This window comes from Mya arenaria, chromosome 3 (genome assembly GCF_026914265.1).
Source record: "Mya arenaria isolate MELC-2E11 chromosome 3, ASM2691426v1".
In the NCBI taxonomy this organism is placed as follows: domain Eukaryota; kingdom Metazoa; phylum Mollusca; class Bivalvia; order Myida; family Myidae; genus Mya; species Mya arenaria.
This window is the reverse complement of record NC_069124.1, coordinates 30809196-30881284: the sequence shown is the minus strand read 5'-3', so window position 1 is coordinate 30881284 and position 72089 is coordinate 30809196. Positions and strand designations below refer to the sequence as shown.

The 72089-nt window shown below is 33.5% G+C and overlaps 2 protein-coding genes and 2 long non-coding RNA genes across 8 annotated transcripts in view; 3 read left to right on the top strand and 1 right to left on the bottom strand.

Annotated features, from left to right (window-relative positions):
- Positions 1-17361, bottom strand: part of LOC128228720 (uncharacterized) — a 23288-nt gene extending 5927 nt beyond the window's left edge. Inside the window, exons 1-4 of one of the 3 annotated variants that reach the window (XR_008259975.1) lie at positions 17202-17361; positions 2344-2472; positions 1761-1895; positions 102-290 (exon numbers count right to left, since the gene is read on the bottom strand). This is a non-coding gene — a long non-coding RNA (uncharacterized LOC128228720). Of the gene's footprint in view, positions 1-101; positions 291-1760; positions 1896-2343; positions 2473-14725; positions 15302-17201 lie in introns of those variants that run through there. The other 2 variants (XR_008259974.1, XR_008259976.1) reach the window with 2 other exon arrangements.
- On the top strand, positions 5126-7496 carry LOC128228721 (uncharacterized). Its single transcript, XR_008259977.1, has 3 exons — positions 5126-5631; positions 6252-6394; positions 6727-7496. It is a non-coding gene; the product is annotated as an uncharacterized LOC128228721 (long non-coding RNA).
- Positions 17362-28357: 10996 nt separating the features above from the next.
- Positions 28358-36051, top strand: LOC128226486 (uncharacterized). 3 transcript variants are annotated; one of them, XM_052936375.1, is made up of 9 exons: positions 28358-28504; positions 30144-30407; positions 31182-31438; positions 31913-32111; positions 32336-32443; positions 33618-33653; positions 33849-33974; positions 34402-34485; positions 34757-36051. In XM_052936375.1, the coding sequence occupies exons 2-9, from the start codon at positions 30150-30152 to the stop codon at positions 35018-35020; spliced, it is 1332 nt and encodes a 443-aa protein (XP_052792335.1). In that variant the 5' UTR covers positions 28358-28504; positions 30144-30149; the 3' UTR covers positions 35021-36051. The 3 variants fall into 3 exon arrangements, with proteins under 3 accessions (XP_052792335.1, XP_052792336.1, XP_052792337.1); XM_052936376.1 differs by having other exon boundaries at positions 28367-28616; XM_052936377.1 differs by lacking the exon at positions 28358-28504 and adding an exon at positions 28980-29043.
- Positions 36052-38028: 1977 nt separating this feature from the next.
- Positions 38029-71024, top strand: LOC128227347 (uncharacterized). Its single transcript, XM_052937784.1, has 9 exons — positions 38029-38058; positions 41186-41443; positions 42096-42340; positions 67770-67968; positions 68234-68338; positions 69166-69201; positions 69456-69572; positions 70023-70106; positions 70412-71024. The coding sequence occupies exons 2-9, from the start codon at positions 41192-41194 to the stop codon at positions 70673-70675; spliced, it is 1302 nt and encodes a 433-aa protein (XP_052793744.1). The 5' UTR covers positions 38029-38058; positions 41186-41191; the 3' UTR covers positions 70676-71024.
- Positions 71025-72089: the final 1065 nt, after the last annotated feature.

The window sequence follows — 72089 nt, the reverse complement described above, 5'->3', positions numbered from 1 at the left end:
GACATATTAAGTATATAGATGGAATATATCATGAAAATAATAGGCATTTGCTTATCGTTCATATAATTATTTTTAATAGCCCCATACTTTGTAATACTTACTGGTAGAACCATTTGCTTGGTAAACATTAAAGTGCCTTCAAATCTTTCACACCAGCACTTCAGGGCTTCAAAGCAATGTTCGAAAAACTGATTGAGACAGTTTTTGTGTTGTGCTCCTGAAACACACTTCATCCACTGTATGAACGAGGTGTAGGACATTTTTTTATACACGTCTAGGACTTGCGACACCTGAAAAATGTGATAAACGTTTAAGTACAAGGATTTTGAACTATTTGCCATTACTGGCGTTAGGTCATCCCATACCGTAATTCTGTTTATGTATCCAAGGACAGACTTGTTTGAAACGGGTGGTTGAAACTACTCATACTATTAGTTTGCAATATTATTTATGATCATAACTTACTATGTCATAGTCAGGGCATTCGGATCTTGTGGCGGGGATACAGTGGACTTTGTATCAATACATTGGACGATACCCAACATTAGGGTATATTGCAGTGCCATCCTAACACTGCATGCCCCGAACTTTTCCCGATGGGGCAAAACGTCTATAAGGCCAATACTCAAGTTAACACAAGATTTTTGTCGTGTACCATTCCAGTAAGGATTTTGACCAGTATGCGTCTTATATAACAATGTTATAGGAAAATCACCACGATCAATTTAATTAATTTTCATCAGCCGATAGATCGCTTGTTCAGATCGCTATAATACAATTAACAGTATATATTAGACTCATAAAATTGTTTTCAATGAAGAGAAAGTTGACTTCTGATTTACGGTGAAATCATAAAACTTGATATTTTTCTAAAATGATGCATATATACACTTGTGTAATAATACTTTTCATGTAACAATTTTAGAGGTAATTCACCAGGATCGATGTCATCATTTTGCAATTAGAATTGTTCTTATATAATTTATCTTGTTTACAGTATTTATTTTACACAAGAAGGACGAAAACGAACGGTCGATCCATAAAAATGATTTATTTAAGAAATTTGTTTCACTTGCATCACCATATAAATAAATAAATAAAACTGATAAATGTGACCTTCTTACATATAATGTATATAAAGATCATATTACGCCATTGGACCGTTTTGCATACGTAGCTTTTCCCCAACAGGTTACAACTAAAATTTAGCCAATTAAGTAGAGGAAAGGCCATACAAAAATAAGGATCAGTTTCTCAGGAGCTGCTGCTTTCGTTTGTTTATACCCAATTTTAATTGGTGATCATGTTTGCAATAATACTTATTGCTTGTAAACAGGTGGTTCAACAAAATTATGTTTTTAAAAAGTGTATTAAAACTAGTATTATTAGAATGAAATAAATTAGATATTCCTCCTCGTTTTTTAAATGCCTCAGTACAAACATATATTTTTTATTTGCTTATTTAAATAATTTCACGTTTGGCTGATCATCAAAAGAGATGACGTGTATATAGGAAATAGAGCAATGAAAGAGCATTGATTATAAATGCCAATAGGTCTGATAAGAGTGTTAGCTAATGCGTTCGGAAGAATCGACATACCTAATATGAATATTTATGTGCATGTGTGCGTGCGTGCGTGTGTGTGGGGTGGGGGTATCGTGCGTAAATTATATGTGTCCAGTTATTTTTGTTTGCATGATCGATTAACATATTGATAAAGTAAAGATAAAATTTTACAAATACAAGTACTTTATCTTACCTAGTGTATTCCATTTTCAGCCATACTCTGGCTTATCACTTTCCCAACTCCCGGTAGAGCGGAAACATATTGTTGATAAGCGTTGGGGTTTTGGACAAATCGTGCAAACTTTTGAGATGTTATTGTGCACGCCCCCTGAAAAAGTCCAAGTACACTATTAATGGCAGAAAAGCTAAAGAAATACGCTTAGAATTCACAATTTCGGATTACAAAGTGTCACAATTTTAGGGGATTAACCCTTAACCACAATTCAAAAATTGTATGCAATTTTCATATCGTTTCTGAGGAAGGGATGCATGTAAAAGTAACGCCCCCTCTCACGTCAATTCAAATGAGCTGTATGAATGTTGCATTTAATAGCCATTTTATTGAATACATTTATAAGGAGTGAATTCATTATTGAAGAGCACTGCCTGTTACAGTGAGGATCATTTTATTTATGACATTTATATTCATATGTTTAATTCAAACATCTATAGTTTAGGGAAATGTCTGAATAAGTATATCTACTGTATGTGTAACGCGCAATTTTAATTTCATTTCATTTCAGTTCAGACAATGTCTTTTTTCTATTAGTGTGTACCGGCACCGTCCTCCAAATAGCACGACCATACAAAAACGTGCAGAAACGGAGCTCCTTTTCGGGGAACTCCTCGTCATCGAACACCATGCTTCCTACGGTGCACATCCCAACGTTGGCGTTGTTGAAGAACTGTTAAGAAATATACTTTGTTTTAATGTTGGTTATAATATGTTTTAAAATAAACGACAACGTATTTCATATCTATAATATGAACATTGTTAGATTTCTTTATCTCGTATCGTCCTAAAGGAGGAAACATGTACAAACTTAAACAAATAATTGTTCCGACGTTCCTGAAAGATACAATACTATAAACTCTTCATATACATAATAAAAACATATTGCATGCATGTTTATACAACAATGACGAAGGTTTACAAGTATTTGAAAACATGTAGTTCTAGAAGATAGCAAATATCAACAAACTGCTATTAAGGTACATGAAACATGTTTTTTTCTTTGAACCAAAATACATGATAATTGCAACAAACTGCTATCACCCTTCTTTAATTTAATCCAAGTAAGGTACATAAAACATGTCTGTTCTCTTAACTAATGATGCCAAGATACATAATTATTGCGACAAGCTGCTATCACACTTCTTTAATTTAATTCAATTAAAGTACATTAAACTCGTGGGTTCTTTGAACTAATGAGGCCTACATCTAACCTGTCGGTTCTTTAAACTAATGAGGCTGCAACGGACGTATCTAAATCTGAGCGTAATTGGTTTTGGTAAAATATACGTAGCTTGCAGGTGAATATTTGACTGCAGTTATTCCGATACTAAAGGTTGGTCAAGCAATAGTATACCGATGTAAATGCATTTGTTCTCAGAAACTGTGAAATTGTGTTTTTACTGGTTTTTCAAATGTTAACATTAGTATTTTTGATAATTTCTATGAAAGTAAACATTAGTGGTGTTGTTACAGTGTTTCTGATATGTACACAAATGACGTGTGTGTGGATAAGAACTAGCCACCAGGGTTTGGCTCATTTAGTAAGAGCGCTGTTTTTGTGTTCTGGCGGTTGTGGGTTCGAACCTCACACCGAGCACACTATTTCTCCCAGGTTAGCTTTAAAACTGCACTCTCACTGAGTGAGCGGTTTGGAAACTTTTTCATTTCATGTCTCAGAATCAGCTGATTGTGACATTCGAGATTTCGAACAGTCATATAAGATAACTCACAATAGCACAGATCTTAATTTGTTTGGATTACTGCCGAAATCTGCATTTTTCTTCAAGTGTTAGTAACACTTTTAGCCATAAAACATCATTTTTCGAGCGTAAATATTAAAAACTGCCATTTGGTCTTTTATCAGCAGCCTTATAATACCGCTTTCAGACATTTACCCAAAATATAGCTTATTCCAAGACAAAAAAATGTCAAAACAGTCAATCTGTGAGAGTGCAGCTTTAATGGTGGCAGCTGTAAATGACATGAGTGCCTATTTCAGGCTAAAGGAATAGTAGGGGAGAAGTGTGGTGGATTTTGGTAAGAACCAGCCATCGAGTTAGCTCAGTTGGTTAAAGCATAGTGCAAGTGATCAGGTGGTCGTGGGTTAGAACCCAACACCGAGCGCAAGTTTTCCTCCCAGGTTTACTTAAGATGTATGATAGTATACATTTTGATTCACCATGTGTACATACAATACACAATGTTTGTTCCATTAGTTATTCACACGGCAATATGTTTTTCTTTAAAATAACATTTTTTTATTTAATAGTAAACGAAAAACATTTACATTGATCGATAATACTAGTATCTACATATTTCGTAAAATATGTTTACCGTCCAAACAGAATTTCCTTTGTTCTTTTATGCATGCAATAATTCACGGGGTTAATCAGTACAAAAAAAAAACATAAATGATAGCTGTACATAAATTTCGCATTTTATTTTATTATTGTATATCTTCTGTTTATAATGTCTTTAATGTTCTTTGACATTTTTATTTCTTATTTCTTTATTTGTACTCTTTTTAAAACATTCTATTCCCTTAAACGTTGACAAGAATCATTCTCCATTCGAACACCGCACACTGAATTGAATGCTAGCTCTGTATGAATTAACTTTCGGTTGCGTCAGTGTAACGTATTTCGCATATTTCGGATAAATAATGCATAATGTTTTATTTATTAATAAGTACAATATTTGCTGAATTGAATAAAATATTTTTGTTTTATTCTTTTATCAAATTTTGTACTTGAATCGCGATCCAGCGATCTCAGCATTGGTGAGTATTTGTATCGAATATTTTGCTTTGACTCGCTATTACTCGGGTACTCGGGTACTCGTTACAGCCTTTATATATAGCTCATCGTTATAATTCATAACGTTGAGCTATAAATGCGTGAGTTAAATAAACATTCTGTTCTGTTTTGTTCTTTTCTGTTCACACACATCCTGTATGGTATGATGCAGTCATCTCAATTAAGAAATAATTAAAATTAATATTAATTAATTACATTATTGTTCTCATATATACAGATTGAACCATCGGTACTCTGAGCGGCCCGAAGACAAGAGCATCGTGCCAACTACGGCATCCGGGCACCCTAGAATTACTGGCGGGCCACACGTTTTAGGCCAAATTTCTTTTAAACGAACGTTCAATTACACGTTATAAAAGAAAACATTTAGTACATCTATATAAATACATTTATCATTTATACATTTATATTCATCAAAATAAAAGAAGACATTTAGTACATCTATATCTATACATCTATCATTTAGACAATTATATTCATCAACATAAAATCAAACTCTTACCATCGGCAGCATTTTTGTCTTTATTTGTTGATTTTGAAAATCCAGTCTAACTTGAGGTGGTATTCAATATGCAATCGACTTCATTCACTGTATTGGTCAGTTATTAAGGTATTAGCCATGTAATACAACTCGGGAAACATCGGGTAACATCGACAAATATCGCCACTCGCCGTAACAGATCGTGACGAACATCGGGCGTATTCGGCCTGTACCGGATGTTGCTATTTTTAGAAACAGAAGGTATTTCCCGGCTATTCATAGGGTAATAATGGAATTTCTACATCGTAGGATTTGGAAACATTGTGATGTTTTTCTCATGAATATACGTTTAAAATAAATAAACACTAAAAGAACACGCTGACAGTTGATTACGATACATCTAACAATTTGAGTCATTACAGTAAAACATGGATTATAAGTGAAATATACGCGTGAGAAGATTTTCTCTCGAAAAAACAAACTGTCAACAATCGGCATGGAACTGGGATATTCGTATCAAAGGGCTCTGAATGTAAGTATCCTTGAGCAGTTTTGTACGTTGATGTGTTCAAAAATGTTTGTTTTTTAATTTATCTTTGGAATTCTTAAATCATTTTTATTAGCTAAATGTTTAGACAGCATGTTTATATTTTACATGTACTTATGTACATGTTACATATGTTTATATGTACTTATGTACATAACTTATGTTTAAGATATGATATGAGTATGTAATCTTTAAATTGATTGTTTTATCTTAGAAATATAAGACTTAAAATTTTGTTTTAAAATGATGTGTTTTGGTACGTGACCTATTTCTAACATACCACAATACATGTACATACCCGTTATTTGTTTACAAAATGCATATTTTCAAAATTAACCTGTGAAAAAAAGTTGTATGTGATTTGGGGCTTGAAGCCGCATCTGCTAGGACACTATTGACATTCATTGGCTTGGTGTAGGTCTGGTTAAAACCCCATACTGTTGTGAATCATTATCAACCATATGCACAACAACTACACATTTGTGCCTACCAACCCTTACTCTTGGCTAAAACAGATATTAGTGCAGAATGTATAATACTTGTGCATTTGTATTTTACGGTGGTAGTTTCTGCTGGTTGATAATCAGAAGTCTAATATCTTCCAGGCAGGAAAATGACTGAATATTACTTAGTCAACAACACTGGGTTATGAAGAATTCCAGCCTGCATTAAATACTATGTTGGATCCTTGAGAGCGGATTTGACAGCCATGTCCATCCACAAGGCAGTCGCATCTGATCGAGATGATGTGTGTATTTCATATAAAACATATTTGACTTGGTTTTTGTTTTTATAAACCTACTGTATTCAATAATCAAGTGGTGGTGGTGGTGATGGTGGTCAAGTGGTGGTGGTGGTGGTGGTGGTGGTGGTGATGATGATGATGATGATGAATTTTATTGATAAATCTAATAATTTTCTTTATATATATACATGTATGTATCAGCTTGTTGTTGTTTTTTCAAAATAATGTCGTGAAATATTAAACTGTTTATATTTTATTTTGTATATGTATGGCAGTATAATTATCTATACTAATTAGTTAGAAAGGCTTTAAAGTACAACTTTTTTCCTTTACAGCACTAAACATTCTTGATGGGTAAAGTACCTGAAGGTGCATGAAAACCAAATCAGCATTGACTCAGCATTGAGAAGTTATCATCTGTTCACACACTACAAGTACAAAGCATGGGAACAGACCAAACTTTAAATGTTGAAGAGTGATTAATTATTGCGAAAAAAACTAATTGTTAGAATACCAATGACAAAATAAAACAGATATACATCAAATTACCCATAGAGATTGTTTACATGTTATAATATTAAAAACAACATTAGTTGAGAACTTTCACTCTGATATTTTTGGAGGGGCGAGCCCACTTAGTGTTCTTGTTTCTTCACATATTTTAGTTTAAAAGTACACTCGTTTGTTTTAAACTCTGTATTCTGAGTTAGTATCATAAGTAAAATTCATTTATTTGAAAGAGTACATTTTATGAATAAGTCCAATAAAGCTTTATAAATTTTTACAAGAAAAAGGTTGATTTTTAAGCATTTTATTAGCTATAAAAATGTATGGTAACATGACATTTTGTATATTTTCTTCAAAACTGGACGGTAAACTATCATAAATTGTCTTTTAAATTGTTCAATAGACATCATAGATAATATCTGAAATGATTTCAGCAGCTTGCCATATAGTTAACTATTTTTTATGAATTTTATAAAACTGCTATATATTTTCAAACATCGAAAAACTGCTCTTTCCCGAAGAATCATAAGATCAATCAAAATGATTTTTTTCCATGTGTTTCAATAATGTGTTCATTTGAACTTTAGTTTTCTGTTAACTGAAGTTTATTTTACCAGAAACTGTTGTGTTTATTTCATAATCTCTGATAATGTGATAAAAATTCAAATATAGACCAAATATTTACTTGTCGCTCTTTGTAGCCCTTGGAGTTTGGGGGTTGGTGTAATGAAACATAAATAACTTTTTTAATTCATGGTAAAAAATCTTCAAAATTCGGATAAAAGTCCCATAGTGTACCGTGATTATAACTATGTTGTCGGTTAAAGCTTTTAAAAAAGTGTGTATTACTCGGCTAATACCTTAATATCGGGTAATCCCATTAGCTACATCGTTCTTAGATCTAGTTAAGACCAGTATTGAAAGGCAGTTGTTTACTTACAACGCAGTTATAACATCGTTCAATCCTGTAATTCGATATTAAATACGCGTAAATAGCTTAAAACCTTGTAATTGGAACACCTTGATAGTAAAATGTGTCGTCTGCCTCTTTTCCACCAAAAATATAGTTTAAGAAAGTGCCGACTATATAAATTGCAAGCTATGTTTCCAATAACCGAGCTAGATTTGACAAAGCAAGAAGCAATCATAACGCAATATCTGTTTTATTCATTTAATTTGTTGAATTTAGCTTAAGATAATATTAAAGTAGTATCCCTGCGCCAAAATATGAATGAACATCGAAACGTAAACAAAGAATTACTATCCACTCAAAGCGAATCATTCGATCGCGTGACACAATGATCTCATCCACTGCGCAGTTTCTCACATAAAAACATCGCTTGATAGCCCGCATCCAATCAACAGTCGTTATTTGATCACGTGGGAATAAGAAGCGCACACCAGGCACGTACTAAAGTGCTGATGAGTTGCTGACCATATGGACAAAGAAGGAAAAAAATAAGTTTTTAAATTTCAAGACTTATTTTATTTTATATACTTTTATAGTGTACGTATAGACGGATGATTGTGTTGTTTTTTTATTTAATGGCATTTTATTGAAATGAATTGAGTTGTATTTTTTGCTGGTTTGGAGAAAATATGAGAAAATGTCACGGGTTTAATAACTTTTTTAGGTGTTTCATTTACAGTTGTTTGAAAGCAAGAATATTATGAACATATGGAATACAATAGAATAATGGATGATAAACTGAATATATAATTACACAGCACACTGTGGATTGAACTATATTCTTCAATACCACATTTTAACAGTTAATTAAAAATAAATAGCACATATTCAAATATATTCAACTTAGAAAGCCTGATTTAAGTTTTAAGTTCAACTACATTTAAGTCTATATCTCAGTAACCATTTATTACGTTGAAACTTCATGCAAGGCTTTTCATTCAATTACACCAACTGAACTTGTTAGGTAAGGTATCTCTATTTTGCTTTTAATGCAAATTATGCCCCCTTTACAGGCACAAATTGCATTGTTAATGCATTTATTTCTAAGACAAAGCGGTGTATAGTCGAGTGCGCTGTACAACGACAGCTCTTTTTTAATTTATTTGCAATTGATACACATGATCTTCATCATTAAAAGTCTTCACTTACTGGTTTTACTCCAGCCATTGGAACTTCAGAACATATTTTTTTTAGACAAATCTGTAGATAAAATGCATTTTGAAAGATTTCCATCATCCATAAAATTTCTCCCAATACTTCGCAAAATTACTCGATACTGGTACCGTGTTCGTGTATAATCTGTTTTGCATTGCACTGATTTTTGGGGGGTATTTTAAAGGTATAAGCTGTGTTCTGTATAAAATTGATATGTTTCATTTTGCAAATTAGCAATATTGTATATAACATTGTTTCTTCTATTTTGCTTTCAAAAAAATACAAAAACATCTGTTACAAGAACCTTTTAGAGTAATTGAATCCAACTTGTTACTTGTATGTGTTTTAATTGATGCATGTTTCATTGAACGTTTTGTTAACACAACAAACTTATTTTAATGAATAATGTCAAACAAAGTTTTGTTGTGAATTTATTGTTTTATTTTGTCTGTTTTGATACTATTTTTTATCCCAAACTTTTGATATGTATTTACAAAAACAATGCTCAAACTGACAATAAATCCACGATAATAATAGCTGTTGTTATGTTATATTGTTGTTTTTAGTAAACCATTGACCTTGCTGACCCAACGGCATATTGATTAACTGTAAACCAACACAAAGGCATAACCGAAAAAATAAATGTAGAAACACAATAACAAAAGTAACAATCTATAATTATTTAAAAGTTTAGTTCACCTTCAAAATTCGTAAAGCTTTCATATACAGTAATTGCCGATCTACATAAACTACCTGGGCTCTAAAACCAATAGTGTACCACTACAATAAATGAAGACATCACTTTATTAATGGCAATTGACCATAAACTTTATCTCACAAAAATAGCAACAGTGGCTTGACCAATCATCCCTGAAAATCAATCCCAGTATCTCAAGGTTTCCGACTTGCGGTTAATTGACATGGCTATTTTAGCCACTGGTAAAATGTCATCTTAAATGCATAATAAAATACATCTTGACAGGAACATAAAGCAAAACATGCTTTTAAAATATATTGAATGATTATTATTAGATCATAAAAGAAGTTTTAAAAATAGGTGCCTGATAAATTAAAGATTATTTTCTTGGTATATGAAAACAGTTTCATGCTTAACTGTTCATTAAATGTGATCCATTTTGCCTCGAGGAAATCGTGTTTTAGGTGTTGTATAGATATTTCTGCTGGTAAGAGACAACGTGTATATGAGAAATAGAGCAATGAAATAGCCAATGCCGATTGGTTGGATTAAATTGAGCGTGGTCTAAGTAGTGTATTAACATTATGACCTAGTTTATGTAAAGCAACTCTATACTGGGGAGCCAGATCAGTCTGGTTTGTTTACGAATGGATCCTGTTTTGTAAAATAATGTTGACTGTTTATCTTAGTTCATTACAACCCAAAAGTGTATCGAGCGATTAGTAGTTGTACATCAAGGCCATCATTATTCTAGAAGTAATAAATGTGTGTAATATTGGTGTCTGAGATATATTATGGACTGGAGAGAAATTAGTAGAAGTGAGTACTGTTGACAATATGTTTGAAAACATATGTTGTTTGAGATTACCACAGAGCATACCCAACCTAGCATGACAAAAGATTTGCGGTCACCTTCGTAGTAAAAGTCTGTACTTGTTATTGTAAAGCGCTTGACTAGCCACGACTCGTTGTATTTCAAAATCATTTGCACCCGTATGTAAAGGCAAATGTAAAACAGCAATGATAAGGATACCACGACATATTTGTTGGCCGGGCGGTATTTTTCAAGACGTATTAATTTACACTTGTATTACTATTGAGACAAGCACTCACGCATGAGCTCTCATGATTAGTTTTTGGGTATTTTGGGTCAACTTTTCACCAATGTTTATTGGCCTAAACGTGTGTCACTTCCCCTTCTGCTTGACAGAGATGACAAGTAGGCGAATACGCGGCTAAGTAATATCTCAATAAGTTTTTGATACGTATTCAAATTGTTAAAATCTAAATATTTGGAATAACTAGTTACTTCTAAATGATCTTGTTCACTATATATTATATATGAATTCAGTGTTACTCAATTCAACACTGTCCCCACACGCCCGTGCATTAAGAAAATATTGTATACATGTGGAGTTTATCAAAAAAAACATATTTTGTTGATGCACGGGAATGGGGACCAATACTTGATTCATGGTCATGTCTATAAGTACATAGTGGTATAAACTATAAACCCATTTTCTGGGTAAAAGTTTACCTGTTGTTTAGCACTCTTTTAGAATGCTTGTGAAAATCAATACAATTGGTTTAAATGAGTGAAAAGACTAAATTGATATGTTAGATACATGTAATTAAATGAATTAGTGATATTTCTTTACTTATGGAGCACTTATGAAATATTGGTTTAATTATGGTAGATTTGTGGGGGGGGGGTCGATAAAAATATGTATATTTAAGTAAATATATTGGGCATATTTATTTTAAACCTTGCCATTTTAATGATATATTAAATATGCAAGTGTTTTAACTACTAGAATGAAAGGTTGTTCATGTATGCAGAACATAACAAGAAAAGGATAAGTGCGCTAGATAGCCATGTTTAAAGTTAACTACAACAAGAAAGTATAAACTCTTATAAATAGGCAAATTCAAAGATGACAATTCTTTACAGACAAACTTAAATGTAGAGCTTGAATCGCGCATGGCCAATGCGTTGGAACAAAATTAATCAAATAAATGGCTTCTGACAGAAAACGAAGGTAATAATTTCAAATATTGAGGACAGGTAATTTCATTTTCATTCATGAACAGTATAATTATACATGTACATGTTCATGAGCTTTCAATTTATAAAATTGAATCAAGAAACAGTTACAAAAATAAATATGAATAATAACTATGGTAAAATAACTTGAGTCACACTCCTCCTATTTCTTTAAAATGATAATACGAAATAATATTCCAAACACAAATTCTGTCTTTACCAATTTTGACCATTGGTTTTGGTATTGTCTCCGATAGATAAAAAAATACATTGCTTACTGCCAACATTACATAATTGGCTACTGGATTTGTCCCTGTATCTTCAAATATGAATTACAATACCATCTATTGACTTTGGCAAACAAAAAGCAAGATACTTAACTAGTACATACTTTATAGATTTCTTTATTTTATTTACAGATTGAGACAATTGGCAGGTCAAAGACAGACTGATGGAAACCGTAATATCACATACCTTAGTGATCAGAACAGACCAACAAAGCTTGGAGAGATGTACAGTGAATTGTACGACAACGAATGGACGGACGCTTTCGTTTGTTTGATAAAATCGGACTACGACGAGTTAGAGGTAATTGAAACATTAAAACTAACACTGCTGGTGGGTACACATGGTGATGAAAGTCACAAAAGGCATATTTTAGAAAAAAACAAAACAAGACAAGTTATCAAGTGTGCTGAGGTGGTATGGTTGTGATTAATTTTAGTGATTTATTTTAAACGAAGTTTGTGTTAAAATATTTTATCACATTCTATACCTTGTTTGCGGTTATTTTAACCATCACGTTTTTTTTTGTATTACGCATGTGTACCATGACATTGATCAGTTTCTAATTTTTCGGAAAAAACCTCGACATGTTTGTAAACAATGGCACAGCCTACTAAATAAATTCCCTATATATTCTATAGACAATTGACCAATTTGCACGCGAAATAACAATAATATATATAGCATTTCACGACCCTTTACACCATATATGGGGAGAGAGTTCCACTTTCGTACTAAACATTAAACAACGTTAGAAACAGAGTGATGTTTTTTATAAAAATAAAATTCGTTGAACTGTGTATCCGATAAATGACGAACTCCGGTGTAGGTGTACTAACAATGCGGTAAAATGTAAGCAAAAAAGTAAATCAAGTAGACCCAGCATATTCAGCCTGTTTTTGAAACCAGAAACCACTCACATTGAAAACCCATAAATATGGAAAGTAGCCAATAGTCTAAGATTGTATAACCATGCTTTGATTCACTGTCATGTGTCAGTTAAAATAAATAAGGCATGTAACAATGAGCAGACACTTCCAAATTGGTGTAATTTGCCCACAATTGAATTGGAACAAACTATTGCCCAATTAGTAATTTTCCAGCTAGTCATACATTTATTTCTCATTTGTTTTTATGATATTTGAATCAGTACTTATTTCCATCTAAAGCATAAATGGAAAACTTGATACCTCCTTTTGATATTATAACAAAATCGTTTGTCACTCTCTTTATTAAATCGAGAAAATAAATCATGAACAGATTATACAATTATGAAGGTATCTAGCCGGATGTAACATCACAATTTAAAATAAAACAAATTTCGTTAAACATATAGTGTTTATGTTGTGAAATTACTGGATATCATCTCAGTCTTCAATTATTCGGGTACTCGTTTCTGGAATGCATGTGCCTCAGGAAGTGGCATTGCGTTTTGCTATTCGACTAACGAAAACTATGACGTTTTATATTGATATCCTCATGAAATGGTGGCGTCTGCAACAAAAATGTCTGCCAAATGGAAAGAAATTACACCTGAGCAGAAAAAGTAATATCTTTGGCAAATGATTGACTTTCTCAAAAACAATGCTGGGGTATTGCAAATAAGTCGATCTGGCGTGACCAAAATTCTAAAGAGCTATAGTGCAAGGGAAAATGTAGAAAATGCACCACGAAGTTGAAGACCTTTGGCAGGAGGAAAGATGGGTGACCGTCAGATTGTGAGAGAGGCCAGAAGAACTCTCTTAGCGGAATTGACGGGACTAGTGAATGGAACTTTGCCTAAACAAATATCATCTACTGTTAGACGTTAATTAAGAGTTCATGCATTTTTAAGGAGAAAAGTAAGGAATGCACTAAATATCAATACATTTAATCGGAAAAAGGCGTGTTTCTTGGTGTAAACAGAAATCACATTGAACCTGAACAAACAGGGAAAACGGTGATATTTAGAGATGAAACACAGGTAAAACTTGATAGCAAAAACGACTCAATGTGTGGAGAAAAGCAAGTGAAGTATGGCGTCCAGAGTGCCTAGATCAGCGTGGAGGCAGCTTTGTGTCAGCTTTTTGGGGGGTTTGTCCTTACAATGGTGCTGGAACTTTGGAACCTGTTGAGGGAAATACAGACTCAGAGACTCTGAGACGTATATAGACTATATTTTTCAAGACGAAAATGCCCAAGTGCATACATCAAGGGGGACCACTCAGTGGAAAAATGAGAACACCATTTCCTGTATGTATTGGCCTTCTCAAAGCCCTGCCATTAATTTTATCGAAAATGTGTGGCGAACAATAAAAACTACAAAACTGAAAAGAAGAAACATATGGTCAAATGAAAACAACACCTCATAGAAGAAATTAGGAAAAATTGGTATGCTCTCCAAGCGCACTATATAAAAAGCCTGAAGGCTCCGTTCAACAAAGAATTTGACAAGTGAAAGTCAGTAGAGGACATATAACCGAATATTAACCAGTTATCACAGTTTTGTATAAAAATGTTCATACAGTTGATCTAAGGTTCAGTGTAACAAAATATTTTGATGACTCATTTATGGCCAGCTACTGTTTACCATATTTCTTTCGAAATAAACGTTCATTACCCTAAATATGGTTATGTACACCTAATCAAATGTAGACAGTCAATATCTTACTTAGCGAAATAAAAGGAAATGCTTACCATCTTTTTCTCTTTTTTTTAAATCCAATACCTTTCAATGTTTAAGTTCACAACTTCCTTGTTATTTGATGGATAAAGTTTGGTAGATTTAACAAAATTCACAATGGAGAATCGAGTCGTAGTTGTCACGACTATAATGGAGCATGTGCGTTCAAGTTAGTATCATCATTATCATCAACATACATCATTAACACCATCGTAAAATTATCAAATTATATTTATTCGATTAATTTGTTTGCATAATTGAACTGTGTGATTTTTCATATTGACACTTTTACTTACATATGTTATTCCTAAAGCTATCATCCTAACACCAAAGACATGTCCAATGCCTGGTAAACACTTGGGAATGGGGTGGCTACATAGTTTGTGAACTTCTGAGGCTGCATCATCTGTATTAGTTGATATCAATGCAAAACTATAAGTCTAAATTCAGTCTTTTTAAAGTTTGTGTTATTTGCTTAATAAATAGTACAAAGACTTCCTAACCCATACTGCTATAGGTCCTAACACCACGATACACTTTCCAAACCATATTCATTCCTTGTAATTATGATTTGATGAAAACGCGTCTAACAAAGCCTTATGCACGTAAATACAAACGAAGAAAGACCGATAGTCTATTATATTTAAGAGGGAAATAAAACTGAGACAAATCATCAGGTGTGCTGCAATTGGTTGTGATTTAGTTTCGATATTAAATTTAAAGGAAGTTTGTGCGACACTATTTTATCACATGCTACACATTGTTTGCGGTTATTATAACCATCACGATTTTTTCTGTATTACTCATGTGTACTATAACATTGCTCAATTTCGGAAAATAACTTCGCATGTTTGTAAACAAAGTCCCAGATTACTAAATACACTCCCTTTATATTATATAGACAATTGACTAATTTTCACGAAAAATAGCACTAATTTCTAGTGCTTCATGACCCCTAAAACCATATATGGGGAGGGAGTTCCACTTGTGTACTAAACATTAAACAACGTTAGAAACAAACGTACGTTTTTATAAGAAAAATAAAATTCGTTTAACGTTATCACTGTGTATTCGATAACGTGATAGAATCCGGTGTAGGTGTACAAACAATGCGGTGAAAATGTAAACAAAAAAGTAAATCAAGTAGACCCAGAATGTTCCGCAAGTTTTTAAAATCACAAACATCTCAGCTTCAAAATCTATACAGTATAATTATATGGAAAACAGCCAATAGTCTGAGCGGTATAACTATGCTATGATTCACTGTCATGTGTCAATTCCGAAGTGTAATTCAGTCGAAATTGAATTGAAACAACCTATTGACGATTTGGTAATATTCCAGCTAGACATACATTTATTTCTCATTTGCTTTATGATGTTTGAATAAAGTAGTTATTTCCATCTAAATTATAAATGGAAAACTTGATAAGTCGTTTGTTACTCTCTTTATTTTAACAGGTACTGATATCATATTACACCATTATGAAGGCATCTAGCCGGATGTTATATTACAATTTCAAATAAAACAAATTTCGTTAAACATATAGTGTTTATGTTGTTAAATTATTGGATATCATCCCAGTCTTCAATTATTCGGGAACTACATTTCTGCAATACACGTGTCTCAGAAAATGGCATTGCATTGTGCTATTCGGCTCATCAACAGCACAGTTGAAAATGTAGGTATTTTTAACTGGGAAAAGCATGACTTTTTGTGATACAAAATAATCTGACACTCATCATAAAATACACAAAGGCTCGATTACAAACATATTTCCTGAATTTAATGAATAAATGTGTGTATTATAATTATTGTGTGTATTATAATTATTCTAATAGTGACGACTCGTGACTGATCCTATATATTAATAAACATATGTGCGATTAAGTGCTAGTTTCTCACAATACAATTGCAAATGGATATATTTTAAGACCAAACATATGTATTCAACTTTGCAACAATAGTAATGGTTGCATGAAACGGGAAATATAACGTTTAATGGCGTTTCCAATTTAAGATGATCTAGTAAGCAAAGCACAGATATCAGAAGAAATGTCATCGTTCTTCAAACATAGTTTGATAGTTTTTTTTGTAAGATTCTCTACAATCATCTTTGAATTTGTCGTTTTACAGTTCATATTCGGTAACACGCTCAGTACGAATGCTTGGAAATTAGCACTTGGTGACCGTCAGATTGTGAGAGAGGTCAGAAGTAATAGAAGAACTTAGCAGAATTGACAGGACTTGTGAATGAAACTTTGCCTGAGAATATCATCTAGAACTGTTAGACTTCGATTGAGATTTCATGGATTTACAAGGAGAAAAGTAAAGAAGGCATTGTTTTGGCAGCCATTTTGATGACACACTTAAGGCCAGCTACTTTATACCATATTTCTTTCAAATAAACGTTCATTCCCCTCAACATGGTTACACCAAAACAAATATAGACAGTCAATATCTTACTCAACAAAATAGAAAGAAATACTTACCATGTTTTTTCTCTTTCTTTTTAAGATCCAATAGCTTTCAGTGTATAACAACTTCCTTGTTATTTATAAGTTAAACTTGGGTAGGTTACCGATGAAACAATAATGGAGCATGCGCAATGAAATTCTGGATTATTCCGTATGATGCAATCTATAGGTTACACACCACCATTGTCATTTCCTCTATAATTCAATGTGAAATTATTATTTTTAGACAACATTTAAAGGCATTTCGAGCGAATGCAGGTTATGATAAACATATATATTCTTCAAGTACAAGCTTTAAATTACCTTTTAAGCCAATAAAAAAGGGTGGTCAAGTTATTCCTAAGAAAAATCTCTCCACTTGAAAAACAAACTCTGAAAATTGCACAGTCCGCCATGACAGTTCTTCCAAAATTACCTTTCAACTATAGGGCAGCAGTTTATGCTTAAATCTCTATTCTAAATCATAAATCAAGCAATAATAGATACTTAAGGTATAAACGTTTCAGGAATATGATTTTTGATTTACAGTGTATTGAGCATGTGAAAACATGTCTATCAGTCATGAAAACATTATTTTTTTATTGAGAATTTTCCACACAACGGAAGTACATATGACGCAATGGTGACGTCATACCTATACATAACGTGAACGCCGGAAACCAAACGAGATGCGAAGTAGGTCTCCAGTAGTTCTCGAAATAGTTCAGTATACTTATGAACAAAGAATAATATTATGAATAATATTGGTCAACTAACAAACAAAAGAACAGCAATGTTAAGAGATATGCTTATTTTGCGTTCGCTTCTTGATTAAAGATATTCATACGCATTGTTTACCAATGGGTCAACGATGCAAACTTTTGCACAAGAACCATGGAATTGTGTATCAGCGTCTTGATATTGTTCAAGACTGGCCCAACCCTAAACACTTTATATAGTCACTCCACAATGAAGCAACCTCGAAAGTGTATCGGCATGAGTTAGAACCAGCAACGCCTAGCCGCCAAGGCCCAATGATACGGAACATGATATATACATCATTAAAAACGCAGTTAGATACCAAACGACGTAATCAACGAATATCTCTTAATAGGCAGCTTTCATTTTCATTCAATATAATACTGAATGAAAATGAAAGCTTCATTGTGGAGTGACTATATGAATTATTTTACTTTTATTCATTTACTACATGAGCGTCTGTCGATCAATCGACGAACTGTAGTAAACAAACTCCACGACAATGACCTAATTCCCACAATTTTACCAGCTTACTACATGAACGATGACACAGAATAAGATCTTCAAACATTATCGACTGGTTTATTAGACAACATTCAGGACGCTTGGTATATGAAAGGTTATAAAATATAAATATAAATAAATAAAAATAAAAAAAATTCTGCCATTTGTCGTAATAACAGAAAGCTTTAAGACCTGTCAACTAACAGCAAGACTGATTAAGAAATTGAAACTCAAAAGAAGGACGGTGTACGGACGCGCCCCTTCCCGCCAACCAACATCATAGCTGGGTGAGAGATTGTGACTACAAAGATGGACGGGGAGATGCGCAACAGCACGCAAACCAACAGCATGGCTGAATGAGATAATGTACCTAAAGAGATGGACGAGAATGATACGGGCGGGCTGTCCCCTCCTGCCAACCAATAGCATGACCTGTTTAATAATTAGCGTGCGGTATAAGTGAATAGCGTTTGAGTTTATCCGCACGGTAGTTACATAACAGTTACGCCTATTTTACTTGTTACCGTTCCGATATTGGAGTTCATATGTAGACATAAAAAACGAAAACACTCTCAGACATAGTACGGAAGCAGCATTTAGTCTGTCAATAGTGAAAGCAGAATTTTACTTGGCGGCCGACGGTTAAAACTGTTGTGTATTTAGATAAAATTGTTAAATATAATTATTGGTTCCTTAACATGATTGTTTTTAAATTCCTGGCGCCTGGGGCTTTTCTGGCATCAAAAATTAAAAAAGAAAATTATTCTTCCTCGATGGGGGTTTCATTTTGCCAAGTCAAATGACTAGATTTCCCCTCTTTCGTTTTCGTAACAGGTTATTCCTAAAATGGTGGTACTTTTTAAGAACTTTTGAAATTGCAGTATGGGTCATTTCATCTCATTGCATTTTCATATTTCTGATCACATGTTAATGTAACATTTCACGGTATGTAGATACAACTTGTTGAAAAGAACGCACTGTGCCTATGTGGTAAAGTGTTCAATACAACATACTGGTTAGATATATATGTATGACTGTGATCTCATGTTAATGTCTGTCATATTTACACTTTTGGCATTTTATACATCTAGTTGTATCACGTATTGTATTATGCTGTATGAGATTGATTATGTATTATTTGCGGACATTGGTAGTGTATTTCAATATATCTAATAAAGTCGTAATAAATTAATATTGATGTATATTCCAATTCTAACATATTGTTTAAAATTAGTTATTTTAGTGCACGAATTATCGTGGCAATAAACAGCCGTAGCTGATTTATAAAATAGAAGAACTTTCAAATGACGCATTATTTAGGCAAAATGCCAAGAAGAACATAAGGTCCGGTTATATTTGGCGCCCTGCCGAGATTGAACATATAAAACAGTGGCAACCTGTGCAAATTTAGAATAAACATACGTTATACTATAGTACATGAGGAGACTGTCGGTAGACGGTATTGACGTGTAAATCAGGGGGCCATTTCTGTTTTCCGTAAGAAAACGAAACATCCGCTTCCACATCAGGGAAAATGAAATGTTTAGAAATAAAACTTGTTTACCACATTTAACCTTCTTTAGCACAAAACAATAGAGTAGACAGAATTGAGAAGAAAACCTTGAAGCTTATGCTATGTCTCGCTTCTGTAATTCATCAAGGCTGCTTATGCTTGTGTAAAAGTTGCAGTTATTCGAAAATATGTAATATAATAGTTGTGCGGTATATCAACTCGTATGTAAAAACAAATTGTTTTAATTTGTAATCAATGTATTAGAAGGAAGAAAGGAAAGAGATAGAAGAAAAGGAAGATGGAATAAGGCAGAGCTACCAGGACTGGTCAGGTCGTGAATGGGATAAGTTTTGTTGAATTTATGTGTATACTCATAACCGTTTAGACAGTATATAGTTGGTTAAAGATATGTTTGTTAGTCTGATATAAGGCTTCCATTGATTTAAAGAGTGGATGAGTGACCAATGAGATAATTTGTTTTGAGAAGATTATAAGTATCTTCCATTGCGAGAGTGTAAGACAGGTTCATTCCTACCAGAGCGTAGGGTGTTCTGCGGAAACGAGGTTTACCTGCGCGAGGGTCGGGATAAACCTATCTTATACGAGCGGCTATAGTAGATGCTTTTTCTCCCACCTCAGTTAAACAAAATTAAGTAAAAATGTAATTTTTGCTGGAACTCTTTTTTGCTTAGTGAAAATAATTGCATATGGATATGCGATAGCACGTGGTTGTCATGGATATACGCGCAGTGATCAAGTTAATGTTAATAGTCAAATCGTTTTTTTTTAAATAGTTCTAAGGAGAATGAAGCATTATTTCTTGAATGGTGCCTGAAAACTGTTTTATGGTGACATTTGAAGCGAGAAATAATTAATTAGCGTTCTAAATATTACCATAAGACAAGATTTCCTTGATGCTACTGACGACAGTCTTCAACAAGGGAGGTTATTACAATGTGGTAAAAGGAGTTCCATACGGGCATTTTATCTTCGCCCGTGGGCAAGATAAGAATATCTAGCATGGTAAAATTATTGGATCTACTTATCTGAGATGGGAGAAATGTTTTTTTTTATATAACTACAGTGCATACGGAGAGGTGAAAGCGAAAAGGTTCTATCTTCTTCTTTGTTTAATGTCACCTAGAACCTTTTCGCATTCACCCCTCGATACGCAACCGCGCATGATTGACATGCTTGACACAAGACTTGCGGTCACCTTCGTAGTAAAAATCGGGTTGGTATTTATATTTAGTTTCATTTAAAAAACGCACGGATGGCGACAAACATATCTTATTTCTTCCGGGAGGGCGTTCCATACAGAGATAGTTGATGGCAGAAATGAACTCGTCAACAACTGTGATTTGCATGAAATGTTCCGTACGCTCCAAAGCCTCTACGAAATGGCATCGCCATCTCTTGATGAAATCAGTGAATTTAGATATGCTGGTGTTTGAAAGTGAATCCTTTTAAAAGTGAATGTTTACGTCGCCTTCCCTTTAGGAGTTCGATTTCAGCTTCAACTTCGTCTGGTTATCGTAGTATTAATATTCAAACAGAGGCTTTATAAATATTAAATACAGAACTTTAAGCGATTTACGATCAAGAAGGTAATTGAAAAATCGCATGAAAATAATTCGCTGCCAGGCTTCTGCTTTACGCATGATCGAGCCATGAGCGGTGCTCGAGCGTGTGACTCTAGATGTTTGGGTATTATTCATGACTATTGCTAATGCTGATCTTTTAGACCACATATTTTTTTTAAGTCATCAGTAAGTTGCTGTGAAACACACATGGGGTCTTCGATTAGAACAAACAAGGCTGTATCATCTGATAAGAGTCGTTTATGCGATTGAATATCGCCAAGACTGCCATTGATGGTAATGCAAAACGTCAATAAATGGGAAAGAAATTTCAAAAGTTACTTACCTCAGACCATAGCTTTTTACTTTATCTTGTCCAGTTGCCTTGTCGGTCGTGACAACCATAATTGAATCAAAAACATCTTGAAGTGAAATAACAAAGTATTGTAGTGTTGAATTTTCAGAGCCACCGAAAATACGGAGTGGCCTGTCAGGTTCACTTTAACGTTCCTGAGATTGAAAGTAATTATTAAGTTAGCTTTATCCGTATATAAATATCTGATTCGTAGATAGTATATTCATAGATTTCCTTGGATGCAGTTGTCGGTATGGCAAAATTATTTGTGGTTGTCCAAAAGTCGGTGGCGTGAATAATTATTTCATTGAGTCTAGAAGCCACTCTTTCATAATGCAACTGCTCGAACAAGATTGTTTACACGATTACGACTTTGATTGTATATACACCATTGGTGTTCAGAATGTATACGTTTTGCCCTTCTGTAAGCACACCGCCTTTTCCACACTCCGTTATGAAACCGGAGGGGGGAGTCTCTTTTACGAATCGTAATAATCTTAGTAGGTATACAGGTCTCGCAGAGAGTCAAAATGTGTTTAGTGAAATTGGCAGTACAGTATATATGCTGATATTTGTGTGCACACATGACTTCCAGTCAAAATTTGAGAAAAGATTTCTACGTTTTGTATACTGACCTTGAGAAAATTTCCAACATTATCGTTTAAATGATGAGCTGATGGTTTTATCGAAGCATAGGACGCAGTAGAGAAGACACCACAATCGAGAACAATATAGTTTAAAAAGTCGAGAAATATGTCAATGGGAAACTCAAAACTATGATATTGAGTTGTTTATAAATTTCAAGAAAATATAAATTGGAGTTATGAGTTTTAGTCGAATAATTGCAATGTCTTTGACCTCTAGGACAGACATATCTGACTTAATGTAGAAAATATTACCGCCATGTGAATCGGAAGATCGATCTCTTCGGTAAGGAACATTGGATGTTGGATATATCAAATCAGATGTTGCTCAATTAGGTGAGCCATGTTTCAGTGAAAGCTAATTTATCAAAGTTTCATTCATCAGCGATCGAAATATAGTTTTGCTACTAAAGCTCTGAACATTGAAGTGCACAATATTTAAGTATCCAGTATCGCCAATTGGGATTTCTGAAGAAATAGATGAGAATGGAGAATGTGTGGGGCCCGTATTTTTATGAACATTTCCGGAACGGAGTAGGAGCATTGCCAACCAGCTTATTGATATGAAGCGATGGAGGAATGTGATTACCTTACTACACGATTGATAGCAGCAGAACAACCCTACCCTTATTCAAAATGTGCCTTATTAATGGGCATCCTTATACCAACTGACCAATACCGCAGTAAGAATAGGCAAAACAATAAATAAGTAGGAAGTGTACTATGGCATCTACGAAATGTTCGGGATGAATTCCCTTTTAAAATAAGCTGAAAGGGTAAGCGTAAATTTTATTTATAAATTTAAGGTCGAAAAAAGAGTAATGCTCATTGTGTATGCATCTATCTGCTCATTAGTTTTCTTCTAAACAATACTTGATATTCTGATCGGATATAGATAGAATACCCTAATATTGCGATTAAAAAGCTTCAGGGAAACATTATGATTATCCGAGTAGATAAATTCATCTGTAATAGTTATTTACTGCTTCACCTGCCAGGACTTGTTGTATTTCAAAACTATTTGCACTCGTACGTTAAGGCAAATTAAACACAGCGATGATAAAACCAAGACGCATTTGTTGGCAGGGCGGCATTTGAGAAGACGTATTAATTTACACATTTACACTCACGCACGCTCACACATGCAAAAACGCCTTCACAAACACAACCAAGAAAGAAAATAAACACGCACACAAACCTACCTTCAAAATGTTTTGCTTTTGAACTCAGCATTTTACTTGACCTCATAAATAAAGCGAAATATATACATCAGAGGGCATGAGGGCATCAGAAGGCATGAATGAGCGCGAAAATATATAAAATGATGAGGTCTTAAAATAAGGACACACTGATGTGACATATGTAACAAACAACTTTGACAGTATAGCAAATTCTGAGACATCTTAAACAACAATTTTTAAGTTTTAAATATATATATTACGTAGATATGTTTCTCTTTCCAAGTGTTAAACTAATGTCAACGTGAATTTCAGAAGAGATTCCTTTGGATATGATGGAAATTTTTAAATGGCTAATTTATTTCCGTATAATATGCAGCGCATTAATAGAATATGTTTGTATTGCTCTTTGTACAGATTATTCAGGGCTATTTTTGACAAGAATTAGCAACTGCACACTTATTAGTACTGGAACTAATAAGGGATTGATACTTAATTAATGTTAATGTAATATGCAGTATCACAGTCAGTCCATCTGATTCTGATATTTTGTAAATAAGTTCATACAATAATAAGATATTACAGCAGATATTTCCCTAACAAGCTTAAAGTCCATTTGCTGCAGTTATGATGTTATCTTCCGTAAAATAATCTGAATATTTTGGACCTGAGAATAATTTCACAAAAATGTTGACCAACTACATATATATATATAATTATATATAGTTTTAGGCGGAAGTTGCTTTATAAATTTAACCGTTTAGCATATGTATATCATGTGCACAGCATTGGTCTATTAAGGACCAATTTTTATTGGAAAGTGTATATTATGTATTGTCCAAATTCTAGGCGGTAAGGTCACAGACCGGGTTCAACAAGCACCTTACTTTGATGAACACTAGATATTTATTTGAAATGCTTCTTCATTTAATAGCATTTTTACCAAATCGGCCCTGCAAACTTAAATCACGTCCACATTTTGTACCTGATAAAACTCTGGAAATTTCCGCAGAGGCCATATATATGCACTATTCGCCACCTTTACGCACAATTTCTTAATAGACGCGGACGCTATCCCAAAAACTTTAGCCTTATATGTTAAGTATGTCAATTAGTATTATTTGCCTATGTACGATGGATCGAAAAGTTGCAAATTCTATTAGTACAAACTGCCTTCTGAGAAAAACGACTTACTCGGACGAAACCTTTGTCATGACATAGGTAGGGTGGTAATTTAGGAAAGTAACTTTACACAATAATAAGTGGCTAAATTCAATTAGTAAACTTATGATCAAGTGCGCTAAGTATGTTTGTTTTCTTTGAAAATTTTGCCGAAATGACCATTTCTTTGTAAATAAACGATTTTATTGATGTCATTTACGTATGTTTGAATTGCAACTCAGATATTGGTGAGAGAGGTCCGGTAGTAAAGGTTGTGGGTATTTTCCCCACAAGAGTTACTTTCTGATGAACGCCAGTATTGGTTTCTTCCTAGGAAACGGACACGTGAGTGATTCTATAAGACATCAACTTCCATCAGATTCAAGCTAAAAAAAACTAGTATCAACTAAATCAGATAGGTTTCCCGTAGGATAGTATATTTTGTCCGAACTTAAAAGCCACTAGCGGATTTAGAGGGGGGCGCATCCGGCGCGCGCCCCCTCTAAAATCGTCAAAGTTTACTTTTTATGTCAATTTAGGAGATAAAAAATAATAAAATACGCCCATAATGCATCATTTCCAACTACAAATTGTTAATTTTTCTTGATTGCTTAACCCCCAATCCATATGCAAACAGTTTATGCCATACACTTTCGGTTCAGAGGGAGGGGTGCATGTCAAAAGGTTGCGCCCCTAAGCTACGCCCCCTCTAACGTTGATTCCTGGATCCGCCCCTGAAAGCATATCCGAAATACATATAAAATATCATTCTTCTACAAGAAAGATAAATAATAAAGGTTAAACAGCAGGAAACCAATGATCAATTAAAAAGACACTATCTTGTGAAAGTGACCGAACCACGATCGATAAAAGCAAAGAAATACCATCAATTTAGGTTAACTACAATCGACATATTGCTATTGACGGGAGAGAACACTAATATTACAAACAATAAGAACGCGTTGGCAGCAGTAACTTCCCTTCTCTAAGGATAATACTTAATGGGTTGATGTTTACTTGTAGGAAATGTTATTTTAGTCTATTGACATATAAACAAGATATTTCGTGTAAAACAATAATATGACAACTGTCAGCGATAAAGAATCACGTATACAGACAAACTTACCTTCCATATCACAAGATTATACATGTATAAGTCATATTTCTTTCAGCAATTTTACATTTGGGAGTAGTTTTCATATTTCTTTTAGTGATTGTACGATTGAGTGTATTTTTCACATTTTTATTAATGAATGATTGAACGATTGAATGTAATTTTCATAATTCCTTTAGTGATTGTTTGGTTGAGTGGGTTTTTCCACAATGCGAGCAAATCTAAAAGGTATAATCTATTTCTTATAATTACAGAAGCATAAATATGCATATAGGTATCTGTTTATAAACCGTTATATAGATTGTTCTATGATTGTCAAAGACGTTAACAAGTGTATTAGTTATTCCAATTGTAAAATTATACCGCCTGGTGGCGTTACTTGACAACAATAAACTATACGAAACTGAAGATATTTAAGACAGAAAAAGGTGGCTGGTACTTTTATAAATAACAGTTTTTGCGTCATAATATTCACCAGCTTTGTAACGAACAAAAACAACTTCAAGACTAATGTAGTATAAGACCAAACTACAATCGTATAAGTTCCTTTTCCAATACAAGTCTTGATCTAAGAATCAAGATAACAATCGCAAAAGGTATATGTTTATGTATTGATGACCCTTTAAATTATAATCAGCATTGCTAATCCGGAACGAAATTACTGATACATAAAACAGTATCGCGACATTGCTGGTACGGAAATCAGTATCACGACATTGCTTATACGGAAATCAATATCACGACATTTCTGATACGTAAATCAGTATCACGACATAATTGATACGGAAATCATTATCACGCCATTGCTTATACGGGAAACAGTAGCACGACATTGCTTATACGGAAATCAGTATCACGCCATTGCTTATACGGAAATCAATATCACGACATTTCTGTTACGGAAATCAGAATCACGCCATTGCTGATACGGAAATCATTATTACGACATTGCTGATATGGAAATCATTATCAAGACATTGCTGATACGTAAATCAGTATCACGACATTGCTTATACGTAAATCATTATCACGACATTGCTGATACGTACATCAGTATCACGACATTGCTGATATGGAAATCATTATCACGACATTGCTGATACGTACATCAGTATCACGATATTGCTGATATGGAAATCATTATCACGACATTGCTGATATGGAAATCATTATAACGACATTACTGATACAGAAATCATTATCACGACATTTTTTTATGGTCCAATATCATGCTAGTAGCGTGTGTTGGTTAAATGCTTTACTTAACACCCTATCTCCTGACGTAATCGTTCTGAAATAAATCAACCGGTTTATCTGGTTGATAATACATAATTTGGACTTTATAATTGTTGGGATGTTTCAAATGGCGAAATGATCATCTTATATGGCATGGCCAGTTTGTTATTATTACACGAGTTACTGCATTTTCCAAATGATAAACTGCTTGTACACGTGGCAACTCTAAAAACATTTATGATAACATTTCTTATTTCAGGACTTTTAAACATGGAGATTTTTGGCAATAACAGGAGACAACGATAAGTTTTCTATAAAAATATAAGAAAGTAAAACAGAACTAAGAAAATATAACTCAGTATAAGAGACGTAAACATACAGGGGCCAAACAAAAAAGATACAATTAGAACACTAAAAACAGTAGAATCATTGATGGATATTAACATGAAAGCTTTGTTGAAGAACAATATAGGTTTTGTGTTAATATTTATCTGAAAAATAGTTCAATACTAGTAGTATCAATCTTCTGGAATACATGTATAATGCACTTAAAAATCTTTAAAAAAAACACTAACTCCATTTTTCGTTATTTGACATTTGATCATAAGATAACCCATAAACACCGTAAGTTATCTATTTTATTCAATTTGGAAATAATAAAATACTAAGATAACACATCGAAAACAATTTCCAAAAAGGAACACAAAACCAAATGAATAAACATACCTTTAAAGCTGCACTCTCACAGATTGAACGTTTTGACAACTTTTTTATTTTTATGGAACGACTCATTTTTTTCACAAATCTATGGAAACCAGTTATATAACACAGTTGACAAAAACAATTGATCGCAGGTGATTATATTTAAGTTAAAAAAATGATGTTTTATGCATTATTCTTAAACCGTTAGTAACGGTTTAAACCATAAAACATTAATTTTCTAACGGAAATATAAAAATAAACGATTCAATTTTTGTCAGCAATCTTAAATTATTGGTTTGCAGAAATTTATGCAACAATTTGCTTTTTCCTAGACAAAAAGTTGTAAACATGTTATATCTGTGAGAGTGCCGCTTTAATCTATATGGTATGAGTACATATTTATCAAGAGATAACAATTTTCGGGTCATATTTCTATTCGTGATTGTGCGATTGAGTGGGTTTTAATCTGCGGTAAAATCTAAAATAGTTTGTGTGATATACGTTTATAATTTAAGTACCGTATAGCAGAATACATTTTCCTTGTCAGGCAGTATAACATAAACACCAATTATATTAGGTGTGAGTTATAATACGTAAGTTGAAAGATTTTAGTATTATTGAATTACTGTTAAACAAATACCATTTAACTTCCTGGTTCTGATGTTTAAAAACGAAACGGAAGACATATAAGAGAGAAAAAATTCGGTAAGATATTTTGTACTTCATTTGCACTATTTTTCCCATCCTTAAATTAATATTTTTAGTACAGTGTTCGAAATTAGATAATGCCTACAAGCTCTGCACTGGTAAAACTTGTTTTGGGCTTGCTCAAATGCGGTATTTTATACAGACAGCCGGGCTTGTTAAACGTTTTAATGCCAGGCATAGGTGTAAGAATTCGGGTTTATTTATCCAAAAGTCTTATTTTGATGACTGAAATTGTGCGGCAGCTTTCAACTATGCCAGCCGTTGAATACAATTTTCGAAGAGGAGAACATGACAAATAATTAAATATGCCTTTAAACTTCCTGGTATGTAAACACTTCTATGAAGAGATATCAGTATCGGGTTGTATTCCGCTCCGATATTGTACGGTTTAGTACGTTTAAACATCGAGGCAAACAAAAGATTGGTAAAAATATGTTTAATTTTCAAGTATCGTAAAAAAAATATGATTGTTTGTGTGACAGAAAACTGTAATACTTATTGTTTAATGTGTAATTAATAATCTGTTAATGAAAGCATTAAATATGTTTTTCTTTTGCTAATTAAAATTTTACTTCCTGGTTTTGACGTTTCAAAAAGAAACGCGGTAAGATGTTTGAAAACGAAACCAAAAACATTACAATACAGTGGACGGAAAAGGCACATGTCCGCACGCCCTACACTGGCTAAATGCTTTCTCTGGCATATAGAGAAAACAGAGACTTGATAAAAAGCAAAATATTATTTTGAAGACATGCTTAGTATAACAATTAGTATGTTACCATTATATTTTCCGATACAAACCAAAGGGCGGCTTCATCATTGTACATTAGGGTGTATCTTGGCTAATGTAGGCTAAAATGGTGCATTAAGGTGCATTTTTTTCATTATCATATTCATCTTTAATCCTCGCCCCCCCTCAAAACCATGATTGCCGTCCATCTCCCCACCCCTCCACACACACCCTTGTAGCCGCATGTGAGTGCAAACCGCTTTACATTCGTTCAAAATATAAGATCAGTAGAGCAAATGCAAAAAATGGGAACTATCCATATTCTTAAATGCACCATCTAACCTATACTTCAAGGTGCTTAAAGGAGTAGGGGGTCATTTACAGCCAAGAAAATATATCCAATAAAAATCCTCAAAAGTTGACACTGTTCGACATTAACTTGTAGCCGAATTATAATGAATTTCACATTGGTAGAAGACGATGGTTTCATTTAAAGACGTCCACAGGAATATGAAGCAAGTTCAGCAACAAAAAAAAACTGTTAACAAGAGTAATGACGTTTTCAATTCACAATCACTTTTTATGCTTCATCCGATTTATCCCCATTTGACAACAACATTGTATAGATATAGAGTGATATGAAAACAACGGAAGTAGCTATGACTTAATGGTCATATGGTTCCTTGAAAAATAAAACCAATCAAAACAATGCATTTCATTATAACAACCATTGGTCAAAGACCTTAGGCAAAATGAAATATTCAATAAAGAAAACGAACTAACTTTTGTTTTAGGGCAACATGGGTCAATCTGCCTGTTGTCAGTCTGAAGAAGAGTCATTGCCTCTGCAACGTGTGCCATGTCCTGAAGGTGTGCGTCATAAAGGTGTGCCATTTCCTGAGCTGCTTCACGAAGTTGAGAGGGATGCGAATAGGTGGCTAAGTAATATATCACATATGCGCAAAAATCGACCATATGGACCCCAAACTGTTGACTGGTTTAGACAGGAGTGCTTAGAATCAGAACGACTACTTCACAACATACGATTTGTACCAACGGTATGTTTCTTCCTTTAATATATGTTTCCATATGAGTGGTAAAACTCTTCACTTTTCTTTTTTTTTCTATACAATAAAGCATTATGAATTAGTATGTGCTCTTCTTTAAAGTCAATTTATATTTACAGTCGGGCTACTGTTTATAAATAATTTCAAGGCGAGTGTTTTTGCATGTTGTTTTTTGTTACTCGGAAACAACGACCGGTTTTGCTTTTGAAATGAACAAATGTCCAATATAATCCCTTTGTTCTCTGTATTGCTTTGGAACGGTCTGATAACTTTATTTCATTACACATGATTAATATTTTTAAACAATTCGATCCACATAAAATATTAAACACACCTTGTGAAATACTAATTAAATCAAACATCACCTTAATATTAGTTCATACGAAAAGGTAAAAAAACTTACTAAATAATATATATATATAAACCAAAGATCTAGCACTGGTAAAACTTTTATCAACTGTTTAAACATACCAAAGACTCCAGATCAAAACGTTGTCCTTAAATACAAAATTAAAAAGTTTTAGAACTGTTTACAAATATCATCAGGAAAAATATATTGTTTATTCTCAAAAAATTAACATGGAATACAAAGAAAACTAGAACTACCTAACAAAATCTTGACAAATACATGCTTAAAATATAATAGGGTAAATTATAGTATAGTGTAGGCCAGCGTGCAGATAATACTAGATTATGGTTAAAACACTAATACTTAGGACCTAATTTTGAAATACCTATCACTGTAGCGGTGTATACAATTAACAGTTGATGGCAGTACCAAGAGTCGAAAGCCTTCCACATCGAGCGAAGTTGGATCAAGCCAAGAAACGACCACCACCCGTCTCTAAGCCCGAACAACAACAGGGAAAAAAAGAAGATAAAGTTAAGAAAGAAGACAATCCTGTACAGACAAACTTAAATGTAGAGCTTCAATCTCGTCTGGACAATGCCTTGGAACACAATCGCCGCCTCGAGGAATCTAACAAACGGCATCTGGCAGAAAACGAAGATCTTTTACTTCGGTAATAATTCCACATGCTAAGAACAGGCTATTCTTTTCTGTCATAATAAAATATATACTGAGTTTTCAGTTTATCAAGTAAATTAATAGGTAGTTATAAAAATCTGTATGCACAATAAAAAAGGTTAATTAGTTTTGTCACACTCCTCTGTCTATTGTGTTAACACTGAAACGACGAATTAATTTACTACACATAAGTTCTGTCTTTATCAAGTTTGCCCATTGCCTTTTGTTTTGTCTCAAATATATAGAATAATACCTTGATTACCGCCAAAATTGTTATTTAACATTGTGTTGGTGGTGTCTCTCGAGTGCTTTGAACCTTATGTATCTCAACGGGGTCATCGTTAAATGGTTGGCTATTGGACTTGTCCCTGTCGCTTCGAATTAATTACAACGTCATCTATAAAGTTTGTCAAACACAAAGCAAGATACTTGAACATTTGTTTTAGATTGAAATATTTACTTTTTTCAGACTGAGCCGACTGGCAGGTCAAAGACTGACTGATGGAAACCCAAACATCGCAGACTTAAGCGATCACAACAGACCAACAAAACTTGGAGAGATGTACAGTGAATTGTACGACAACGAATGGACAGACGCTTTCGACGGATTGATAAGAGCAGGATACGACGAGTTTGATACAATCAAAACATTAGAACTAACACTGCAAGTAGGTGCACATGGCGTCAAATCTTTAAGTTTAATTCTCATACTCAGATTTTCACATGGATCAAGCATAAATTCGTTTCTTTTATCATCAATGAACGTATGCTTGAAGTCATAGTTGTCATACTTCAAGCACTTCTTGTACAAAGGTATTTGACATCGATATGATAACACCTTCCTGAAAATATATAACGAAAGACAAATTATGGTATGCCTTCTGTTTTTCAGAATATTTACAGTTTTTGTGCAACAAAGGCGGAACAAATGCTGACCCAGACGGAAGAGGCTGTAAATTGTTTGTTTAAAGAGTACAAAATGCTAACAGAGAAAAACAAGGTAGGGATTCTTGCGTTAAATCACAGTCATACACGTGCACTCAAAATTCCATTAACTTCAGGGTTTAAAACACACATTATTTGATTGGGGCAGGAAAAGCGGAGCATGTTCAATGACGATATAAAACATAAAGTTCGCAATATGAAACATGGCAATATAAAATACGAAGCTGGCAATATAAAACATGAAAGTGGAAATATGTAACATAGACCTGGAACTTTAAAACATTGTAATTCAAAACATGAATCTGGCAATGTAAAAATGAGGCTTGCAGTATTAAACCTAGCAAAAAAACATAGCACATTAACCTGGCAATGATAAAACATAAACCTGGCAATATAAAATATGAAGCTAGCGATATAAAACAAAAGTCCATAGTATAACCAATTATGGCACTTATGTCATTTATACAAGGAGAGAAAGAGAGAGAAAGATAAACAGGAAGTGCTTGTCTAAGAAAGTTTATTCGAACTCATTTTTTATTGATTTGTATTTGGAATGGTTACGTATATACTTGTATAAATGCATACTCAAAATAATTTTTAGTAGTGCCTACAAATACACATGTGCACATGAAAACGTAAGAAAATATGTCTGTTTACATCGTCGACAATGAAAAACATGTACTTCTCATGCACATTAGTGGTGTTTTTCATGTATTTAGTTATTGTTTGTGTTGTTATATGTATTACGTTTTGCTTTTTTAAATGATTTCAGGAGACAATTTTTGTAAGTGCTTTCAACATATGTATAAACAATCTTTTAAACAATGCCAAAATAATGAATTTGAAAGAAATTCAGTAAAAATGTATTTGTGCTTTTAGTATGGAAACGTTAAAGGATATCCCATTCCGCAATACACTTAGTCTAAAACATAAAATGGGAACAAAATATATACTGCCCTTATAATACTTTACCCATACCGTTAGTTCATAGTATAGTTAATAATCGATATACATTTAAAACACAATATTGAGTCCACTAAACGCTATAACAGTTGCTGTATATGGAAGGAGCTTACGAGGATTTTCTAATCATATAACACAATTGAAATTAATTTTTACCCTTATACCTTTAATATTTGTATTCTAGTTTTTATTCACCACATTATGAGCATGTGAGTGCTTGTTTGTTTTGACCGCTGCTGCACTAAGTGTCTGATTTTATTTTTAAGAATGCTCGGGGACATCTCACAGTTACGAAAAATCAGGTAATATAATTCACTTACAGTGACGTGTTTACATAATCAATAATTTATAAGAAATCGTTTTTCAGACTGTTTGTTAACATTAAGAACTCATAGTTTTCACAATATTGTACTTTTTTAAATCGGATGGTTGTTTCACACTTTAGAAACCTGGACATTTGGTATCCTATGATAGGTTCCGTTACTTTTTTATTTCAGTCCCGGGGAATTACGCACCATTTGAGTGAAAAGGAGCAGGAATTTAACCTCTTTGAAATGTGGAAACCAATAAAACCAATGAATCCTGCTGCTGAGAATCACAAGAGTGTGGATTCAAAAGAGGGGGTATAATTAGTTAACTTTGGAAAAAGTCTGCGTCGTACCTGTTAATAATTTGTGTAGTATACCAGTACTGCCCCTTGTAGGCCTTAGTCCTACATTTATTAAGTAGTATACGAGGCAGTAGAGGAAAAATAAATGCAAGTGTGTAGTTGCTTTTCAGGCAATTGTACATTTAAAAAACCGCTAATAGGGTTATGGTCGTGCCAGTTGGGCGCAAGAGAAATGTTTGTTTTATTTGCATTTATGAATTCATTTAAACTGAATTAAACTACGCATTATTAATCTTAGCGGCAGTCAAGTATAAAAAATAGCTGTTCTTGCAATGTTGCAAGCTTTATCGTGTACCACGGTAAGCTGTTTTACAAAAGACAACATTTCAGTAAGGTGGTTTTATATACAAGTACAGTGTATGCGTATTGTTCTTTTGCAGGATATTCAGCCTATTCGTGTCACGGATAGAATGGTTAAACTTCGAAAGGAGATGTCGGAATCAATGGTGCCAGTTGTCCAAAAGGTAACATCAAAGAAACACAAACAATTTATCTAAATTAAATTTTCTTTCGAAATCAATTAAACTGAACACGTAACATTTTTATGTCATGGATACGTACAAAATATTGAAAAGGACATACGTTTACGATCAATTGCTTCTGGATATGTTACGTTAAAAAATATTTTAACATTGTCTTGACAAAATCCCAGCAAACATGTATTTAGTGTATCTATTAAACATACTGAATTCAAAAATTGATTAAACCTACCATGTTTCTCATTTATCCCTTCAGGCCTATATCGAAGCAAGTTGGGATTCAGGCTGTGTTGACGAATTGAAAACCTTCATCATGAAATGTATCTACGTTTGCTGGATGATGGTTGTGCAAAATCCACAAATGGTTTTTTTCGTGCCTGAACTGGGAACCGACGTCAACACAAGTATGTTCAAAACGTACACAAGAAACGGAAAAGCTGTTGATTTCATCGTTTGGCCAGCCATGATGTTACACAAAAAAGGCTCTGTTGTTTGCAAGGGTGTTTTGCAACCAAAATGAACATTGTTTACAAAACAAACGACGACATTATATATATTATTCCTTCCGATACATACAATCATTGTTTTCATGAATAAATCAAAGGCATGCAGTGAACTTATAGGCGATATGTGTGTCATCAATGTATACCTATATTCATGTTCTGCTTGTATTATGAATAGTGCATCATAATAGCTTACATATTATTAAGCCAATGAAGTCTTGTATTTCACATACCTGTGTGAAACATAATTTGAACGTTATAAGTTGAAGTACTGTCATGCTGTGCAATTCAGACAATATTTTATAGCCTTTGTATATTTTACTACTTTGCTTGTCCCTATATAGTTACTATTATATTATTTATATATAACCAGCAAAAGAATCATTAAAACATAAGTTAACACGATTACAACATTGATTAGTTTTAATTTTAATCAGCTTCATACATACTTACAACTCAACATTTTATTAGAATTTCTCTCAATGAGTGTGCATTTTTCATTTTGAAAACTGTCATATACATGCTGTCAATCAGAACGATCGTTTCAATTTGATTCTTTTTATCACATGCTGTTGCTACAAATCAGTCAGATGCTTTATGTTACGGAAATGTATGTGTAAGGTATTGACCCGTGTTCAAAATCATAGAAAAGAACTAGGATATCTTTCAAGCCTGCATTGTCTGTAAAGAACTAAAATTACATTTTGCATGTATAAAGGATGCACCAGCTAACATAGGCTATAAATTATCTGAGGATTACGCCAATTTCGACAATGGCATTGTAGATGTCAGGCAACCTGTGCTAAGCTTGCAAAACGAATTTTAATAGATATAATTTTCACTTGGACTTCTCTCAAGGATGGTTCACTACCTTCAATAGTTATATTGTACGAATTTCGGTTTAAGAAGTTACTTTTTCATTATTTATTTTATTTACCATCTAAACCTTAATTGTTTAGTTTTGCTGTTGTTAAATTTATTGTATTCTCACATTATTATTTTATTTTGAACAATATAGTCATCAATAAATAAAGATACTTAAAATATGCGCCAGTGTCTGTCTACTGTCGCTTTGAATTACTTTTCTATCCCATTTTCATTCAGGAATGCAAATCATTGATCAATATCTTATAGACTCCATGTGCTCATATTTGATACCAGCCATGAGTCTACTGAAGTTTTATAAAAAAAGTAATATAACAAGAACACGTCTACATACCCCTGTAGCACGTCTCCATAACGGTTTTGTTGCCTGCTGAAAAATTCATTGGGTTGGTTGTGAGTCTGCATACACTACCAATCCCTTAATTATCACAAACGACGTTCTATTTACTTGAAAGATATATTCCAATTGTACTTTTCCTTTATTTTGACAATATTGTTCAAATGCATGAAATCTTATTCTGAACCAAAATAAAAACATAGATTAAAAAACTACGTATGATTGATAAAAACTCAACTGATAAAAAACTAATCTGAAAACATATGTGTACAAAGAGAACAGCTCTGAAAGATTCACAAATCGTTTAAAACGGGTGAATCATAAAATATATAAGTCGTTTACAGACAAATGTCAAACGATGAATATAATCATTAAACGCGTGTTAGATCATTACCTGATTGCGATAACGGTTGTTCACAGCTTCTCGGGAAAGGCGTTCTCTTTCGAAGAAAAACAGAATCAACACAAGGACTGCCTTACGGTTTTTCATTTGTCACTTAATCGATACAACGCCAATAGTTGTACATGAGGCGGATATTAACTTGGATTAATTATAGCATGTGTGTTTTAATCTTAATTAAGATCAGCATTTTAATATTTATATAATACGTGTGTGTTGCTTTGTGGAGTGTTGTGTCTTGTTGAATGGCAGGGACCAGCTCTGTAGAAAAGATTCGTCTACAGAGGACAAGAGGGCATAAAACTTGACGCCCAGCAGACATCTAAATAAACAAACAAAATACAAAACGACATAGACAGACCACACAGGCATCAAAATATGTGTATCAAATATTATAGTAACCATCCGGAAACGATTGGCGTAACTTGAGCTTAAGTTGGGGTTAAAAGTAGTGTTGGTACAAACAACGCTTCATTTGCATTCGTCAACAAACTATATAGAGCCCGACCTAACGGCCTCAAACAATGACATCACAAAGAGCCACCGAAGACAACAGATCAAGACTAAATATGAATGTAACAAGCTGTGTTTTTATAAATATTTGGGTACCGCCTTTAAACAGTAAATTGAAATGCGCAGGATTTAAAAGGAGGCTTAAAACTGGATTATGTACGTACAGCGTCACGCTTGTCCAAACATGTGTCAATAATTTGAAGCTTTTTATCAGCCGCAGCAATGACAAGGAAGAATAAAGTAAACTCAAAATGTAATTTCAAGTAATCAAAGACTAGATACATACATCATCTGCAAACGAATGAATCCAGCCGGAACAAAAGTACCAACTCATCGACACATTCTTTCAAAGATAGTTATCCAACATGGCTCGCCTTAAACATAGCTTGCCTTAGTAAATTTCAGATTCAAATATGAGTGTCTTTATATAGAGGATTTCAAATGAGTGTTTAATTTGTATCGAATTTATCGAGTCCATTTAAAAACGATAAAAACGAGACTCTGCCGAGTTTTTATCGTTTTTAAATGACGAGTTTAATAAACTTGATACAAAATAAACACGCATTTGAGAATCTATTTAAAACATAACTCATTTACGGTCGAAATCTAGGTCAAAGTTTCTTTAATACACTTCTCTTGTCATAGTGAGAAGAATTTACATTGTGTGTTACTAGGATGCTTCATCCGCAGAAAAAAAAGCCTGACATAAAAACATTTTATTTAAATACATAAAAACATTTTATTTAAATACAAAACATAAATCATGTCAAAATTATCAACCGATTTTCAAAAGTTTTACTAAAAAACAATGAAAATACAAATTTCAATCCATTTAAATGAAGCAAATCATAACTGCGTGTCGTCACAAGTAATCATGCGATTGTGTACATGTCATTTGGCGGTTGAAGTTAGAAAAGAACGTAAGTCAGCGTCACAGTCGCTTTCAATAGTGCGAATTCGCTTTGTAGCTGGTCGATTACAGCATGGATTTTTATCATTTTAACGGATGTGCACAAGGACATTACTTCCGTGAATTTGAGCTACATAAATGTTGCAAAATCCACAAGAAAATGTGAGATTTCATGTGGAATCAGTAACTGTTACAGTGTGTGAACTTGAGCAAGGAAGTAGACAGTTTTTTTCACTTGAATACAGGATGCGAGACATTTCCTTGTGTTGATTTATATTTATGCGGCTATAATTGTTTAAAGAAGCATTGTTCTATTGTGCTATGTTTGCATAATCTGGAATGCAGGAACATTGTTGTCATCCATCAAAAGCCGCAAATAAATTTAATCCATTATTGTGAGAAAAAAACACTTTTAATATAACAACTAAGTCCATTTTTTTGCAGTCGACTTATGCGAAATCCATGATGTTCAATTAAACTTTTTGCATAAGTACATGTATAGAATACTTAATAATCTTTTAAAAAATAAACACTAATTCCATAGAAATTTTGTAATTTAAAAGTTGATCTTAAATTTAAAATACCGTTGATGTTAACTATTGTATTCAGTTCTGCCTGCAAATCTTCTTACAAACGGTGATATTTTATACTAAGCCTGCCAGCCCCCGCTCTGGCACGTTCTATTATGTTCTTTTATTATGTATTCAGTTATTAAATCTCATGATGCGTTAGTGCACTGACACTTTGTTAGACATGAGATGACTGCGACCATTCGGAAAATACTTAATAATACACTATCGTTTATACCATTTTAAATAAATATTTAGATTTAAATTAATTATCATCTTCCTCAAGTCGTCATTTCATTCTTGTCCAACAAAATGCTGCATCTTCCAACAAGGTCAACCGTTGAATTCAATAACCGGAAAGGAAAGTGAAAGCAAATTACAAATAAAACCACTATAAACAACTTGGTGTATGTACTATTTGAGTCATATAACTCTCCACGATTGAACAGTTGAGTGTGGTTCAACCTGCGGACTAGTCTTACTGGTATGATATATGTTTATAATTAAATTACCGTAAAGCAATATGTTATTGTTTGTTTGACAGTAAACTGTTAGAACCAATTATTTTAGGTGTAAGTAATAATGTGTTGGTTGAAGTAGTTTAATTATTCTATATTACTTATAACACTTTATTTCCTGGTTGTATTGTTGGAAAACGAAACCTGGTTTTTATGTTTGAAAGCAAAAATGAACACGTTTAAGAGAGAAAGTTATTCGGACAGATATTCGTGTACTTAATTAAATTTTGTACTTTTTACATACATTAAAATATTCATTCCATTGGTCGAAATAACCACATGCCCGCTTGACCAGCTCTGGTAAAATGCTTTCCGAGATTGCTGTTTCTACTGGCATTCAGTGTTAATATAGGCTTAATAAATACAAATTATGTTTCCAAGGCATGCTTATTATGAGAATCATGACACTAGAATTATATGTTATTATTAAATTCTAAGTTTGGTTCCAGAATGTAGAGTTAGAGGGGGCGCTCTGTAAAGACGCACCTGGGCTAATTTTAGTCTATAATAATGCAATGTGTGTTATTTATGTTATTTCGCTCTTCTATATTGTAATGAAATATTCACTTCGACAATTATAGGACGTAGAACGATTATCCCCGTACCCAATGACAAACCAATATATTCTATAACTTCAATATCTAACCTTTATCTTAAGCCGAAAAAGGGGTGGGGTCATATTGTTTTAAAGAATCATATCTACACTTGAAAAAGTAAAATCAAAATTTCACATTTCCCTACATGGAGTTTTTTTCGGAATGAATTTCAGTTTGGCAGCGGACGATGTTTTCATCTCCAAAAGTTAACAGATACTTGAAGGAAAACAATTGTAAAAGACAAATTACATTTTAACATTTTTCGCCAAACGTCAAAGCAACCGTTTACAGCTACGCATTAAACCTGACAAAACTAATTTTAAACAGTCCATATTGTGACACTGTCTTTTCCTGGTCCAATTTACAAGTGTCGAGTGAATCATCAAATTCAAAATGTGACTTAAGAGAAATAAATAATCACTTACCTATTGGTCGCACATTTAACACTTTTCAGTAAAACCGAAAATGACTACCAAACGCAACAGACAAAGAGAAACATGTAAACAACAACAACAACATGTTTTTACTTACCTTGAATAAAAACAAGTGTCAACAGGTCACAAAATCAAAATCCTGTAAATTTTGAATGCACATAGACTTTAATCCAAATGTTATATTTAAGGTGCAAAATGTGCCGAAAGACTGTCTGAATGCTAGTACTTAAGTGATTGTAACTCGCGCAATGCTTGTGGACGTAGACTGACTTATTGTGTTGGTTGTTGCGTTAGGGAGAATACTATTTCTCTAAGCTTAAATTATTTTCATTGCAGAAATATGGCTGAAAGGTCGTTCAGGTAACTCTTAACAAATATTGAGTTAATAAAATGTGAGTGAAGCGCTTATAAATGTTTGTTAACGTATTAAAGAAAAAACACAATAAACTTACCCTAAATATCTGTACTTATCGTATGTATTCTTAAACTTCTATATGTTAAATGGATAAACAATTCTGGAACATTCTAAACAAATCTTGACAAATGCATACACAATATCATAGGGAAATCATAGAATCTTTGACGTAATGACGTAATGGTGAGATCAATCCTCCAAATATAAAACAATCAAAATATCGCTCTGGTTCGCTTAGTATCTTGGTCAACCCCCTCGTATGAAGCGACGCTTAAGACCTAACAAAAACTATATCAATACATTGTCACCCCCCCCCCAACAATACATGTTGTGTATGTGTTATCATATTCAAAATGTGTCTTGAGGGAAATACAAAATCTCTTAGGAATTAATTGCAATAATTATACATATATATATATATATATATATATATATATATATATATATATATATATATATATATATATATATATATATATATATATGTGTGTGTGTGTGTGTGCGTGCGTGCGTGCGTGCGTGCGTGCGTGCGTGCGTGCGTGTGTGTGCTAGTGTATTTTAATGTATTCAATACAGAACTGAAAAATAAGTTACTTTTGTTTTAGGGCAATATGGGTCAACAAGGCATCAACGATTTTCAGCTTGTAGGTGTGACAGCTCCTGAAGGTGTACGTGAGCCATCCCCTGGAAGTGTACCTTTTTCTGAGCTGCTTAACAGAGTTGAGAAGGAGGCGAATAGGTTGCTAAGTTGTATCATAAGTTTGCGCAAAGCTAAACCATACGGACCTTCAACCGTTAAATTGTTTAGAGAGGAGTGCATTTACTCGAAACGAGAACTACACCTGATACGTTATGTGCCAGCGGTATGTATGTTGCTTTTAAAACTCTATCCATTTGTATGAATGTTGTTTTTTGTGTGTGTTTTTAGTCGCCTCTCAGTGGCTGTATTGATGGAAATAATTATTATGAAGTAGTCTTTAGACTTTTAAATAAAGTTCTATCGTGTACCAATTATACGTCTATTTAAGTGAATTACGTTCAAAATTGGGCTAATGTTTATAAATTGTAAGGTGAGGATTTATTTTTATTTTTTGTTATTCTGACTCGCCGACCTGCTTTTTGCTATTCAAGAATAATAAATAAGAAATAAATCGTCCAATTAAAAATAATGCCATTCGTTTGTTCACGAACAATCTAGTAGCTTTATTGTTTTAATTTATCGTCCATATAGGCTATGCATTTTCAAAACCATTTTCCATGATTTTTCTTAAATTCTTTGAATATCTTGTTTAATCAAAAACTTTTAAACAGGGAACAGATAGAAAATTCTTGAGCATTCTTAACTAATCTTAAAAAATACATTATTTAACTATCACATGGGAAATCATAGTTTATTTTAGGTCAACATGTATATGAAGCTAGCTTATTAAACAAGTAACAGTCCAAATGGATGAAACACTAACAATAAAGTAGTTATACATACCTATTTATATGACATATAATTAATATAAACAGCTGATTAAAGTGCCTAGAGTCGAAAACCATGCAAATCCAGCGATGTTGGAACAAGCAAAGAATCGACCTTCACCCGAACAACAACATGAACAGAAGGAAAATAACGTAAAGAAAAAAGATAATCCTGTACAGACAAATATAATTGTAGAGCTTCGAACTCGTCTAGCAAATGCGTTGGAACACAATGGCTACCTCGAGGAATCAAATAAACGGCTTCTGGCAGAAAACGAAGATCTTTCAATAAGGTAATAGTTTTAAATCTAGGGAAAAAGTAAAAAGTATACAAAATAAGTTAATAAACAGTTACAAAATAATTGATGATTAATTACGATGTTAAAATAAATTTTATTGCACTCCTCCTTTTGTTTTGTTTTAAATGAATAGGCGAATTATTAACCAAACATAAACCACATAACCATTACCTTGGTCTTGTCTTTGATAGTGTGGCGTATTGTGCCCTTTGTTGTGTGCATTGAAGCTTGTGTATCTAACAAGGGCCATCCTGAAAAAGGCTACTGGGCTTGTTCCTGTATCTTCCATTGAATTACACCTCCATCTATTATGTACGGCAAACTCAGTGCAAGAAAATTAATCGTCATCATTACTAGATTTCTTTATTTTATATTCAGACTTAGCCGACTGGCGGGTGAAAGACTGACTGATGGAAACCCTAACATCACTGACCTTAGTGATCGCAACAGACCAACAAAGCTTGGAGAAGTGTACAGTGAATTGTACGACAACGAATGGACAAACGCTTTTGATGGATTGATTCAATCGGGCTACGACGAGTTGGAGGCAATAAAAACCTTAGAACTAACACTGCTGGTGGGTACACATGGTCACGAATCTTTTCTGGTACTATTATTTACACAAATATTAATAGTTATTCCGTTGTTACTATTTTCAACAATAAACCTATGCGTTTACTCCTGAAATGTTTTACTTGAACAGTTCAATACAAACTTACTGTACAAAGATATTTTTCTGTATATGATACTTTTATTAATTATTATCACTTCAATCTCTAAAAAGAACTCCATCCTTAAACTGTAGAATGTGAAACTCATTCCTTTATGTATTATGCTTTTTAGAACATACACGAGTTTTGTGAAACAAAGGCGGACACAATATTGACTCAGACGGAAGAGGCTGTAAACTGTTTGTTTAAAGAGTATAAAATGCTAACAGAGAAAAAGGTAGAGCTTTTAACATAAAAATCAAATGCATCCATTTATAAACACTTAACTTAACTATGGCATTAGAAAGTATAAAGAAAATACATATATTATAGTTTCAGAAGAAGCACAGCATGCTTAACGACACTAACGACACCCGACACTGTCATTAAAATAAAGCAGTTCATAGTTTAAGAATAATGTTTAACACGTTTTTTGCGAATAAAGAGAGAGAGAAATAAAACGAAACTGAATGTCTACGAAAGTACATCAAAACACAATATAAAATGCATTGATCTTTTAAATGATAACATATATACTTCATAATATGATGTCTGTGCAAATGCTATCCACAAATGTACACTTGCACATGGAAACGATAGAAAATATGTCTGTTAACATCGTCCACAATGAAAACTACTCGTCTTTATCAGAACAAGTGGTTGTTTTGAGAGAGTTTAATGTTGATCGTTATGTCTAAGGTAAAATATTTCCGGAGACATTCGTTGGTTACGGCTTTCAACATATGTATTACCAATATTTAAAAAAAAAAACGAAAAATAATGAGTTTTAATGTACTTCGTAAAATGCATTTTGGTTTCTAGTAAGGAAACACTAAGGAACCATTGATTTTCCATATTACCGTTATACATTTTTTTACTAAAAAATATAATTATTACAAAATTTATATTGTGTCTCTTATGATGTACACATACCGTTACGTGTTTCAAGTGTTAAAATGGAAATTTCGAAGTCCACTTAGCCCTTCCATATTTGCTTTATCGGAAACAAGCACACTTAGATTTTCTTATCATATCACACAATTGTAAAATTGCTGGTGCAATAAGTCTGTTTATTTTTAGAATTCACGGCAACATCTCACAGTTTTAAGAAATCAGGTGTTTATCTTTTTGCAGGAAATTCAGCCTATTCATGTTACGGATAGAATGAAGAAACTTCTCAAGGAGATGTCGGAATCAATGGCGCCAGTTGTCCAAATGGTAGCTTAAAAGAAACTAAATTGATATATCTAAATTCATTTTTAAATCAATTATACTGAATAGAAAACCTAAACGTATGCAACATGGATACGCAGAAAATAGTTAAAATAAAATAAGCCTTATTTCAAATGGGTCTGCATTTAAGTTCATTTGTTACATAAGTTGCGTTTTAAAATTTCGTTTAAGAGTTTAAAACCCGAGAGCAAATCTCGTGACAAAATCACAGCAAACGTACTTAAGCACATTATGTTCACTAGTTGGTATGAGGCTTTATGTATTTCATATCACTGCAGGCTTATTTGGAGGCAAGTTGGGATAATGGCTGTGTTGAAGATTTGAAACCCTTCATCATCAAATGTATCTACGTTTGCTGGATGATGGTTGTGCAAAATCCACAGATGTGTTTTTTCGTGCCTAAATCTGGAACCGACGTCAACACAAGCATGTTTAAAATGTACACAAGAAGTGGAAAGGCTGTTGATTTCATCGTTTGGCCAGCCATGATGCTACACGAAACAGGCTCTGTTATTTGCAAGGGTGTTTTGCAACCAAAATAAACATTGTGACTGTACGAAATAAAAGATAGAATATATTTATTCCTATAAAATCATCTTTTTGTTAACTAAACGTAGGCATGCAGTAATTTTATAAAAGGTTTGTGCCATCAATGTATACATATTTTCATGTTTTGTATTCGGAATCGTTCATCATTATCATCAAAACTTCATTAGACTTAGATATAATAAAAACCTATGGATCAGTATAAAAACGCAGTTTTCATAGCAGTTCAGAACTCTCGTCTCTACTACTTTCGAGAAAGAATATCCATATCTTATGCATAAAAGACTGATGGCACCAACAAAGGTTTTTCTGTGTCAGATGCTTTATTACTTGTGTGTAACGGGAAGGTTCTTGAGTAAGTCAAAAAGGCTTTTGGATGAATGGCACAAACGGTCACATATTTACATCGAATTGTGAGGTTGCTTTATATGAGAAGACCAGTTTAACTCTCGGGTGGACAAGTGCATTGTCTGTGAAGTATAATAATCATAAGTGATTTGTTTAAAGGTGACATCGACTGACATCTAATGTATTTTCTGTGAACTTCACAAATGGTACCAATGTCATTATGGTGTCAGACAACATCTGCAAAGCTTCACAAAAAAAAAATACTTTTAACTGAACGTAGATTGCTCCCAAGGATTGTTCCAAACGTCATGAAACTACGAGTATTTTGTATGGATTTTTACCTATCTTTATGTTGAACCTGGAATCGGACCACTCAAAGGAAGGCGACATATTCACAAACTTATCATATTTTACAAAATGTTTCACTCTCTTGCATCAGCATGTGTTACTTCACTGATTCCATCAAGAAGTGGTGACACTACTTCGTATACTCTTCGAAATGCAACTAACCTTCGGAACTTTTCATGCAAATCACAGTTGCTGACGAGTTCATTTTTGCCATCAATTCTATCCGCATGGAACGCACTCCCAGAAAATATTCGTTCAACGCCGACTGTGTGTTCTTTCAAATACAAACTTAAAATGAACATAAAACAAGTTTCCCGATCATTACTACGAAGGTGACCGCATATAGTGTGTCAATCATGCAAGGTTGCGTTTGCACTGTAGCATTCTCAATGAACATCTATTCTAAAAAACACATTTTGTCAACAGTCCTAGTTGTCAATGCAGTGAAATGGAGGGTACTTTTCACTGTTTGTTCACTTGTCCGTTATATAACATCCAAAGAAATCATCTCATTGGTCAGTTACCGTAGGTCATTTGACTTTGATTTCAACTATTACTCTTTGGATCGAAGAAAGCCTCTTATCGCACGAACAAATACTTATCTTTGACCACGTCCAAAACTACATTCGTCAATCAAAACGTTGTTGAGTACAAACTCCAACAGATCCCGATCCCGATCCCGATCCCGAGCTCACCAGTCCCTGTACCACCCCACTCATCACACCATCCTTTTCTTCTACCTTTATCTTTTCTTCCTTCTAATTAATTGATAAAATACTATCGTTTACACCCTAAGACAGTTAGATAACATTTTATATTTATTCGAATCACAGCACTATCGCATTAGCCTAAGCAGCGTGAATGACTTACAGAAGCGAGACATAGCATAAGCCTCATGACTTCCTTCTAAACTCTGTCTACTCTATTGTTAGGTGCATAACTCAAATGTTCCTGTTCCAATGCATTAAGTATTTGGTCTTCTTTTATTTTGATTATGCTCAAATTCGTTGAACTAAGCTGAATGTATATGGTATATCGAAACTAATGTTGTTTGAATCAACTCTAAGTTGTGAATTTCTTAGTTCACTGACTAACATTATACTACCATCACTAATTAAAGCATCATTTTGTTGTGCTGCTGTTGTCCACCGTTTAATTTTACTTCAAATGTGAGGTTAGAACGGTTTCTCACAGGTATTTATATACTCAGTATTATTGTGCTATATCGCAACGGAATTTGCAACAACTTGAGATTTTCGCACAAATTACGCACATCAGCGCAGTAAAAAAGTAAAATAAAAACTACCATGTGCTACTTAGCTGTTAACAGTGTTTTTTTGCATTTCTGCAGTCCGAAGGGCAGTGCACTGCTTTGACAATTATAGCAATCTAAATTAGGATTCCACATAATGGAGCTTCTGCATACAGCCATTATGTCTATATTTCTTCAGAAAAATGATACCGCAGATGGTCGTCTCCCTGTTTTAGCCAATTGGTGTTTTATCACATGCGTTCGATCATTGTTTGCAATGTTGTTGTTGTTTTTTTCAAAAAGAGCTAATTTTCGGATAGACGACCGAAGAAACGGCCTCCGAAATGCCTATCTGATGTGCAAAAATACTTACAAAAGTAAATTGAGTATAAACGAGTTGCTTGGAATAATTTGAATGATATCGGTCAGCCAATCTGGTAGTCGTAATGTTCAAACAAATGGCTAATTACTTTGAATGAAGATATTTACGGGGTATAAAACTACTTGCTTATTTACTGTTAGAGTTAAGATTACACGCTTCCAATAACAATTTCGCATACATTGCTATGTAAAATAAACATCTTAGACCAATATCTAATACCGTGCGATTGCAGACTATGAACATCATACGCATTTTAAATGTACACAATATTAACTTCATTCTAAGCCAATGAAAATATGCTCAAGTGATTCCTAAAACATCTCCACTTGAAAAACATTGTATACCTAATGTAAGCATATATATATGCTTTAATATAAGCATATTCTACCAACAGGTTTGGTTTTATAAAGCGATCTTTGTCCACAACGGATTTAGATTGAAGTAACGTTGATGCCATTCCTTGAAAGCATTGCCCGAACTCCGCCAAACTATCAAGCGTGTAAACACCACCATGGTTTCGTCTGCAAACTTGTCGGAATTAAATGGCTATGGGAAGTTTACAACTATAGTGCAATTTCAAGATTCGACATCCACGACTGAGTGTTATGTTCTTTTTAAAACAATCTTCCATCCTTTTGGCATAGCACACTATGTTCATTCAAATAACGCCAGAGTTTTATTTGTTGGATTTATCACATGGCTACTCGCCATGTGACTTACAATCCCAAAATTCGCAACCATTTCCAAACTCTCGAATATATGGTCACATGATTAAATAGCTCGCTCGGGTTGTTATGTCGGGTAAACTTTAATTTCACTTAGCAGATTGCAAATGCAGATGTTAGATTTATAAAAGGTGACTTTAAAAAGATGTCAAGATACTTGAACATAAGTACTCTTGGGAAAATTTTAATAATATGTCAACGTAATTTTTAAATTTATATTTTATTCTTTCACACAGAAGTTATAATTAAAAACGACCAGTTCAGAGATGCAACCAAAACCCAGCGAATTAGAGAAAAAATTACAGTTTAAAGGGTGCCTCTTATAAAAGAGCGAATGATAAATAAAGAGTTGTAATCTAATGAATTATTGAATTGTCAAGTCAAAATCAACAAGTTTTACTGCCTGAATTCAAGACACTGCCTGAATAAAAAAAAATCTTATCTTCATCCAATAATCATATAATTTCCAAACTCTTTTTTGTTACTGCTTAATATATCGTTTCGAAAAATAATTTTCGGTGCCAGTAAACCGGGTCTATGTTTAAACTTTTTGCTACTGAGCTTGTTTCTGTAGGTTTTTGCATAAATATAGATCGGAGAAATAGTTCGTTCATAATTAAAGAGTCCTTATCATAGCTTTGTGCAGATATTTCGTTAAAACATACATGCTTTGTCAAACTTAACATTCCCAAGGATGGGAACATACCTCTTCTGTATTTCAATTAAGAGTGTCAGGAAGATTTTAAGTTAATATTCCTCGTTTGAAGGTCCAGGGTGAACGCAGTCAACACGGTGTTTCAATTGCAAATATGTTGACCGAGACAAACCAGTTAGAGGACAAACTAACATATTTAAAAGCTGAGAACGAGCACCTTCGTTTACGGTTATTAGCTGGTTAGCTTTTGCTTATTCACGTAGAATTAAGTTTTTTTTATTCTTTCATAGTATAGTTCTGGTTTAAAATAAAAACAAAACTGGACGCGTTCTGGCACTGATAAAGCTTCAGTCGAGCTGCAAATGCGTTATGTTTAGCTCTTAATGGGATTCATGGATGCCAAAGTATGGCCTGTTTGGCACTGAGTTGGCTTTGTTAGTATTGCACGTGGGTTTGCTTCACTCTGAATGTGCTGTATGGTTGCTAAAATATGGTTTATTTGGCACAACGTACTATCAATTATAGCTGAATATTGGTTTGTTGGACTCTAAATTGGCTGTATGGTTACCAAACTGTGTTATTTGACACTGATTAGGCTTATTAAGAAATGTGCACAAGTGTGTTTGTTTGGATTTAAATGAGGTTTATGGTTACCTAAGATGGGTTTTGGGGCACTGAGTGGTTTTAGTTAGAAATTCACATGTGTACTGGGTTAGTTGGCACGTTTTAAGCTTCATTAGAGCTACACATCAGTTAATTTGGCTTTAAATTGGTTCCATGGTTACCAAAAGTGGCATTGTTGGCACTAAGTAGTCTTAATTTGAACTGAACATTGGTTTGACTCTAGATGGGCTTCATAGCTATCATATGTGATCGGATTGGTACTGATCAGGCTTTAAAATAGCTGGGTTTTATTTTGGTTTTAGTTGGCTTAATTGTAATAAAGAGGTCTATCTGGCATTAAGTAAACTTGATTAGAGCTGCTTATGTGTGGATTTGATCACCGTTTGTGCTGTAACACGGGTTATCATAATACCAGATCACAGAAGCACATGTGTTTGCTGGTTCTAAAATAGGATTATTGTTGACAAAGAAAAGTCTATTTAGCACTGGTTATGCTTCATTAGAGTTGCCCATAGGCTTGATTCGCTCCGAATGGTTGTCAGAAAGTGGCTCTGGATATAAACCCAAGTTTTGCTCTGAATGGGCTTCATTGTTGCCTAAATGTGGTCCATTTGGTAGTAAGGAGGTTGAATAAACGATTTCTTTACACTAAAATGATATGAAATATATAAAAACTATTGTTAATTGTGAAAACAATAGAGCGTCATAAAGCCATTGAATTGTTTTAGTAGCAATATGGACTGTCAAAAGGTACTTTGGACACACCATGTACGTGATAGGAGTAAGTCTTGAGCTCTTATATGGTTTGAGATACTCAGTGGACTAATAGGAACACATTTAGACTTTTAAAATACTGATTAGACCTGAGCATAAATGTTCTTGTGGTGTTTTTTTGTACTTCAATATTGACTCATTATGTTGAAAAAGCAATTGATAGACTTAAAAAGTGGTACACTTGGTATTAACTGAGCTTTCAGGGGGCCATATCTTTTGTTATACTACGTGCAGCGGGAAACGAACCCCCGTTGCACAACTTCACAACCGTATTAACATTCCTCTTAAGTTTCATGACTAGTGTGGAGTTCTGTGCGACTCAATTCGCCTTATTATAACAGACGGAATCTCGGACGACGAACGCACGGATGGAAAAGGCCTGATCTATGTTACTCCTTATTTTGTATTTCATGTTTCACCATAATAGATTCACTTCATATACTAGCTGTTAATGTGTAAGTGCGATATATCAAGTGACCAGCTAAATTACGATCCGCTGTTATGCGTGTTGTCACTATTCTTTATAGATTTGCAAACACTTCGATAGATGTGTATTGTTGGTAGGATACTATGCACCCAATTTCTTAAAATGTACGTTTATCGTATAGTTTGGGGACTTACAATCATAATACATGTACGTCTAGATAATGACGTTATCGAATGAAATGACAAACCCTATATCTATCAACAATTATATGTGCCAGTTACATTATTAACATTCGCCTTGCCCTTTGTATAGATAAAAACTTGGCGTTCACATTGTATAACACGCAAGGAGTTATGACGGCATTCTTTATTTAAATATTGCGCTTCGATTTGATAATTGCGACGTCATTTAGCTAATGATATACGACAAATAAAACAAGCTATTGTTTTAAACGAACTTTGTTAACAGTTACATTTCTTTAAGTCTTAGAATAAAAACGCAAATGCAGAAGATACGGCTAGTTTCTAACCATAATGAATAATTATTTAAAATGTAAATATAAATATTGATCGCATTTGTTTCTTGCGTTTATGCTGTATGAGCGCAGTAGTGCACGGACCTAATTCCATGAATATCCTTAAATATTGGCGTGCACTATCGCTTTATCTTTTTTGCAAATATAGTCCATTGGTAAACAAGTGCTTTTCCGTGCGTTGTATCATAAAAGTTTAACAGTCTCTATACTAACATTTTAGTTTTATGTAGGTGAACACTAGATAAAATGAAATCAAATAGTTAACTTTAACCTCTTAACAGGGAGGTATTACGTATATTAAATAAAAACATGTTCAACAAGTAAACCTGAGGTATATTTACATGCAGATAAAGCGTTGAAAGTTATATTTCAGTTTCTATATTAAGAATTTAACAACGAGAAACAACGTTACAACAGTTTTACAACGTTATATGATAAGTCAAACTTAAGCGGTGTGTTCTTTTTGCGTATATAATAATAAAATCTGTTTAAACCTTTAAGAATGGGAACATCTTCAAGTGCACCAACACTTGGATCAGAGTTTTATACTAGTGAACAAATTCCAGAACTGTTGTCAGAACTTGAATGCAAAGTAGATGTATGGCATGGGAAATTAAAGGCAATCAAAAAGAAGAGCGAAAATTCAGAATCTGTATGGGAAGAGTTACTGAGAGAAATAAAAGAATCATCGGACTATCTGCGTACCATGGTTAAGAATAACATGTCAAATAATACTTAAGAGTTTTGGTTTTTCAACACGTTGTCATATGTAGTAGCATAGACAAATAATATCAATCAATTATTGCTCCAAGTAAATTACGAATATTATATGTCAGCAAGTAACGGTTTGGTTATCAATGTACAAACAAATATTTTATGCCTGTGTATGATAGATATTTATTTGGGTATTACACTTTTTGATTAAAGGGCTCAGATTACAGATAACCATTACAAGTAATGGAACAAAGGTAGCTCATAGCAAATATTAAAGATATTATCGCGCGAATGCAGACTATGACTATGATAAACATTCTAGAAATACGCAATTCATCTACAGTTTAAGCCAATACAAAGAGACTCGTGTAATTCCTGAGAAAAATCGCTCCATCTGAAAAATAAACTCACAAAATCAATTCGACTTTAATTCGACCCGAGGTTACCACTTTAGCTACAGTCAATTATTACATCTCCGCAGGTTCAATTCAAAATGAAGCAAAGATAGACAGGTAAGGAATACTTCTTTCAAGAAAAATGATTGTTATTAATTCCCAGTGTAATTTCCATGCAACAATATATCAAAATATGAGCATACAGAAATATAATGACGCAAAGCTGTCATTATAAATTGCAAGCTCTACCTAGATTCCGCCAACCAATCAAAGCCAAAGGAAAAAAAAACACCGGTTACATCATGTACTATCGGAACAAACAAACTCATGGTGGTGTTCACGCACTGCGGACATCGAAAAGCTGAAATCATATTTGATCATACAATACATATTACCTTTATTCAATTATCCAAGAGGTATTCGCGTATACAAATAAGGTAATAAATATTCACAACCGAACTACTTTCTTAATATTGATGTGAAACACTACAGAAACAATAGGCTCAGTAGCAGGCAGTTTAAACATAAACCCTGTTAAATGACACAGGGTTAACGCCAAAAACATAGAACACAAAAACAAAAAAAAATCACAAACAAGAAACATGAAACAACAGCTCAAAACTCCACAAACAACACAGTGCATATATACTACATACAAACTATGTATGTTTATTATTAAGGTTTATTATAATAGTAATTCAATAAATATATCCTTTTTGATAAAATATCGTTTCTTGAATATGATTTGTGTAAAAAACGTGTTCTTCAAGAACTAGACACATAAGCCTTGGTTTCTCAAAATTGTAGAGTAGCCATTGTTTTAGAATTCAGAGCATGTGAAGCATTTTGAAGCTCTTATTGAAGCGAACAAATGCTGTTAAAAGATGCTTCCTCAAAAATTGTATTAAGGTACAATTCATAGTTATAACAAGGCGCTTTTATGTAAATGTCTAACTTGCAACGTTTAAAAATGACTTATCTGCACAGAGTGTCATGATAAAGCGTGATGACTTTGTTATCAGTTTCTATCTTAGATATACTAAATAGATAATATCAAGGATGTTACATCTAAATTGAAGTTGAAGCGTCATGTACTTAATTGTGAAAATATATTATAAGGTTAAGCAGTATGGGGTCATATGTTAGTGCCCAATTAGATGAATCTATTATGTTTAACACCAGTAAAGAAGAACTGTTGTTAAAACTTGAGGACAAATTAACGCTATGGCAGTTGAAAATAATAGCACTCAAAAGGAAGATAGAAAGTTCAGAAATTTTAGAGAAAGATTTGCTGAGAGAACTGAAAGCAGCTTTAGAATATCTTCGACAAATGGTCAAGTAATAAATTGAGGGTTGTGCTAAGATTTGAGGTTACATTATACTTTGTCATTGTACTAAAGCGTTGTGGCGTATCAATCACCGGAAATGATAGATATGATATTTTAATGGTAAATTCAATTTCAAAAGATAACTTCTTTAAGATTTCAAAATAAAATACTATTAATATTTTTTGTACTTCAAGCTGGACATTAGTGCTCTTGGAAAAGCACAAATATCGTATCTATATACATCACTGTTTAGATATGTATCTTAACCAATGCCGTTAAGCTCAGCCGATGTTCAGGTCTTAGTCATCTATGACTTTAATTTCAGTATATAACAAAATTCATTGAAGTTGAAACAATATTAACAATTGTATACACAGTAGCCAAAAACGTTTTGTAGTTAGAGCACAATGAAGCTCCCCTCTTAGCAACCCCTGAACGTCTGCAAAAGGTCGCATCCTCAGTTCCAATAGCAACACAAAATGGTTGTGTCAAAGGCAATGCGGAGCGTCTCGGGGAATCTATTGCTCAGATTCAAGTAGAGGATGCCTCATGTCAATGTTCGGAGCGACTCTGAACTTCGAAAACGGAAGCACTTTAACTATGCCATCGCTATGAATTTATTTCTTCTAAAAATCGCGACTGGCTTAAGGTTTTGAATATTCACTCTAGTAGATCAATGTGTCCTTCTGCTTAAAAAGCTGACAAGCTCTGTAAATTTTTGCAACCTGTTTTGTTTAAATATCTCGTTATATATATAGATATGTAGATACAAGATTATTACATGTAATAAATAGAACTTTCTGGTCTGTAAAAACCTACAGGTAGTATACATATATGTAATAAATAATACTACTGATTTATATACACTCTAGTGATTTTCCTGACAATCTCCTTAAATGCATTTCTCTTTAAAAAATTGACAAGTGAAGAAATAAACTATTAATACTGTTTTCACATAAGATTGGCACTTAATTCTAAAATGATTTCTTTTTATAACAGCACGATAATGAAAAACCTTGTTAGTACCACTGTAGAGTGTTTCACTTTAACATCCGATTAAATGCTTTCCTTGGACCTGCATATTTCAAAACATATGTCCTAAAATATAACCTTCACATGATACATGTTGTTACACATTCTGAGAACTGACGGGTCAAGTCATTAGTTGTTTGTGGTCATGCAGATTAAGCCGACAATAAACATACACACAATGTGATATATAATTCGTTTTAACCATGACCGCTCTCAATCTCTCATCGCATTAAATTGTCAATTGACTTCGCTTGGAAACGCAGTTTGGCATTGGGTTCAATGATGTACCATGGAGCATCCACCGTTATCAAAATGGGCCATCCAACATTATTTTTGTAAAAAAACTATTAAATGTGTTGAATAAAAAAAAACAATCCATATAAACAAACAAATGTATAAACTGATTAAAGAAAATCGAAACATCAAGAAACATAAAACGTATGTCTTTACCGTTATCAAAAACCTTTTGGCCAATTTAATGGGTATTTAATAACTCGTAGGCTACGGGGTTTTACATCTTGGTTTACGAAACTTAGTCGCAGTAGCAGTTAAGATACTTCCGGTGTGAGTTAATCCACAAGCAAAACTTGTGCTGAAAGCGCTGAATATTGGCAAAGTCCATAAAATCAATCAGATTTGGAATAATGGTGTTAAGGTGGGGGAAAGTGTAATGCAGATGAACGGTACCCGGAAAACCTGATAGATGGAAAATTGGTTCGTTTTGCAATGCTTAAACGGAACATTAAGTGTTTACGTTGGGTCAGATATTGCGGAAAACCCCACCAGCAGCTGAATATTGGTCAGATTAACCAACAAAAAGCCGTGTGTACGCAGGTTACCCATGATTTGTTAATCGTGCGTTTAATATTAGTCTTCTGTTACATTATGTCATATTTTATATGCTTCAATTGATCACACATCACCACAATTTTCCTGTTAAGTTTCGTGTGTGTGTGCGTGCGTGCGTGCGTGTGTGTGTGCGAAGTGAACTTTTTATTGACTAAACAAACGCGGTTGCCCAGACATTTATACTTAACAAATATATAAAGGGATATTCTTATGCGGAATTCAGTTGATTCTATTTTTATGTGTCCCGTTGGGTGAAAGTATAATCGGTAAGTTGGTACAACAGTGGTTCCGGGTGTTATTCGAATGCTCAGCAAATAGAGAGATCACGGTTTTTCCGAGTACATAAGAAATACTCATTTTTCTGTAACAATGGCAGTTGTTTGGTATGACAGTGTATTCCATTATTTTGTATCATTATGGTTAACTCTATGAATAGAAAGTGTCTACAACACTCAATATAAAATCACAGGCTTTCAATACTGAGAAATGCATGCTTCAATCCTCCTGGGCATACTCCCTATCAAAGAAGTTATCAAATCAGGGCCCATAGTGTCCCAGAAACTGACTACCTTCTGCTTCATAGCATCTATGGTGGTTATCTTTTTCTGGAAAATATTGTTTTTCATGAGCCCTCAAATGTTCTCAACAGGATTCAGATCAGGACTGTAGCTTTAACACTCCAAACCTGTCATATTTTCCTGTAAATACCAGGATTTTGCATGTTTGGCAGTATGTTTTGGATCATTATCTTGTTGCAAGACCGACTCATTTCCATTTTAAACCATGGCTCTTGGAAGCAGATGTCCATGACAAATGTCTGCATATCACTCTCTAGTAAGATTACCCTCGAAGACACACAGTGGCATCACTCCAAAGAGACCTACCCAGCCCCACACATGGAACTTGGGACTGTGTTTTTGTCGCTGGTAAAGTGGAGATTTGTCGTTTTTATTCCACATTTCTATGCCATTTGGGTAGAGCCAGAAAGAGCTTTCAGCATATAATATCACATTATCCCAGTTGTAGTCTCTGTGACGCAAACACCAATCCAACCTCTTCTGTTTTTGCTCTGGCCTCATAAGTGGTGATGGCGTTGCACTCTTTTTTCCAAGCCTATGGAATGAAGCTCTTTCCTCATGGTCTTTTTCGATACCGGCACAGTCCCCCTGAAAATCATTTCACATCTTGGAAATATTCAAACTCCTGTTTTGGTATTTGACTAAATCCAACCTCCTTCGATCACCAACTGTCCACAGTAACTTAGTATTTGGACAGCATTTTGGGCCAGTTGAGCTACCTGATTCGAGCAATTTGGTCCCAAGGGTGATCTCTTGGACTGAGAATCAAATAAAAATGTGTCACAGTACTCTAGGATACGCATAATAAACAAATATTCCACGTTTGGTCGTTTATATTTACATATAAAATATTTTAAAATTTCATACACACCTTATCATTCACAAGTTATGAAGGTTAGCAGATTTTGGATTGATACATGTATGGAAAAGAGCTCCGATCTACAAGATTTTTTTTATTAAACAACTGTATACGCCACATTAATGTTCAGAAGGAAGTTATCTCCAAGGTGCAATCGCTCAACAAGCACTAACTAAACGCTTGTTCGCAATTTTCTTTAATGACTCTTCCAAATACTGTTTATATACCGACTCACAGATCTTTGCCAGTAATTTTGAGTGTGCACAAATGCTGAACCCGGCATGCGCTCTTTGGCTCTATGCGCGGACGGGTACCAGCCACGAGGTAAACATATCCCCGATTCCCGTTCGTCGCGTATAGTTGAAAAGCGCATGCCGGGTCCGGCCGGTGTGCATGGTAAAAATTACTGGGAATATCTTTGAGTCGGTAAGAAAGGCCTTTGTTAAATTGACATATGAAAATTATGGAAATTATAACATAACCTTTCATTAAACACCCTAGTTTCTTTCAAACATCGAAGTTTAAAATTAGAAGAACAACGTTCACTACTGCGCAAACACAATTGGGCAAAAAACTAACATACACGTATTTGCTTATCACTTCAAATAAAAATTTCTGTTACAACCTTTGAAATTGTGTGTAGGTTTTTACTTTTATGAAACATTTATATATACATGCCATATGCATAAAACGTTGCACGAACGGTCGCTTTTGATATAACGGTCAGTAGGTTAAAGGTCAAATGTATGTAAATTGTAGAATAAAGTTTGGGAACTCGTTTAAGCATCCAAAATAAGAGAATGGTATTATTTTGTTATTACTTTTTACTGATATATATGTTTTACTCTGTCATCAGGTATAAACATAGAAGTGTTTGTTCTGTTTGAAGAATATGATTTACATTGTTAGAAAAATAAGGTTACATATGTAAGTGGCGTATGGCCTGGTAGTGTGCCTCAATATGGCATAAAAGAAATAGCTATTTATCCAAATAGAGATCCCAAAGTATAAGAAGTTAAAATGGGACTATTATTGGTACTAAAATAGTTTATGCCCTCGTGTTTCGTGAACTCGCCCATCATTTATCGGTTAAGATATATGTGTGGCCTGTTTGAGGTGTTTTTTGTTTGTGCTTAAACATTTTATTTTATTTTTCAATAGTTCATTGTTGCTCGGGCCTTTGCCTTGAGCCTCTAAACAGGTGGGTTTTTAATTATCGACACCTGTACTTGTCAATGTAGCTTCCATTTCCATAGAGAAACATTTAAAATGCTCCTGTGATAGAATACACTCTCAACCCCTATTGTACATGCATATTTGATTACCGTGGCATTTTATAGTTCATGAGCAAATCATAAGTGCCCGGTCCTAGTTTTGTGAAAATATTAATTTTAACCTTAAAAAAGAAAATAAATATATAAGTTATATATATATATATATATATATATATTTAACTTTGAAAAATCACAATCAAAGGTTCGGATAAACGGAAGTTGCATGAGACAAAAAGTTTGAAAAAGGAACTCAAATCTTTAAAAGCCGAGAACAACCGCCTTCGTTTACGGTAATTAACTAAACACTAATCGATATTTAGTATCCGGTGCATTGGTTCATGTACATAAATAATAGCAAAATAACTCTATACTACTTGTAATTGTTATGATTCATATCTAAATATATTTTACATTTACAAATGAAACCAAGGACGACGTTTAAATTTTCGAATATATTTCAATAAAATATGTTAATTTGGCACCAATTTCTAAAAACTTAATAAGCTTAATACGCTTATGAAGCTTATGTCAACTATCCAAACACTTACTATAATTTGATAATTAGGAATGAAAAATGGTGAATTTAGATTACCATAAAGCCTTAAATATAACGTGAATTATAGAAAATCAGTAGTGAGCTTACCTTAATCATGTAATAAGCGACTTGAAAAGATCAGAAAAATTGGTGCATGTCCAGTGAAACGACATAAAATCGTACAAAAAGGATTGATCTTGCATATTCGTTTATGTTTTAAGTAATAACTATTCTCATCTTATTGTTTTAACAATGAATGGCGCGGGCGTAATCTGTGGCATGCGTCTCACTTATATAAACAGACTGACGCAATCCACTGCATTCCAGTGACCATAAAGAGGCATGTAATCTTTTCAGACATTTTCAAAGTACCTAAGAATTAGATTTGAAGGTTTATACCAACATAATATGGCTTTCAATGGCGACGTTGGTAAAAAACAGGGATCAGAGTTTGTAATTTCCACATATGGACAGTTTATTAATGCATATATGCTATCTTTCGTGATAAAACTTAACTTGATACATAAGGTTAGCATAATCTATGCGATTTTAGAACGGGTTCTGGTTATATAAATATTTGCAGTCCTACTTACTTGCGGTGTGACTTTAATTGGAAACGAATAAATACGTTACGTAAAGTGTTTGTCCTTGAAATAAAACCCACGGAGGACCTTTGGTAGATATGGTTGATCAATGCTGGTCCTATTGACTACTAACAAGTTCACACAATATATAATTGATTAACCGACATGAAGTCCGAATATGTATTCTACAAGCTGCATTGGCTTTATTTTTGTATTGTTGACTAACGAAGATCGGTCATATAGGGTTAGGCAAGCTTAAGCGTCATTCGAAATTGTCAAGAAGGATCAAACATACTTTCATACTTATTTCTTTGCAACATATTTGGCCACGCGTAAGGAATGACTCACTAGCATTTAACTACCATACCAAAGATTTATGTTCATGCATTGACTAACTCTCTATGACAATTTGCCGCCATTCTCCTAGTGAGCATTTTAACACGCATATTAGCTCTCTGCGTGGATATTTTTTTCTAGTTTTTTTGCGGTTTACTATGACCACCAACCTTACCTGGCTGTAATTATTCATTTCTGATGTGTCTTTTAACATTTCGCTGGTCGATGGGCTCAGTATATTTTTGATTTGATGCTTTAGCAAATGTTATTCAGAACACTGGATGTGCTCAATCAACTGAATGTTAATTAAAACTTACTTTCCTTATTGAGATGTATAAGTTTGATGATGTGGTGTTTAATTAATTTTGAGGACAATGTGGGCATTGGTGCATCGGTCAACTTCTCGATAGTATGTTAATAAATGTTATATCTTGAATAATTATTGCATATTTCATACTTTGTATTCAGACAAAGCCAGCTTAAAAGGGGAACAACGGACTGATGTGCATTCTAACATCACTGACCTAAGCAATCCTGACCGACCAACGAAAATCGGGGAGTTGTACAGTGAACTGTATGACAACGAATGGGCAAATGCGTTCGACAGTTTAATTACAGCGGGCTACGACGAAGAGGAAGCGATTAAAGCATTAGAACAAACACTGCTGGTAATTACACATTGTGATGAACCTTTTATGGTCATTGCAATGAAGATAAAATTGTATTTATATCGAAAAGGTATGCGTCAAAAATAGTCCAGGTATTGTTTGTGAAGCGCCTTAATTGTAACATATATTTAAATTTGTTTAAAGTGGGCATTATAAGCACGTTTTGGGGGATTTAAATTTTTGTATGCTCTGCACTTCAGAACATATACGATTTCTGTGCAACAAGAACGGACAAGTTGTTAACGCAGACAGAAGAGGCCATGAATTGTGTATATATGGAGTATAAAATGCTGAGAGAGAAAAAGGTTCGCATCCAATAAACAATTTTCAAACTTGTATTTTTATAAATACTTGATAGTGTACATTAAGTATAAAAAAATGTATCGCTGTCTGATATATCCGAAGCCTGTTTCTGTGACTTAACTCATACAATTGTTAACACCTCTCTATCTTGACTTAGCTGAAAATAATAGTTTTAAAACTCAGTATTCTGTCACAAGATGTTTTGATTTTTTTGTACTTCAGTCACTAGCCACTAAGGGGATTGCATTGGGTAAACGAAAACCAATCGTGACGTCACAGCACAAACAAGTATCTTCAAAAGAAGTGGTACATTTATTTATACTTATAAAACATAATAGAGTTGTACATGTTACCTCTCTGATATAAATGCGAATTAAAGTCAAACATACCTCGACAAAACATAATTCGTTGAACACGGCCCAACTGATAAAGCACGTTATGTTGCTGGTAGTTCAGCCCATTCGTGTAACGGAGATTATAAAGCAACTTCGAAAAGATATGTCAGAGGCAATGGTGCCAGTTGTCCAAATGGAAACATTACAAAATATTGAGTATTTTGGAAGTAATCTTTCTTCAATTTCTATGGACCGATTGCTGAGAGCGTAAGTAAACAGCGTTGTTAAAGGTATCGTTGTTTACTTTTTAAGGTGAAATATTTATTATGTACTGTTATATTTATAACAATCGAAGGTTGATTAGTTATCTCAAAATGCGTGTCAATGAATTATTTACAGTTCCAAAGTTTTGAAAGTTAACAATGATTCAGTTAACAATGTTGTTAACTTAAACAATGCTCTTTAAAATCAGTCCAATTAGTAACTTTTCAACTTTCACTATTAGAATAGTTACCTAAATCGTTATATAATTTACCAATTTGTTTCCGCCTAAGGTTAAGCTAAATCTATTTAAACTTATACATTTTATCCTCTAAATTACATTCTGTCTGTCACCTCAGGCCTACATAGAAGGAAATTTGGATTCAGCCTATCATGAAGATTTGAAACCATTCATCTTTAAATGCATTTACGTGTGCTGGAAGATGGTTGTGCAAAATCCACAGTTGTGCTTTTTTGTACCTGAAATCGGTTCCAACTTCAACACAAGTATGTTCAAAACGTACACCAAAAGTGGGAAAGCTGTTGATTTCATCGTTTGGCCAGCCATGATGCTAGACGCTTCAGGTGCTGTCCTCTGCAAAGGTGTTTTGCAGCCAATTTGAAGTATTTGTATGAAACCAAAGATTAAGGAACACCTGCATTTCATTACTGTATTTCCAAAATCGAATTCGGGGAACATTCTTTCTTTTACATGTATTATTCTACATATAGCTTTTTCTTTTATGTGTTTATTACTATAGCAGAGTACCATTTGTGTCAATTACTCACAGAAATTAGTTTCCTATCATGTTCTACATCATGTGCCTAAATATTAGAAAATCCAAGGGCGCAAACTAAGAGTTTTGGAGAAGATTTTGTTTACAATAACCGCAACTGGGAACATCTGGAATTAGTTTGTAGTACAAACAGCAGTGAACAGGGTTAGTGTTTTTGCAAAATTACTTGAAAAAACATGATTATACTATATATAGTTCAAATGTTAATGGATGTCGAAAGAAAAAACAGAATGTTGATGGTTTATTTTTTTAAATGTAAAATTTGAAACTATTACTTTAAGTGTTGTTTTTTCAGCTATGTGATAATTAATCCATTACTCTTAAATAATGTTTCCCTCTATGAAAAATTGTATTACTGTCATTGGATAATAAGGCTTTTTATTACATAAAAAATATGAAAACATTAAAAAAATATCAGCATCTGTATTTAAAATATCAAAATATGAAGTTAAAAAAAAATACAATTTAAGCAAAATTGTTGATTAAAAAGAAATATTTACATTGAATATTTTAAGATTAAATATTTACTTCATTATGTTTATTTAATGAAAACATAAAACAAAAAAAGATATCCTCATTATTGCATTGTTTAGTGAGATGATGTGGTTTTGGGATTGGCGTAATTTATAGAATAAAATTATATTTGGAGCGCGTTTGGGGCTTTTTTGGTTTATTTTAGGTTTTGGAGTTTTGAACATTAAAACTTCTCGTAGTAGATACAGATAAAATCCCAATAAATACCAGGAGAATGTAGCTTTTCATTTTGTTTGCAAACTTACCTAAAATATATTTAACATATTGACATACAACGTTGATTCTGTGTATCAAAAACTATGTATAGACATATCCAAATGTGATCTTTTACCTTTTTTAATCATGATTATGCATCAGTTTTGTCAAATTATTTGTTTAAACTTTACAGCCGCATTACAAATCTTGCATTGTATGTATTGAAAAGTTTGAATTATTGCTTCTTCTTCTTCTTCTTCTTCTTCTTCTTCTTCTTCTTCTTCTTCTTCTTCTTCTACTAATACTTCTTCTTCTTCTTTTCTTCTTCTTCTTCTTCTTCTTCTTCTTCTTCTTCTTCTTCTTCTTCTTCTTCTTCTTCTTCTTCTTCTTCTTCGTCTACTTCGTCTTTTTCTTCATTTTCAATTTTGGCTGAAATTTGTACCTTGTTCCTTATTTCAAATAAACCATGTATGCTTTTAAGTCCGATAACTGAATGACGTCTTCAATTCGAAATGTTTGCCTTTATACACATCAACAAATTATATTGGGGTGGGGGAGTATTTCTTAATTAAATGCGCGTTCATCATACAAACGGTTTATTGTTATTTAACATCAAAACCAATTGTGTTTTTTTTTTTGCAAAATACGTGAAATAAAGTAAATGAGTGGACTTCGTTACAACGATTCGAACACAGTCGGTTCGTCCCAAATCAGTAGATGTCCGAATTAGTAATTGAAAAATATCTTGATCGGTATCGTACTTACCGCTTTCTCATAATTGCATGAAATTGCCGAAACAATTCTTTTATTAGAACCTTTTCTTACAACTTATCACACGGACTTTTGTATAAAATCGGGGCCAGAAATATGCATTTTGTAAAACACCTAACCAGACCATTTTTGCAATATTTTTGCATTCCTTTTACGGGCGTTAAAAAGAGGTTTTACTCAATATATATATGTTTTGATATACTATGTTATGTTTTAAATGCAAAGTGCACAAACAGAGTGTTACCTTGAATAGAGCTACCCGGGGCACAACTATACACCAGTGTATAACGCTGTCACACTGGACAACATTTTAACGTCCCTAGTCAAGGTTCATCGTGTATGATCATTCGCTTACAGCCTTTATGCATTTGAAGTAAACTCTAAAACCCAACCATAAGTCTCTAAATATGAAAGACATATTTAATTAGTTGGGGAATTGGCAATAAAGTTTTACGGCGCGAAGGTTATGCCTTACAACAGGATCCCCATTTTAATTTCTGCCATGAAATGCAGAGCTAATGGAAACTATGCAGTGACCTACGGTACATAGTATATAAAATACAATTGGAAGGCAAAATAGCGTTAAACTGATAATATTTAGCTGAGTTCTACAATAAATTTGTTTTACGTCAGACATTACTAATGGGAGACTATTGTGATAAAAATGGACAAGCCTTAGAACAGAGCAAGTTGATGTGACACCTAATAGGGTCCGAATTTCCTCGATAAAAAGCTACTGTGTTTAACACCATATATTGAATCCATGTCAACTTGCATTTGTTTGTCCAGACTTATCACGTATCTAGAACATGTCTCCATTAACTGTGATGCATATTTTTTTCTCAAGCTTGTTCGGCTTAATGAACATTTTAAGAAGAGAAAAACATACATTTTAAATCCCTACTTAAAATATTGAAGCCCTATTTCTATATGATTTAGTTTTTGGAAAGTTAAACTTAACTTTATCTCAAAAATACTTTTCAGTGATCTACTGTATTCAGTGATATTTCCATAAGTCGGACTGCCCCCGCCATGGCACGTTTTATTACGTTCTTTTATTTTGTACCCAGTGATTAAAACTCATGATGCATTTGTGCACTGACACTTTGTTAGACATGAGATGACTGTGACCATACGGAAAACACTGGCTTTTATACATTTTTTAAATAAATATTTCAGACGTAAATTAATTATCGTCTTCGTTAATTCGTCATGTCATACTTGTCTTATAAATAGTGGCATCTTCCAACTATGTCAGCCGTTATATACAATAATCGAAAAGGAAAGCGAAAGCAAAATACTGATAATAAAACTACTTGGTGTATTTGTAGATCGATATAGATAAATTATTATTTAGGTCAAATTTCTCTCCATGAGTGAACGATTGAGTCGGGTTTAACCTGCGGACGAGTCTTAAAGCATTGGTATGATATATGTTTATAACTGAATTACCGTAAAGCAATATGTAATAGATGGTTTGACAGTTAACTTTAAAACGCATAATTTTAGGTGTAAGTAATAATGTATGAGTTGAAATAGTTTTATTATTCTATATTGCATATAACAATTTACTTCCTGGTTGTGATGTTTTTCTGTGTATGAAAACGAAACTGAACACGTTTAAGAGAGAAAGTTATTCGGTCAGATATGTGTGTATGTAATTTGTACTTTTTGCATACATTAAAATATTCATTACATTGGTCAAAATAACCACATACCCGCTAGATCAGCTCTGGTAAAATGCTTTCCGTGTTTGCTGTTTCTACTGGCATTCAGTGTTAATATAGGATTAGTAAAATGCAAATTATTTTTTTCAAGACATGCTTATTATGAGAATTATGACGCTAGAATTATATGTTTCTATACAATTCTAGGTTTGGTTCCAGAATGTGGAGTTAGATTGGGCGCTCTGTAAGGACGCACCTGGGCTAATTTTAGTCTATAATAATGCATTTTGGTGTAATTTATGCTATTTCGCTCTTCTATATTGTAATAAAATATTCACTTCGACAATTGTAGGACGAAGGACGACCATCCCCGTACCCAATCGCAAACCAATATATTCTATAAGTTCAATATCTAACCTTTATCTTAAGCCGAAAAAAGGGGTGGGGTCATGTTATTGCAAAGAATCATGTATCCACTTGAAAAAGTAAAATCAAATTTTCACATTTCCCTACATGAAGTTTAATTAATTTAAATTTGCAGTGGACGATGTTTTCATCTCCAAACGTTATCGTAGGAAAACATTTGTACAAAACGAATTACATTTTTACATTGTTCACAGTAGATTTTTAAAAAACATTAAATATATATATATTGTCAACAACCTTGTTTCAATAGAGTGTTATTTGCCTACAACGGAAACAAAACTATTACATAATGGAAACATCAATCCAAACAAAACATCGCGTTTAAATAACAGCTTTTCATTTGCCAAACGTTTAGGTCAAAGCAATTGTTTACAGCTACGCATTAAACCTGACAAAACGAATTCTAAACAGTACATATTGTGACACTGTCTTTTTCTGGTCCAATATACAAGTGTCGAGTGTTTTATTAAATTCAAAATGTGACTTAAAATAAATAAATAATCACTTACCTAATGGTCGCACATTCATCACTTTTCAGTAAAACCGAAAACGACTACAAAACGCAACAGACAAAGAGAAACCAGCTTCAAACTGTAAACAACAACAACAACAACAACATGTATTTACTTACAGTTTTATAACGAAAAATTGAAATAAGTCATGTGAATATTCACCTGGAATAAAGAAAAGTGTCCACAGGTCACAAAATCTTGATCCTGTTAATTTTGAATGCCCATAGAATATAATCCAAATGAAATATTCAAAGTGCAGATTGTGCCGAAAGACTACAAACAAGTACTTTTAAAAGCGATTGTAAATCTAGGAATGCTTGTGGACGTACACTAAATTGTTGTGTTGAAAAAATACTTTTGTTTTAGGTCAATATGGGTCAACAAGGCACCAAAGAATATCAGCCTGTAGGTGTGACAGTCCCTGAAGGTGTGCGTGAGCCATCTCCTAAAGGTGTGCCGTTTCCTGAGCTGCTTAACAGAGTTGAGAAGGAGGCAAATAGGATGCTAAGTACTATTTCCAGTATGCGCAAAGCTAAACCATATGGATCTCAAACCGTTGACTTGTTTAGAGAGGAATGTCTTTCCGCTAAACGAAAACTACACAACATGCATTATGAACCAGCGGTATGTCTGTTGCTGTTTAATATGTATCCATATGTATGCATGTTTTAACTTTTCAGTCACCTTTCAGTGGCTGTATCAATAGAAAGGATTATTATGAATTATTCTTAAAGTTTAAACAAAGTCAAAGCGTGTATCGACTTAAAGTCTATTTAAGATTATTGCTTTCACAATTTGGCCATAAATACATAAATTGTAAGGCGAGGATTTTTTTGATTTTTCTTTACTTATACTCGCTGTACTGACTTTTGCTATCAAAATTTAAAAAAATAAAAGAATTATTGTCCAACTTGAAAAACAAATGGCCAAACTGTTGTTCTCGAAAGGTCTGAAAACTTTATTGTTATGCTATGCATCTTCAACAACAATTTAACATTTACAAACATTCGTCATAAACTTACTCTTAAATTAACTTGTGTATTCATATTCTTCTATACATGGACTAGAAGAACATTCCAGAAACGTCTAACCAAATCTTAACAAATACATACTTTCATATGAGAAATAATAGCTTATTTTAGGTCACAATGTATATGAAGCTAGATTATTAAACAAATTAATGTCCAAATGGATTGAACACTTCCAATCGAGTACTTGTATATATTTATACATATGACATATTACTAACAGCTGATTCAAGTTCCTAAAGTCGAACATCGTGCACATCCAGCGAAGTCGGATCAAGCAAAGGATCGACCTTCACCCGAACAACAACATGAACAGAAAGAAAATAACGATCAGAAAAGAAAAACAACTGTACAAGCAAACTTAAATGTAGAGCTTCAAACTTGTCTAGCAAATGCGTTGGAACACAATGGCCGCCTCGAAGAATTAAATAAACTGCTTATGGCAGAAAACGCAGATCTTTCACTTCGGTAATAATTTCATATATTTGGAGAAGGTAATTCCTTGTATTCATAGAAATAAACATAAGCTATAGCTAAGTATATCAAATAAATCGATAAGTAACAATATAATTGATAATTAGTTTCGATGGTAAAATAAATTTTATCACAATCCTTTTTTAAATGAATTTTACCATACATAACCTCTGTCTTTATCCCTTTGACTATTGCCTTTGGTTTTGTCTACGATAGATATGTAGTGTTGTGTAGTGTGTCATTCCATGTGTGCGTTATAGAGTATTATCTTACTAGTGTCATTCTTAATTGGCTACAGGGCTTGTATCTGGATCTGCTATTGAATTACAATTTCATCGATTGAGTTTGACAAACACACAGCAAGATACTTACTCGTATTTATTACTGGATTTCGTACTTTTATATTCAGACTGAGCCGACTGGCGGGTGAAAGACTGACTGATGGAAACCCTAACATCACCGATCTAAGTGATCGCAACAGACCAACAAAGCTTGGAGAGGTGTACAGTGAATTGTACGACAACGAATGGACAAACGCTTTTGATGGATTGATTGAATCGGGCTACGACGAGTTGGAGGCAATTCAAACTTTAAAGCTTACACTGCTGGTGGGTACACATGGTGACGAATCTTTTCTGGTACTAGTATTTTCACAAATTTTAATAGTCATTCCGTTGTTACTATTTTTGACAATAAATGTATGCGTTTATTCCTGATATGTTTTACTTAAACAGTTCATTACAAACTTATTGTACAAATATCATTTTTGCATATGATACTTTTATTAATTATTTTCACTTCAATCTCTAAAAAGAACTCCATCCTTAAACTGTAGAATGTGAAACTCATTCCTTTATGTATTATGCTTTTTAGAACATACACGAGTTTTGTGAAACAAAGGCGGACTCAATATTGACTCAGACGGAAGAGGCTGTAAACTGTTTGTTTAAAAAGTATAAAATGCTGACAGAGAAAAAGGTAGAGTTTTAACATAAAAATCAAATGCATCCATTTATAACACACCTAACTTAAGAAAATACATATATTATAGTTTCAGAAGAAGCAGAGCATGCTTAAGGAAACTAACGATATGAAACCCGACGCTGTCATTAAAAAAAGCCGTTCATAGTTTAAGAATAATGTTTAACAAGTGTTTTGCGAATAAAGAGAGAGAGAAATAAAACGAAACTAAATGTCTACGAAAATACATCAAAACACAATATAAAATGCATTGATCTTTTAAATGATAATATATATACTTCATTATATGATGTCTGTGCAAATGCTATCCACAAATGTACACTTGCACATGGATGGAAACGATAGAAAATATGTATGTTAACATCGTCCACAATGGAAACTACTCGTCTTTATCAGCACAAGTGGTTGTTTTGAGTGAGTTTCATGAAGATCGTTATGTCTAAGGTAAAATATTTCCGGAGACATTCGTTGGTTACGGCTTTCAACATATGTATTACCAATATTTAAAAAAAACAACGAAAAATAATGAGTTTTAATGTACTTCGTAAAATGCATTTTGGTTTCTAGTAAGGAAACATTAAGGGACCGTTGATTTTCCATATTACCGTTATACATTTTTTACTAAAAAATATAATTATTACAAAATTTATATTGTTTCTCTTATGATGTACACATACCGTTACGTGTTTCAAGTGTTAACATGGAAATTTCGAAGTCCACTTAGCCCTTCCATGTTTGCTTTATCTGAAACAAGCACACTAAGATTTTCTTATCATATCACACAATTGTAAAAGTGCTGGTGCAATAAGTCTGTTTATTTTTAGAAATCACGGCAACATCTCACAGTTTCAAGAAATCAGGTAATATAAATAACTTATAGTGACGTTTTAACCTAATTTGTATAAAAGTGCATCGTAATCGGGGTTTTTCGGAACTCACATTTTTGTTTGTGGTTATTTTATATATTACAGATTGTTTTAAAGTTTTACAAAAAAATAATTGTTTCACGTGATAACTAATGCTCATAGTTATGCCTCCATTTTTAAAACAGTAATAACAACCTAGACAAATCCCGTTTAACCGTTGATATCAGGTTTCATTATTTGTATTTAAGTCCCGGGAAATACGGCGTTCTTTGAGAAAATTGATGCAGGAATATCTCCTCCAATCAAAGTGGAAACCAAAGACTCCTGCTGCTGCAGAATGCAAAAAGGAACCTACAAACGATGTGGTATATTTATTGAAATATTCTGCTATTTAAAATTTCATTCTACGAGTAAGATAATAAACAATCTTTACTTATATTATGTTTTATACAACACAAAACATCGATATATGTACTCGGGCTATCAAGAATGAAAGTATTTCCATGCAAGTGACAAGTAAAGTAACATTTCTCATTTCAAATTTTTCATGCTGATTATGGTTGTGATAGTTGATCGTGAGGTAAATGATGTTTTGTTTTTCCATTTCACCTAAATCAAAATTTAATCAAAAATATATATATATATATATCTAGGCAGCCAAGTGTAAAAATAGCTGTTGTTACGATATAACAAGCCTCGTATAGTACCAAGGTTAGCCTTTTTAAAGGCCCAGAATAAAATTTAGTGAGATTGCGAAGTTACCTCGATTCTACGAGTTTAACTGTATACAGAGTGAACGTGTTTATCTCTTGCAGAAAATTCAGCCTATTCATGTTACGGATAGAATGAAGAAACTTCTCAAGGAGATGTCGGAATCAATGGTGCCAGTTGTCCAAATGGTAGCTTAAAAGAAACACAATTGATATATCTAAATTCATTTTTTAAATCAATTATATTGAATAGATAACCTTAACGTATGCAACATGGATACGCAGAAAATAGTGAACAAAAGAGTCTTATTTCAAATGTGTCTGCATTTAAGTTTATTTCTTACATAAGTTGCGTTTGAAAGTTCGTTTAAGACTTTTACACCGAGGGTAAATCTCGTGTCAAAATTGCAGCAAACGTGTGTTCAAATTATTACTTAAGTGTGCTGTATTCATTAGTTCATATAGGGCATAACGTTTTTCATTTATCACTGCAGGCCTTTATCGAAGCAAGTTGGGATTCAGGCTGTGTGGAAGATTTGAAACCCTTCATTATGAAATGTATCTACGTTTGCTGGATGATGGTTGTGCAAAATCCACTGATGTGTTTTTTCCTGCCTAAACCTGGAACCGACGTAAACACAAGCATGTTCAAAGTGTACACAAAAAGTGGAAGGACTGTTGATTTCATCGTTTGGCCAGCCATGATGCTACATGAAACAGGCTCGGTTGTATGCAAGGGTGTTTTGCAACCAAAATGAACATTGTTTACAAAACCAAAGACGACATAATATGTATTATTCCTTCCGATACATACAATCATTGTTTTCATGTATAAATCAAAGGCATGTGGTGAACTTATAGGCGATAAGTGTGTCATCAATGTATACCTATATTCATGTTCGGCTTGTATTATGAATAGTTGTCTAGTGTTTCTTGTTTGTGATTTTGTATTCTATGTCTTTGGTATTTGCCCAGTGCCATTTAACCGGGTTTATGTTTAAACAGTTTGCTACTGGGCATGTTTCTGTAGCTTTTTGCATCAATATTGCAGTTGTTTAGTTTATTTTATTCTCACATAATTATTTTGAAAAGTATAGTTATCAATAAATAAAGATACTTTAAATGTGCGTCAGTTTCTGTCTTCTGTCGCTTTGATTTACTTTCTTTCACATGTGTGGATGAAATGGATTCTCATTGTCATTTAGTAATGCAAATCGTAGATCAATATCTAACAGACTCCATTTGCTCATATCTTATACCAGCCATGAGTCTACTGAAGTTTAATAAAAAAAAGTAATATAACAAGAACACGTCTACATTCCCCTGTAGCAGGTCTCCGTAACGGTTTTGTTACCTGCTGAAAAATTCATTTGGTTGGTTGTATGTCTGCATACACTACCAATCCCTGAATTGTCAGAAACGACACGTTCTATTTAATTGAAAGATATAAATTGTACACAGTACAGTATTAATTGTTCAAGTACTCAAAGATTAGATACAAACATCAACCGCAAACAAATGAAACCAGCCAGAGCAACACTACCAAGTCCTCGACACATCCATTCAAAGATAGCTTTCCAACACATCTCGCCTTTAACATTGTGTTATGTTCAAATCAATGTTCATATAGCCTTATAACGTGTGTATCATTTTACGAACCAGTGGGTCAAATGCAATTAAAATGGAAAATATAACGTAAAGTAATTAAACATGTGGTCGAATTTTATCTGATCTGCCCTAGCCGAAATGGCTCAAAAACCTTGTATACTGCTACGTATATATACGATGCATTGTTGTCATACTGAATGACGGTAATAAAGATAACCAATATTTAAAAAAAAACTTGAAGTATATGAAGTAAGATTGTCGCACTGACTTTAATACTAGATATCCAAGCATTCAGAAGAAAACCATAAGCGGATGCCAACGCACATATCGACAACGTTTAGGTAAACATCCGAAAATATTATAGAAGCAAGCGATAAAGATTCAAACGACTCCCTTATCACAGCACCATATCATACTTTGTCCAGACATTGAATGACAACAATGTTCCTGCGTACCCGATAAAGCAAATATCGGGACACAAGAACACTGCATCCATAAACAATTAAAACAATAAATCAAAATCAACACAAGGAAATATCCAACACCCTTTAACCCAGTGAAAAT

Excerpts from the sequence above, each read along its gene's own strand:
- LOC128226486 (XM_052936375.1), top strand. The coding sequence starts at position 30,150 with ATGGGTCAATCTGCCTGTTGTCAGTCTGAAGAAGAGTCATTGCCTCTG. Across the intron at positions 31,439-31,912 it reads AACGAAGATCTTTTACTTCG|ACTGAGCCGACTGGCAGGTC; the intron begins GTAATAATTCCA and ends TACTTTTTTCAG. Across the intron at positions 32,112-32,335 it reads CATTAGAACTAACACTGCAA|AATATTTACAGTTTTTGTGC; the intron begins GTAGGTGCACAT and ends TCTGTTTTTCAG.
- LOC128227347 (XM_052937784.1), top strand. The coding sequence starts at position 41,192 with ATGGGTCAACAAGGCATCAACGATTTTCAGCTTGTAGGTGTGACAGCT. Across the intron at positions 41,444-42,095 it reads TGATACGTTATGTGCCAGCG|CTGATTAAAGTGCCTAGAGT; the intron begins GTATGTATGTTG and ends TAATATAAACAG. Across the intron at positions 67,969-68,233 it reads CTTTAAAGCTTACACTGCTG|AACATACACGAGTTTTGTGA; the intron begins GTGGGTACACAT and ends TATGCTTTTTAG.